Here is a 72089-nt window from a genome sequence, read left to right on the forward strand (position 1 = left end):
CCAAACATTTGATTCCCTTTCTGTACACAAGTGGTGGATGGGCGGAAAGATGCTACACAAATGCTACCGCTTTCCTGCTTGGAGACACTTAGCTTGGAGCTGCAACCAAACAGTGGGCTGTTTTAACCTAGAGGCAAGACCTAGGTATTGCACAGCCTTCGGGGAAGGTACGCTTAGTCTTCTTTATGGCATAAATGCCTCCTGAGAAAAAAATGTCATACGTAAGATAAATGCAATTGAAATGGACTACAACAAGCTGAAATTCTGTCTCTGACGGTTCTGGGCATCTGTAGACCTTAACAGTAGATTCTAGATCTGGAAGGACTGGGAAGAGGTTTGTGCTACCTGGAGGGGGAGAACTCAGGAATAGTTAGCCAAAGGATGGTGAAGTGGGAACGAGCGGCTTGAGCCGTTTTCCTTTGAAAAGATAGGAAACATTGCATGAAAAGATAGGAGTGGGAGGGAGAGAAAGTGAACAGGGTGTCTAGTGGGCGTTCTGAGCTCGAAAGTCTAGCCTGGAAAAGTCTAGCTAAGGAATTGTTTCAGTCTGTGCAGCTCCTTTAGCAGAGGGATGGCTCCTAGGGGCTTGATAGACTTGACAAGGCACGCAGAAATCCTCTCTTGGTACAAATGTTCCGTGTGGCCATGTATCAGGACAATACAGGGTAGTTTCAGTCTATCAAGTTAACACTGTACAACTCTCAGAACGGAAATGATTTAAAATAGACTAAACACGCTAATCCAGATCACTGTGTGTGTTCTAAATGGGGACTCCAGGCACAGCTGGGGGCTCAGCTGTATTCACTGGGCACTCTTCTCTGATCTTGAAGTTTGCACTCTGAAGTTTTCTATGGCTGAAGAACAAAGTGCACAGCAGTAGGCTCCTGTGTTTTGTATTTCAAAATTTGTGGTATGTTTCTGGAGGAGAAGTCACTGTGAAGACTGTATTTTAAATAAAGAAATCAGCATATAGCACTTGTGTGTACTTACAGGATACAGCATGGTGATTCGACACGGTTACATTTGTGTAATAATCAAATCATGATACTTACTATTTCTAACATTTATATACTTACTACCTTTTGTAGAGAGACAATTCCTAATTCTCTTCTGGGTGCCTGGAGAGATGGTTTAGCGCTTAAGAGCACTTGACCGCTCTTCCAGAGGACCTGGATTCAGTTCTCAGCACCCAAATGGCAGCTCACATCTGTCTATAACTCCAATTTCAGGGCATTCTATTTCCTCTCTCCTTTGCAGGTACCACACACACACAGGGCATGAACACACATGCAGGCAAAACACTCATACGCATAAAGTCAAAATAAAGGCATCTCTAAAAACCTCTCATGTTTTGAAAGGCATGCCAAAATTATATATGTCAAATACTGTGTGCCTCTTGTTTGGCAACATCAGATAAGACCTGATAGAAAAGAAATTCCTTTCACCAGCTAGTGGAACAAGTAAGATATATGGAGATTGTTTGGTTGCTGTGTGACATCATGGAAAGAGTAATCTAGTTCTAAAAACAAGCAAAAGCAGTTGCTTGAATTGTAACCGTCCTGCTTAACAGCTGGTGTGGTTAAAGGTCGCAGAGTCTCTTGTGAACAGAGGTGAACTTGCTGCTTACACTCTCAGACTAACCAAAGTAATGCAGACAAAGCAGTTAAACAGCGCATGTTGCAGAATATAGCAGCTCATCAAGACCCCTGTGGCTCTGCCTGGCGTTCCTGACTCCCCTCCAGGAACCACACCTATGCACACATCAGCAGCGCTGCAAATGATACAGGGGAACAGGAATCAAGAATGGAAGGGGATGAGCAAGGGCCGGAGACTGAAGTTTCTATGCAGCATTTCTTAGGCTGGTGACTAAAAGAATATAGCTCCCTGGATATGTTACAGACTTTTGAGTTACACACATATTAAATAAGTTGTCATTGCTCAGGGAGTTTATATGGTCTCTATCCATCTTTAGATTGCTTGTTTTTAATTAAAATGTATGTATTTATTTGTATGTGTGTATGTACACATGTGTGCACTCTTGAGTGCACATGCAGGTATGATGGAGATCAGAGGACAACGTTCCCGAGCTGTGTCCAGGGATTGAACTCAGATCTTTAGGCTTGGCAGCAACACTTTAGCTGCCGAGCCATTTCATCTGCTCTAGTTTAGGACGGTTCGGGATGACGGGTTTGTGGGTCTGTGCTGAAGGGACAGTAAGGCTGAAATGTATTTGAAGAGCTTGTGTAGATAGAAATTTTTACTTTTTAAAAAAATCCCAAACTCTAATCCCAAGGCTTCTCACAGAACACATTACAAATGACAGCGTGAATGAGTAATCTCACCCAGCACCTCAAAAGTCCAGCTCTGCAAAACACCTTTAAGCTGGCAGGAGGTCAGTATTTTGAAATCTCATATTTTCAAATAACATTACAAACAGTTGTTTCTTAGCAGATAATAATCGCTTAAGGACTTAATGAACTAAGAAAGGCAAGCTTTCTTGACATTTGTCAGGTGATGTAGCCCTGAGTGAAAACTGGTTGGATTTTTTTCAACCCGCACCCCCCCCACCAGTCTAGTTCAAAGGTGCAGTTTTCAGTCGTTCCCATTGGCCTGTGTTCACAGCAGCGTTTGAACTCCGCTCATTGATCCGTAGCTGCAGACAGCATTCTAGCTACTGCATAGGAGTTTCTCTATAGACATATTTTAAGTCTGAAATTTGATCAAGTGTGACAAGCTATATGAGGACTTACTAGCTGGGGCCTTTAGAAGTAGTACTTCTGACCCCAAGCCATTGGCCTGCTTCTTATTGGAATCCACAAGTACTGGGGTGGTGGGGATGTGATGGGCGGGAGTGGGTGGTGGGGATGTGATGGGCGGGAGTGGGTGGTGGGGATGTGATGGGCGGGAGTGGGTGGTGGGGATGTGATGGGTGGGAGTGGGTGGGAGCAGTACAATTGTCAGTTATTTTCCAGTGTACAAGGGGGATGCTTTCTGTTCAAGGCAAGAGGAAGAACTCCTCTTCACCTTTAGGGGTGTCAGGTTGTGAAACTATGAAACGGAAATCATATATGCAGAGAAAGATATTCCCTGGAGGGTGAGGACAGCACCCAGTCTAACGACACATGGGCATTTCCTTTTTTCTTCTTTCTTCCTAAAGCTAAGACAGATGCCTTGACAGCTACCAAGAGGCCTAGCATTAGCCTTCACCTCTGCTCAGTTTGCTTTTACTCTCTCAGGCAATCACCAGTTTGAAAACTCGATTTCTTTTTACACTGGAGTGGAGGGCGGCATTGGTAATCAGATCCCAATGTTCAGTCATTCTCTCATAAGGAAGGACTTCACTTTGCAGGTTCCTGTGTGACCGACCCTCACGTGATCATTCACCCTTTGGTGGCTCTCACTGTAGAAGAGCAGGAATTCTGGAAGACAACTGATAACAGGTACTGTAACTCTCATGCTCTTTTTTTCTTTTTCTTTCTTTCTTTTGGGGGAGGGGTATTAAAATCTCTATTATTTTTTTAAAATTTATTGTACATCCCAACAACAACCTCTAGTGATGCATATCCCACCCCACCAGCTTTGACACATTTTTCTCCAGAGCTCTCTATGATACCCATGGTATTTGATCTGAGCCCGAAAAGAGCAGCACAAATCACCATGAAAGCAGACACGCATGTCCACTGTTTTATTCGGAGAAATAGGAAAGGTGAAGCGGTCTGGGCCCTGCGAAACCACAGGATCTCTGTTCAGTATACCATTGTCATTATCTCAATGTTTATAGTTTGGCTTTCATCAGAAGCCTCACACAAAGCCTCAGCTCTCTCCAAGACAGAATAGGAAAGACCCTCAGATGCCTTTGCCTTCCTCCTGGCGTGTTGGTTCCCATATTTTTATTTTTCAACTAGCCATCCGTGCGATTCCTATTACCATACCCAGTGTTGTTCTCTCAAAGACATCTTGCTGGTTCAACAACGATTCAATGTTGCTTCCTGGTAGCTATGAGCACCTGGCTAGCTTGTATGTCACTGTTGGCAGTTGGAACAGGAGGCATGGTGGTGGGCGAACAGGCTATGATAGAAAAGTTTGGCCTGCCGTGGCGTTCTGCCATGGTTCTTTTCAACCCGTCTCTTCTTTTGCTGGAATCTCCTGGCTTCCCTCCAGTCATCCATCGCTGAACAGATAGTTTGGCAGTGAATGGAAGGGGTAGAAACCAGAGTGGAATTCAAGATTCAGCAGACAGGCTCCAGCTTTTATACACACTGGCTCTCAGGCTGGCGAGGTGAAGACCTCTGCTCTCCTGTTAGACACCGTGCAGGGTTTGTGGTTCCATAGGTAGACTTTTCACTTTAATTGCAGACGTCAGTTAACTTTCCCAGTAAACAAACACATTCTGAGGAAATTTCCAGAAGCGTATGTCATTTCATTTCTGCTGTTAATGATGAGTGCATCACCCACATGTATTTAAAGTAAGCAGGACTTGCTAGGGCGTGGCTGGTCCTAGTCTGCGTTTCCCTGCAGTGTGATGTGGCCGTGTTTCTGTTTAGTCTGTCAAGTTAATCCTCAGAGCAGCGATCAGCTTTTTCAGAGAAGGTTCAAACTGTGCTGTTTTATTTCTTAGATTCATTCATTTTAGGTGCATGAGTGTTTTGACAATATGTATGTCCGTGCATGACATGTGTTCCTGGTGCCCCTGGACGCCACAAGAAAGCATCAGATTGTCCGGAACTGGAGTTACAGATGGTTGTGAGCCACGATATGGGTGCTGGGAACTGAACTCAGGTCTTTCACAAGCGCAGAGAGTGCTCTTAAATTCTGAGTCATCTCTCTAGTTCCTGAACTGTTACTTTAAAGAAATAGATTCGTTAGCTTTTGGTTGCATACATTAGCATGTTTTCCTGTCTCTTTGATTATTCATGGCTGTAATTATCAAGCTGTTTCTATTTGTTGACTGAATAGCCTGCAGTTTCCAGGCTCCATATTTCAATATGCAAAAGCTATCATAATAACACACGAGCCAGACAATAAAACAGGAAATATTGTAATCTATCTTCACAAAGAAGGCTTTAGATGTATAAAGTTCCCGGATCTCTTCTTTAGAGTGTCAGTGGATAGAGTATTTCTCAGCTTTCATTGAAAAAAAAATTGTGGACCTGTGGTTCTGGGGAATCAAACTTTATATTAAATGAAGTATCTGCCATATAATACTAGAAAGCATATATTTTGTTTCACTGGCTCTTGCTTATGCTCAACTTGTGTGAATAATTTGATTGATTGTTACTTTATCTTCCACTAACTGGCAGCAGTCAGTGGTAAATCTATCTGTGAGGTACCTTCCTTGCACAGGATAAAATGTTACTTTTCCTCAGTGTGGTCTCATTTGATTACAATTGCAGCCGGGCCTGGCCACATTCCATCCATAATTAATCGTTGCTTTGGTTTCCAGTTGCGGGAGGGAGGCGAGTGTTGCGCCGCTTCCATCCTTAGATAACTGCTCGCCGTGCCAGCTGGCAAGAGAATGGGGTCTTTCACACTGTGCCTAATGGGCGCAGAGGCTGAGCCTGTCAGGGGCGCTTGTTCAACCGAGCCGTGCCGGAGGAGGTCCAACGTGCTGGCAGTCTCGTTGGCACCTCCTGCTTCTGAGGAGACACCATTTACAAAGCGGTTTCGTTTTAGATTCTCTCGCCTGGTGATAGGATAGTTGGCAGTAACAGGAAAACGAATTCTCTCAGAGCTTTTCCGGAGAGACTAGACCATCCCCTTCCTCCTGCCTACTGAGCTGCCATCTCATGGCCATTAAGTGACTGTTTTGTCGTAACTCTAGAACACTGTTTACTTCTTGGGCACGTAGTTGGACGTTCTTCTTGGGGAAAGAGTAGGGAGTGTACCAGATCCAAAGGCCTATTATCTATCCAAGTCCAACACGGAGGCTTGCTTTTGAGTGACAGGGCACATAACTTTTCAGTTACAGGTGCAAAGAGAGAGATGACATCATACTTTTTTTGGAGCTAAAGTTTTGCTTAGTGTCCTTGAACTTGCAGTGATCCTCCTGTCTTAGCCTCTTCAGTATTGGTATTACATATTGGTGGGTGAGATCATGCCCAACAAGATGTAAATAATGCATCACTTAATTTACTTTCTGCAAAACTTCCGAAAAATGAACAGCATGGCTAGTGTCATGGGGCATGCGTTGTTACCGAACTGTATAAAGCACCACAGCGTAAACCCATTTCGAATTACCCAAACAGAATCGAAGCCAGATTTTGAAACTCACCTGCCTCTGGCAGCATACAGGTGATTTTGAGGGAAATGGGTCAAGTGTGACAAACCCGAGAGACACAGATGGGATTGTGATACAAAGATGGCGTATTTATGATGTATTTCACACCGCCTAATATCATAGGAGGGGAAGTTCTGGCAAATTGTTAGCACATGGAGAAAATGGCGCCATTAGGAAAGACCTTATGTCAAGAGAAACTGGATATTAAGATTTTTATCCGGCTCTAGTTTTTACGCCACCAACTGCAAAAAGTTCAATTAAAAACCATTAGTAAACCAGATGTGGTGGTTTGTGCCTGAAATCTCAGCACTTGGGAAACTGAGGCAGGATATCAAGGACAGCCCAGGTTACAGGGAGGGACTTTGTCTCAAAAACAAGTCAAAATAAAACCAGACCAGAGCAGGCTAGGCTATGCCAGGGCAGAAGAGATCAGACCAGACAAGACCAGAGCAGGCCAGGCCAGGCCAGACTAGATCAAAACCAAGCAAGACATAATAAACAAAATTGCTTGTTTAAGGTCTGAGGTATGATGGCTTGGATAGCAAAAGAAATTCATTTAAAGATCAATATGTTTATCTTTTCAACACAACCGTCCTCTGTATCTGCCACTTAATACTGAAAGAACATGGGTGTTTATCTGGGAGGCAGATGAAATGCATTCGTTTGATAAGCTGTGCCATTGTCTTACGCTCCTCTCCAAATTGTAGCCCCTGTCATGTACCCTGCGATGTGCGACAAGGGAAATGCCTTTGTGTCATTAAAAACTGACACCTCCATTTACTCTGCGGCCCATTTTCTGATGCCAAAATGATTGCAGCTGAAAACTATGTAACACCGTTAGCTCAACAGTGCATTCTACAGCGCCATCACAATAAAACCTAGATTTGGAATCCAGCAAATACCTTGCTTTGCGTGAAGCTGTGAAGCCAATCCAAACCACAGTTCTGTGGGAGAGGTAACAGGGGTGAGACTACAGAGCGCTTGCTAGTTCTTTTGTTCTGCTTTGAGTCAGGGACTCACTCTGTAATCTGTGACGGCCTCGGTCTGATTCATCAGATAGCTCAGACTCGCCTTGAGTTTGCACAATCGTCCCGATTTAGTCTGTTAAGTGCTGGGATTGTAGGTGTGAGCCACTGCGACTGTCATGCTTCTCCTCCACCTCCTCCTTCTTAGATATAGAATATAATGACGAAACTTTCCGACTTACTATGGGGCGTTATTCAACAGTTCTTGATGTGCATGAAATGAAACGCCACTAATTTTCCTTAAGACACATTTAATTTGATGTCAAGTCCTTTCTTTAAAGTGAAAATCGCCGGGCGGTGGTGGCGCACGCCTTTAATCCCAGCACTCGGGAGGCAGAGGCAGGCGGATCTCTGTGAGTTCGAGACCAGCCTGGTCTACAAGAGCTAGTTCCAGGACAGGCTCTAGAAACTACAGGGAAACCCTGTCTCGAAAAACCAAAAAAAAAAAAACAACAACAAAAAAAAAACCACTAACAGCTTGACCCTGGGCACACATTCAAATCATGTCACAAGCACGATAAAGTAAAATAGAGCTGACGATTCATACATAGATTGAAAGTGTTAGTGTATGTACTTAGCTTGTGCACTGTATGTCTCTGATATCTTTAACACAAGGCAGCGAGAGTCCAAACATCAGCTTAGGAAAGCCAGCAATACTGGCTTGGGATGCTTGCGCCCAGTGTTGTCAAGCGTGGCTTTCACAGTGTTTAACAGTGGCGTAGAGAAAGCAAGGAGCCCCAAGCGAGCTGGGTTATTAGAAACTGTGGTGAATGTTTTAGGAGGGAACTTGCTGGAGAATGCTTTTTAAAGAAAGCAAGGATAACAGGCATGGGGGTAGGAGGTAGGGGTGAGGAGGTGGAGGGGTGAGGAGGTGGAGGGCTGAGGAGGGGGTGATGGAAAGGGGAAGGCATGGGGGTGGTGTTTGGGGAGGGAAGCAAGGTCAGTGCCAGTCAAGGCTTCAGGATGTGGAAAGTTAGTTTTTGTTTCTGTAAGCGAAGCAGAAACACAGAGGAAGCCATTATTAGAGGAGCCTAGACACTTCTAAACATTGAGCTGCTCAAACAATAGCACGTGGCAGGAGGGTCTTCCCACATGCGGGACTCTGTGGAAACATGATCACAGCCCTTTGCACTGATACACTGGTAAACTCTGAAGACATCTGTGGTAACTGAGAAAATGTAGAATGATCTAGGATATTGCCATTTAGATCAAAGCTGATGCCTTAGGGCTAGAGGAGGAGGAGGTGTTATGCAGGTGAAATGTCTTTATTTTGGGAAGATTAATTCTGAAGAGGAAGGGGCCAAGTGTCCAGAGCGCAGTCCCTGCCTTTGAATGGTATGGCAGGAGAGATGCAGGTTGCCCTGTGGAGCGAGAGAAGGGTGTCATGGCAAGTTTCACAACCTTGAGTACAAGGGAAGGCTATATGGTTTGTTTGTCTGTCATCCTCTTTTAAACTTTTATTGCATTTGAACATCTTAAAATAAATTAAGACAGTGTCTGGGAAGATGCAAGGTGAGGACACGCAGCTTTAACTGATTTCTTTCAGGACAAAGAAAAATGTAGCGAATATGAGGAAGACACAAACATGTTGCCAATTTCTGTACATGATTAAATTAGGTGCTCATGCCTGTGAATCATGCTGACTTACTGACGAAGCTACCAGTCCAGAACTAGCAATTTCTTTTTAAAAAGTCAATTATGCTGTTGTCAGGTCAAATGCACGTGGGTAGATAACTAGGTAGGGAGTTTCGATGACTGAAAACAGAACAATCTCAGTCTGAACCCAGAGATGTGGACTTCTAAAAGGACCTCAGATCTTCAAGGACACAGTGGTGTGTGCTGGCGCCTCCAGTAGATTCCGTGGCTAAGTAGATTTGCTCAAATTTAAGGAGTGTTTCAGTCTGTAACAATGTAAAGAACTTTGACCCTGAAGTGTATGATGTGGTAATGTCCTCACTCAGGGGAAATGAGGGACCAAAGGTTTTGGGAGGGTTTTCCTTTCAAACAGAACTCAGGATGCTCATGCAGGAAAAAGAAAAACTAAGGACAAAGTGTGTAGGGAGACTGTAGCTTCTTTTCTAGAAGTTTCCTCACCCTGGTTTTACTTCACCTCATTAGGTTTCCAATGCTCTAAAAAGATCATAAACATGCTAGTTTTGAGTTGCTTTAACCTAAGCAGGAAATACATGCCCAATGTATACATTTGGTCTCTAGACACATACTTCTGTTTCAAGTAGGAGATGCTATGCCCACAGAACAATGTAACCACTGGCACCCACAATTACATTCTTGATTACCCCAGAGATTAGGATTCCATAGGTGTCAGGTGGGGACTGAGAATTTCTTTTTCATGGATCTATTTTTGTTTTGGGTGCTGGGGATGAAGCGGAACTTCTGGAGGGTCTTAGGCAAACAGGGTAAGTGTGTTATCATTGAGCTACCCCACTAGCCCAGGAATCTGTTTTGAAACAGTTGCCTTTTCAAAGTACTTGTAAGAAATGGTCCTCTTCTTTGACTTCACCATGGACTCACTGCAGAAGAGGGCTTCCTAAGGCCTGGCAGTTCCAGGAACCAGCTCTCATTTAGCACCTCACGCCAGATAATCAGGCAGTCCCTAAACTACTTGCCTTTTTCAAACTGGACACTTTTACTTTGCTCAGGGAGCCCGTGTTCTACAGGTCCAGGTTTCCCTAGCAAGTAAAACGTTCAACCTTCTCCTACACATGCTGAAGGAGTATTCCCCATCACGTGTCAAGAGTTTTGCCTTCTGTTTATTTTTATTGTATTTCCTCCCAGTGCTGAAATACCGCTCCGAATCACCTTGGCAAAACAGTCCTCTGAACCCTCTGGGTGTCCTTTCCTTGTGCTGCTTCCATGAACTTGCTATTCCAGCGTGGGCTGCCCAGGGCTGGGCTTGGCACCTGCTTTTCTGTGTGGTGAAGTCTTTTATGAGTTTATGGTGAAGTGAGAGAAACCAGGGCAGTATTTATAACCATCTCAGGGTTATTACAGGGTGTCATATATGGATTTATTTTCAGAACTGTTTTATGAAATCACATTTACAAGTTGTGAAGCGCTGATGGTAAAGGTCAGGGATTTGCCTTCACTTGAGCTGTCTCTTCTGACTGTGCATCCCGTGTGTTTTGCTTTTGATAAGTGTCTCTGGTGGTCATGTGTTATAGGTTTGGTCTGACCATGGCCTGTAGGGAAATGGAACCTTTCAGAGGTGGAGCCTGTTACTGGGAGGAATTATCACTGCAGACTTTCCTGTGAAAAAGATACGGACGAGTCCTCTTCCTGTCTCCGTGTTTCTGACTGTCAGGATAAACAGGGTCTTTCCACATCAGGATCCTGCCATGATGCTGTGACTACAGCCAGAAGACTCTGAAACCATGGTCCAGAAGAAACTTTGCTTCCTTTTAAGTGGAGTATTTCAGCCGTGGTACTACAGTTACAGAAAGTTGATGAGCACAGTGTGGAGAATGGGGAGAGTCGTGAGCGTGGTGGCTCACAGCTGTAATTCCAGAACTCAGGATGCTAAGGCAGGAGAATTGCTGTGAGTGCAAACAGGCTTGGGGTATGTAGTGAATTCCAGGATAGCTTGGATTACAAACCGAGAACCTGTTTCAATCTGTTCTCCTTTTTGTAACCCCCACTCCAAAAAACAAACAACCCCCCCCAAAACCCCAAAAAAGCATCCCAAAGTATATTAAAGCAGATATATTTCATCGATACTATAAACTTTTGTCCCGTGAAAGATTCTGTCAAGAGAATGAAAAGAAGAACCACAGACTGAAAATCAATGGTTGTTTGACAAAAACTTACCTACAAAATGTATACTTCTACTATGTTTTAAAACTCCAACCTTCATAAAAAGTAACAGATCATCTAGAAAAGAAGCCAAGATAAGAATCCACATCCTATCAGAGCCTGTGACAACATCAAAGGCATCTCCTTCGGTGAGATGTTCTTCAAGAGCCTGTAGAGAGATCTGTCTGTCACCCAAATGGTTGGAACAGTTCTCGTGAAAGCTGGCAAGCACAGTATATACTGGGGAGACAGTGGAGTAACTGGATCACTCATACACAGCTACTGGGGAGCAGTCAATGACACGGCCACTCTGGAAAAGAGCTCCCCACACAGGAGGGCTGCTACTCATTTCAGTGTCTTAAAAATTATTACAAATTCTTGGCCGGGCGGTGGTGGCGCATGCCTTTAATCCCAGCACTCGGGAGGCAGAGGCAGGCGGATCTCTGAGTTCGAGGCCAGCCTGGTCTACAAGAGTAGTTCCAGGACAGGCTCTAGAAACTACAGGGAAACCCTGTCTCGAAAAAGCAAAAAAAAAAAAAAAAATTATTACAATTCTTGGAGTTGAATTTTGTTAAAATGTGTTTGATTTGGGCAATTAGATGGCTCAGTAGTTTAAAAATAGTTCATGACCTCTTTAAATATAATTCTCCAAAAAGGTGTAAGGTAAAAAGTCTAGTATGGACGTCCAGTATGGACGGGGAGGACTCAGGAAGTCCCATCCTACGGACTGAGATGCTGCCAGGTGATGGTTGCTGGGCCAGGGGAAGTCAGTGCTCTTTACAAGTGTGGCTGAGTGCTTGCTTAACCCACACACACAGCCTTGGGTATGGGCCACAGAAGCGGACACATAGAGATTTTATAACACAGATCAATTTTTAATTCATTTACTTTATTTTTACTTAAAATAGAATTTTAAAATATACTCGTTAGAACAGAAGAAGCAAGAAAGCATCAATCTAGTGCACGTAAAACATAATTCTCCATTAACATATTGGATTAGCATTCCAGAAACACATGTGTTATAATGAACAGGCCACAGCTGTGTTCGAATTTCTCTTTTATGCATATGGAATTTTGTAGAAAGGAAAGACAGCGTTGCCTCCTGCCGCACAGAGTGCATATTAAAAGGGCATACATTTTCTTATTCTTCCTGATGCATTTATTCGGTTAGAATTCCAATGCCTGGCTTTTCTTGGGCCAAATCAGAATTTGCTTGAAAATATTCCAGGCTGGCGGATTTTCGTACACTCTCTTGACCTTCAGTGTGCAAATGAAACTGATTCCTGGCTCCTGATTTAAACACCATAATTTATAAATTGATTAGGAGGCTGGCTCAGCTGGTAAAGTGCCCACCACACAAGACCTGTTGGGACCCCCCAGAACCCACATCAAAACCAGAGCCTAGCAGCACAAATGTTGCAGAGGCAGGCACGGGGGGTGGTGTCCCTGGGGCTCCCTGCTCAGCCAGTCTAGCCAAATCGGTGAGTTCAGTGAACAGCTCCGCCACAGAAGTAAAGTAGGAAAAAACCAACCAACCAAACAAAAATCCCTGGGCGTGGTGGCACATGCCGTTAGTCCTAGTGTTTAGGAGACAGAGGTAGGTGGATCTCTGAGTTGGAGGTCAACCTGGTTTACATCCTGAGTTCTAGGACAGCCAGGACTAGGCAGAGAGGCCCTGTCTTAAGAAAGAAAGGAAGAAAGGAGGAAAGGAAGAAAGAAAGAAAGAAAAAAAGAGGAAGGGAGGGAGGGAGGGAAGGAGGGAGGTGATTGACAGAGTCATCGGACATTGGCCTGTAACTTCCATACACATGCCTATTTACATACACATATTAGCATGTACACACACACATACACACACACACACACACACACACACACACACACACGCACACCGCTAAAAGCAGAAGGCATAGACATATCTCAGAAAATTCGTAGAACTGGTTGTCATGGTTCTTCTGTGTACATGTGCACTTTCCAAGAGGAGATTCTGTTCATGTATAAAGATAAAATTAGTTTTTTTAACTTAAAAAATTCTATTCATGGAAAGAATAGGGTGTTAATACCTTTACTTTGAGTTATTAACCTATTTTCCAAGGATATTTTGGGTCTGTATACTTTGCAGATCTCAGTTTAATTAGAGCCCTTAATTCTCCTATCTGCAGCATCAGGAGCCACCTTAGTGTTCAGTGCTAGCCAAAGCTTGCCCTATAATCCACTCATCAGAGCCTGGCATCTGTTCTGTTCCTTTTCAGAGAGTGCCAGACACTAAAGCCAGCAAGCCCGCTGATGAAGCCATAGTCTTTGCCTCTCTGAATTTTGATGCTAACTTGGGGAGCTTGTTTACTATTGTTCAACCAGTATGTTTAAAAACTTTCTCAGTCACGAGACTAAATTATTTGTAAATGGCATTAAAATTAAAAAAAAAACTAGGCTGAGCCTAGATTTAATCCCATTTAAGCATCTTTAATCCCAGTACTTGGGAGGCAGAGACAGGCAGATCTCCAAGTCTGAGGCCGGTCTGGTCCACAGAGTAAGTTCTAGGACAGCTACAGCTACACAGAGAAACCTCATCTTGGACTCCCTCCTCCCAATGAAAAGGGTTCACAATCCACCTCTCAGGCTAGGGTTTTTGTTAACAGAAAGAGTGATAATTTTTCGCGTACCTCAGACCTAGAAGACAGACTTCACTGTGAAGGAATCTTACCTTCCTTTCTGGTGTTTGAGGCAGGCTCTCAGGTAGCCTAGGTTGGTTTCTGCCTTGACATATAGCCAGTACTTTAGTGCAGGAATCGAAGTTTGAATGTTTTTGTTTTTGTTTCTGTTTTTGTTTTTGCATTACTAGGGTCTGAACCCAGGAACCTGGTACCAATGGCGGGAGGGCTTGATCACTGTTTTAACACCAGCCCTTTTCAGCTGTGCTTCCCACTGACATGACTTTAGCTCACAAGGCATCTTCCATCCTGGAGCAGGAAGTCCATGATTAGGTGTTTGCTACGGGGAGGCTTGTGTGTGCTCCGGCAGATAAGCCGCTCAGCCCAGATGTCCTCAGATAAGGCTCAGTGCAAGTTAGAACTAGCTATTTGGCAAGCACCACTCTCTAGAGGCTCTGACAGTTTCTAGGAATTTATTTAATGGGTGGGCCCTGGGCTTTCTAAGATGCTGCATGGCCACTGTAAATGTGTGTGACGGACTCTGTAGCATCTATTCCTGGGTCTGAAAAAAAAAAAAAACCTATCACCTTCTTTTCAAGACCCCTGTTTGCTCCTTAGTAGTTCCCTGGGTGCTTGACGAGCAAAGGGTGGAGGAGAGAGGACCTCATAGAGCTCTCAAACTCACCCGATTCAGTTCCTAACTCAGGCTGACCTTGAACCCTGATCCTTTAGACCCCACCCTCCAACTACTGGGGTTCAGAGGTGTGTTGCTTCCTCTGATAGAAAACGTGTCTACACATCTATAGTAATTTTCAGTGTGCTGTGGTAAACAGAAGAGAACTCGCTATTCTCTGGAGAAACTGATTGTGCAAAATTATAGCCACAGGAGGGCAAGTTAAAATGTAGCAAAATATTAGTGAGTTAGGCTGTTAGTTGATTCCAATATTCACACAAATGTGTGGTATCCATAGATTTTGTGAAGCTTTTGCTATTTTCCTGCTTTCTAAAATTATAAATGCTTGTGATTTGTGTTGCTATCCTAAATAAACAATCACCTTCATACTTAATTTTGTATTCGTTTTTTTTCCAGAGAGACTCCTAGGTTATATAAACTCAACTACAAACCATACCTGAGCCTGTTCACAGAATTCTAGAAAAGAGTAATTGCTTTGTTATTGCCAAGTTCCATCAAAGAACGCTTTATCCAGGGGAGATAAATCCTGGCAGCTCGGTAAGTTTCCTGCTGGCTTCTTAGAAATTCCAAACGTGTGGACTGCAGCCCGTACCTGCTGGGTTGAGTGAGAGACCTGTGAAAGTCCTAAGGATGTTCCACGGCCACCTGGCGACGGCTCCATGATTTGGGTTCCATGTAGCTTTGCAGAGAAGAGAGAATGAGCTAGTCAGTTCAGTGGAGTGCCTGGTCTCATTGGCTGACAAGGATGTGTGTTTTAACTGCTGAGAAGATTTATTAGCCGTGTGTGTGTGTGTGTGTGTGTGTGTGTGTGTGTGTGTGTGTATCTGTGTTCTGGAGAGTAAGCCGCTCAGAGATAGGAAATCCATTTTGTGACCTGGGAAGGCTGCTGACAGGCAGGGGCTGTAGTGTATGCTTCAGGGCTCAAACAATCCTAAAGAAAGGGAGAAGCTATTTGTAGACCTCCTGGGAGAACACATAGAAATCCCACAATACAAACTGACACAATTTCAATTCTCTTTGTTCGATAGACTACTTTCCTTGTATTTGGTGGGAACAGAGCTCGCATTTGTAGAGGAAATTGCTTCATGACTGTGACATGTTTTAGTAGTGGGTGCTGAACTCAGGATCTCTTCCAGGCTAAGGATGCACCCTGGCTCCAAGCTCTTCAGTGTGTGACTCTACAAGGAAATCGTGTGCTGTTTTGCTGTTATGAACTTCCCAAACTTTGAAGGCTAGCATTCGTCAAAGGCTCTTGTGTGTATCTGTATGATGCACAAGGATGATGCCATCAAATGCATTATTTTAGTATACGCCTCACTCACAGACTTTTTTTTTTTACCCTGAGATTATGGAAATAAGTAAAGAAAATTTGTCATCTTGAAATAAGAATGAAACCATTAACTACTAGTATATTTGTTCTTACCTATTAGTGTGTGTGTGTGGTGTATATGTTTATATGGGTTTGTGCACGTGTGTGTGTGTGTGTGTGTGTGTGTGTGTGTATGGGGTTTGGGTGTACATGGAAGCTAGAGATCCAAGGTCAGCTGTCTTACTCAATTGCTCCTCTCTCTCTCTCTCTCTCTCTCTCTGAGACAGGGTCTCTCAGTAAACCGAACTCATCAGTTTGTCTAGACTTGCTGGTCAATGAGATCCAGGGATCCACCTATTTCTGTCTGCCCCAGCACTGGGGTTACAGGCATGGAGCTGATTCTCAAACCTTCTTTTATTGGGTTTTGCTTTTTTTTTTTTTTTTTTTTTTTTTCTCATGGTTTATTTTTTTTTTATATTTAAAAATTTCCATCTCCTTCCCTCCTCCTCCCCCCTCCCTCCCCTCCTTCTCCCCTTTCTCTCCCCTCCTTCTCCCCCTTCCCTCCCCTCCCCTCCACCCATACCTCCCCTCCCTCCCTCTCAAGGCCAAGGAGCCATCAGGGTTCCCCACTCTATGCTAAGACCAAGGTCCTCCCAACTCCCCCCAGGTCCAGGAAGGTGATCGACCAAGCTGAGAAGGCTCCCACAGAGCCCGTCCATGAAGAAGAATCAGAGCCCAGAGCCATTTTCCTTTGCTTCTCAGTCAGCCCCCGCTGTTGGCCACACTCAGAGAGACGGGTTTGGTCGCATGATCCATCAGTCCCATTCCAACTGGAGTTGGTGATCTCCCATTAGTTCTGTCCCACCGTCTCCATGAGTGAACGCACCCCTCTCGTTCCTGACTTTCTCCCTCATGTTCTCGCTCCTTCTGCTCCTCATCGGGACCTTGGGAGCTCAGTCCAGTGCTCCAATGTGGGGCTCAGTCACCTTCCCCATCTGTCGCCAGCTGGAGGTTCCCTCACGGTCCTGACTTTCTTTCTCATGTTCTCTCTCCTTCTGCTCCTCATCAGGACCTTGGGAGCTCAGTCCGGTGCTCCAAGGTGGGGCTCTGTCATTTTCTTCATCTATCATCAGGTGGAGGTTCTATGGTGATATGCAAGAAATTCATCAGTATGGCTATAGGAACTGGCCTTTTCAGGCTCCCTCTCCTCAGCTGCCCAAGGAACTAACTGGGGGCGTCTCCCTGGAAACCTGGGTTTGGAAATCAGGGCACTAGGTTTATAACGCTCCTAGAGAGCAGATTTTTTTTTTTTTTAGTGTCCTTACCAAGTGACTCAGCGATAAGTACCTCCAAATGGTCTTAAAGTTCCGAGGTCCAGAGATACTGCTTCGTGAACATTGGCAAGATGCCAAAGACGATTGGAATTTTTTTATTATTTTATTTTTTGAGACAGTCTTACACTGTAGTGTGATTGGCTTTCAACTGACTATACAGCCCACGCTGGCCTTGAAGTCTCAACAACACACCTGCCTCAGTCTCCTGGGTCCTGAGATTGCAGGAATATTATTTGCTTAAAATGGACTGTGATGAATCTTTCTCTGAAAAAGATTAGAAGCTCAGATGCATTTATTTAAATGTCCATCCACATTTCATAGCAAAAATTATGGAGTACGTATTATGGGCTTGTCAAATTTCCAGTCAAATCACCACAGAGATCAATAGCATTTCTGTGACTTTATAGATAAATATTCACCCCCAGCTTATTTGCCTAAGGAAATACGAGCCAACAAAACATTAAGCTGCCTCCATTCATGGTACAGATCACTTGGTTACTGGCCAATTCTCTTGTTCCCATTCTTATGTCAAAGTGATTTATGTCTTTTTTCCAAAGACTCTATTGCTAATAACAGTGAGAATAATGGTGTTCCTTTTTAGGTAAATCGTATGAATTGCCAAAACCCACTATGAATTATTCTAATTTGCAAAGGTCATGGTTAATGCTTTGTGAACATCTAGTTGAGAACTATGGCAACACGGTTATGTCTTCACTCATGGGACCGACTGGAAGCCATAGAGCAAGGCTTCTAAGACCCAAATATGAGGGCAAAATTTCTTTCAAAATTCTTTCCAAGAAATGGTAGAAAATCATCTTTTTTTATAATGGCAAGGGTCAGTTATGTTTGATTATTATAGTTTATCTTATCTTGAAAGTAGAATTTGAAGGAAGTGGTAGAAGACCTTCCTAGTTCATGTTGCATGAAAGTCTGGGTTATCTTCTCAAGCAAAACATTTTTCATAAAAGTTTACACAGACAAGAAAAATTTCAAACATTGCAAAATATATTTGTCTTACTGAAATAGCATGTGCTGAAGGGTAATAGAATTATAATTGGACAGAGATGCTACAACACAGCTTACAGATTCATTTTAAGAGTTTTATGCGGCACGAGGACATCTTTTACCAAACAAATGTCATGGCGTGATTATAGTCCTTATTACATCCAAAGTGTTGAAATGTCAGAGTAATTGACACCACATTGTTCTCTGGGGAATAAGATGACATGTTTAGATTTTAACAGACTCGTGCTGGAGACAATAAGCTTTCTTCCTCCTCCCAACGTGACTTCACTCATACACACACACACACACACACACACACACACACACACACACACACGCACACACCCCTCCATACACACACCATACACACACCATACACACACATATACATACCATACACACATGTGCACACACCCATACCATCAGTGTATCAAAAGTGTGGAAGAGTGCCGGGCGGTGGTGGCGCACGCCTTTAATCCCAGCACTCGGGAGGCAGAGGCAGGAGGATCTCTGTGAGTTCGAGACCAGCCTGGTCTACAAGAGCTAGTTCCAGGACAGGCTCCAAAGCTACAGAGAAACCCTGTCTCGAAAAACCAAAAAAAAAAAAAAAAAAAAAGTGTGGAAGACCTGAAAATTATATTGTGCAGGATACTTTACTCGAGAGATTCATTCTCTTAGAAATTAATTAGTTAATGTTATGAGAAATTTATTTCTTAGCAAGCCCCAGCTCTCTGTGTCTTGACTCTCTGCTTTAGTCTGGCACTACTGCCTTTATCTTCAATTTACCCGTTTTTTTACTTCCAATTTGAGGACTGGATCCCAGGGTTCTTTTGGCTTTCAATGCCTCTAATTACAGGAGTTCTTTTTGGACTCATGTCATAAATACACTTCCTTGGGGCTTCTCCCCAGGGATTTAACCTTCTGTTCCATATTCTGCTGCATTCAGCATTCCTGTGCAGACTTGCCTGGTTGCTGCAGCCAAGGAAGCTTTAACTGACTGAGTGAGGTCCAGACACAGACAGGCTGGAGGCGTCATACACTCATGTGCTTACTTTGAAGGACTTAGAACTCTTCAAAGTGTTCAAATGTAACCAGATGGATGACTGGTTATCGCCACAGTAACAGCCATTGACTCTGCCCTGTGCTGGCTGAGTGAGCTTTAAATCGTGATCTGAAAACCGTGCGCTACTGCAGCCGTTCCCTTTACAGAGAAGGGATTATCAGAATGGTAGCATCAATGATAACTTTTTAATTCTTCCAGGTAATTTTTGATAGAGACATTGCTCAAACCCTGTGTTTCTAACTTGCACTAGAATTTCTTTCATCAAGACACAGATGTCCTATATGTCATAAGAAATACTGCTCAATATCATAATTATTCATTAATTTTATTTTATCTATTTATTTAATTATATCTATTATTTTCATCTGTCCTTAATTTCCAGACAGTATATAAACTATAAACTCTCAACTTCAGAATCATTTATTGATTGAATTTGGGGATTTTTGTTCTTTTGAGACAATGTCCATGTAGTACAAGCTTCCTACAAAGCTGGCTTTGAATACCTGGTCTTCCTAACTTCACCTTCTGAAAGCTGTGGTTTCAGGCATGTGCCATCACATCCTGCACACTTAATATTTAGAAGAGTTCCAACCATTCTAATTTACTTTATTAAAAACAAAACTCTGCTATCAGAGTATCTTTTGTTATTCTGAATTAAAATATTTCCCAGATGGCAAAGAGAATATAAATTACTCAACATAGCTCTTGCATACACCCAAAGCTTAAGTTAGCTACTAGTTGGCAATTTTTAGTTGCTAAAGAACAAAAGTCATATTATTTTAGCCTCTTTATCTAGTTAGCTGTCTATAATCGTCTCTCGGCTTAGGCAGGGAAAGCTGGCTGAGTCAAGAGAACAGTCATAGAAAGGTTCTATAGAACCCAGTGTGGAAGTTAAAGAAGCCATGGGAATGTGTGGTCTTGTGACAGCTGTGGAATCTGAGTCAAAAACAAAAGGACTGCTGCTGACCGCCTTGACTTGGGGAGAGCCTGCCCAGCCCTGACAGTTATTTCTTCGTTTTCCATCTTTAGAGACTTCTAGCCTCGCTGAAAGAAGAAAGCACTGAAGGGCTGTGGGAGGGCACTGAGTCCATCTTCAAACAGAGGAGGAAAGGGCCGGCTCTGTGCTCCTGTGCCATCATCTCCTCTTGGACATTTTTGCCTCTGGGAAAACAAAAACCTTGTGTTAGTTCAGCCTTTTTACTAAACAGACAAGGCTTTGCTTGTGGTGTAGACGCTTGCTTGCAGGCCTTTCAGGGCGAAGGTTCGCCCAGATTTGGGTTCTGTCTGTTTTCTAGGAAAACAGCTCCCTAGAGTCTGACTGTGCACCCACCCCCTCTCTGATTTCTCAGAGTCTGATGGTGCACCCCCTCTCTGATTTCCCAGAGTGAGTCTGACGATGCACCCCCTCTCTGACTTCCTATGAATTATGCCATCCCAAGCTACTGACTCATTTCTTGCTATCAAGATGTAAACCCTGAGAGCGGCATCGTCCTACCTGAGTAGGTGTGATTACATTTTACGACAACAGCACACAGCACACGTGTGCAACCTGAAGAGTCATTGACCCTCAGGGTCAGCTCATGAGCCTGCCCATTCATGCATCAAGCTGCTCATTGCACATTGCAGCCTCACAATACCAATAAGCAAGGTAAGATGGCAGGCAGGGGAAATTACTCGCGGTGAGGCATTACATCACTGCAGACATTCCAGGAGGCGTAAACTTCAGGTGTGAGGTCTGTAGACTCTAACAGTGGTTGAACTGGCTTACAGCACCGGAGCGTGGAACAAACACAATGGTGTTCAAACTCTTTGTCTCCTTTTCTTTCTAGACATCAACCCCTTTTTAATTACTCCAATTTTTTGTCTTTCTGGATTCTCCCTTTAGAGATCTACCAGATAGACATTAGACCCCGAGCAATTTTCAGTCAGCTGTGATTCTACCCACCCTGCCCTCTGCTAGCCAATTGCTAAACTATTTTGAGGTCAAGTGCTTGAGTGCTGTAAATTAGTATGTGGGAGGAATGGGGCCTTAGAATTAAATGATACTGGGCGTAGGGAGTCACCTTCTACTTTCTATACAGTATTATTGAACCATTTCAGCCTTAAATTACCTTTAAAGCATCGATAATGATTTATGACTCATAGGATCATTTTGAAGACGGACTGAGAAAATGTCTGTAAGGGAACGAACGAGGGTTCAAGAAGATTCACTTTTTCAGTTTGCAGGTGGTCACTCGCAGGTGATCAGACAGGAATCCTGGATGCCCAAGGATTCGGGAGTGGGGATTCTCAGTGTGAAAGATACCCATGCCATGCAGATGTGCTGGGAAGATGTTTTTGTTAGAGTTTTCCATGTTCAGTATGTGGACACATCTGTGTCAAGCAGCTGATGTAGATACAGATGCTCGATCATGAACGCTGGCCTTGCATTGGTGAGCCTCCTTTTGTGTAGACTGGCCTTTGGCCCAGGAAACTGACTCATTCCTAAACTTTATCTCATGGCTCCTGTTTATCTTCTGCCCTCTGGCCTTGGGGGAGATTTGGCCACTGGGGAACTAAGCAGGTGATCTTGGCGTAAGGTAGGTTGCTGACAAGGCAGCTGAGGCTGCTGTGCCCCTGCGCTTCCTGCTGAGCTGGAGAAGAGGGCAAGGAGTGAGCTGACCCCTCTCCTGGATCCCACCGGGCTTCTTGCTTCTTGTGCTGTTCCTGAATGGTCATTTATCAAGGCGAAGGTCCCAGGATAACTCTCCTTTTCAGTTCAGTAACTACTCCTTCCCTTCGTGGTTTCGGACTTGGGGTGAGAATGTGTCACTAGCTCAGCATAATCATGTGACAATATAGGGGATTTCCTATGACCTCTGCAAACAGACTTTTGTAAATGAACACTCCTTAGGCCACCCTAGTTTGAGCATGTCATCTGTTCTGGCAGGAATGCTGGTTTATACACCATATTAAGGCGGGATTGGAGAACATTGATTCCTTTAACACAGGTTCACAAAGGTAGTAGACTAGGCTTCCAGCCCTCCCGACTGTGTTCTATAGGACAGGTTTTGACTTGAAGTGTCTCGGAATAACAATGCTATTGTTTAAACCTCTTCTGTGATCTTGCTTCATCAGTGCGACTTGGAAAACAGAATCCAAGTCCCCAAGAGAAGGATGAGGACTGACCAGGGGAGAGGATATGGCTATGTGGACTGCTTTGTCACAGAGAGGAATGGCCTGAGGAGGGGATATGGTCGTGTGGATCGCGTCGTCACAGAGGCACTAAAAGAACATTTGAGGAACTAAATTTGGATTTTACTTTGTGAGCCTTACTTGGGATGAATGTCACCTTCAGTCTCTCTGACTGCTGCCCCTGGGGTGTAAAACTCCCTCGTATTGCTTACACTAGGCTTTGAAAAGTCCCACTTTGGACTATTAAAACTAAAATACAGCATCAAGACAGCATTTACTAATTCTGTGAATTCAACTCTTGTTGTACTTACTTGTTTTGGAAAAATTCAATTAATCAACACTAGTTAGAAAATTTGAAATGGTACTGGAGGTCTGGGATGATAGTGGTTGTAATAGTTTTGATGACAACTAGGAGATGAGGTTCTTATTAGGCAAACCTGAAAAACCCGATGTCCAGATAGGATTGTAAATGGGTAAAGAGAAGTATATGTCCCTACTTTTAATAAAAGATCCAGCAATGCGGCAAAGCAACATTGCACAAATTCCTTTATACTTTCCTCAAAGTTTGAACATTTTATTCACACATGAACTTTGAGTATGTCTTCTAACTCATATTGTCCGCTTGACAACTGTCATTTAGGGTGGGATTGCTCATTTCTGGCAATCTTCCTTCCTGCTAACACACCATTCTTACGGCAGAACATGTTTCACAGAGAACGAGCAATATTTGAGCTCTTTGCCTTTCGGTCGGCATCACGTTGACTGGGAGTTAAGAAGTCTAATGCCATGTGCTCATTACACGCTTTCCTGCAGGGCTAACGATGCAGTTATACCCATATGTGAACCCAGAAGGAGAGGATTAGCTGCCTTACTGCTGATGGCAAGTAATGCAAGATAATCCAAACAGAAAAGATTAGTTTTTACACGGTAGCTCAGAAATGTTTGTTTTATTGGATGACATAATACTCGTTAAACAGAATGACCTCAGCCACTGTTTGCTATCTGTTTTCTAAAATGTGTTTTTTAACCTTCCCATGAGAAAAATCTCCACTGTTTACTGGGGATGGTCTAAATTGTTTTTTAAATTTCTTTAGATTGATCCCCCCAATCTTCTTTTATGTAGACTTGTTATTGATTGATACACATATTTAGATGTTTAAAGATTCTTTAAGGAAATTAGTTTTCCTCCCTCCCTCCCTTTCCCTTCTGTTCTCTCCCCCTCCTTTTCTTTTCCCCTTTCTTTCTTTCTTTCTTCTCTCTCTCTCTCTCTCTCTCTCTCTCTCTCTCTCTCTTTCTCTCTCTCTCTCTCTCTCTCTCTCTCTCTCTCTCTCTCTCTCTCTCTCTCTCTCTCTCTCTCGGGACAGGGTCTTATGTAGCTCTGACTGGCCTCAAACTCCCCTTGTGGGTGATGACAGTTGCGGACTTTTCATGCTCCTGCCTCCAACTTCCTGAGTGTTGGATTTATAGGCATGAACAGCCATGCACAATATCTTTTATTATACTCATCCTATGCTCTCCCATGGTAGTTTCAATTTTTCAGGTCACTAGTGATAAATGATGCTGATACCCTTTCATAGCTATAGACTTCTGAGTATGTTCTTTTGAGAAATGTTTATAAAGATTATCTGTGAATTTTCATTAAGGTATTTGTCTTTCTGTGAACGAGTTCTAAGCAACCTTTTATTTTCTGAATATAAGACCCTTAACAGATACATAATTTACAAATACTATCTCCTATACTATGTGTTGTTTCTATTTTCAGCTACCTGATATAGCAAAAGGGATTATGGATTTGAGACAGTTCAGTATATACCCTTTCTCTCTATCACACACATTTATAGTTTTAGCTCATACACTCAACACTTTGATCTACTTTGAGTTCATTTTCTCCTGAGTGACAAGAATATATCCGGTTTCTTTTGTATAAGGAATACCTGTATTTCTATATATGCAAATGAGGACTAAACAGAAAATAAATGCCTTCCTTTAAGATTACTTAAATCTTTAATTATCCCTATATTTAATTTGATGTAGAATGAGTCAAAAGGCACAAAGGTGAGGTTTTATGTGCCATCTTGCAGAATGTATTAAATTCATTCACAGACATGGTCTGGGAATGGATTGTCACATAATGGTTTGGCTGAAATGTAAAGTAGAATCTATACAGGGTCTTAGAGGAAAATAGGAGTGGATATCTCGCTTAACACACTCCCTGGCTTTAGTGCATGCAACGACTTATTTAGCTCTTCTTGTGTTGAGCTCAGCATTCAGAAAGCTTTCTCCAGTTGATAGGCAACAAATGGTATGGTGCACAAATATAATAAATAATTTTTGCAGGTTTGGGAAGATCTATTTACTTAGCTGCTGGTTTGATTTCTACTCTTTTTTTTTTTTTTTTTGATTTTTCGAGACAGGGTTTCTCTGTGGCTTTGGAGCCTGTCCTGGAACTAGCTCTTGTAGACCAGGCTGGTCTCGAACTCACAGAGATCCGCCTGCCTCTGCCTCCCAAGTGCTTGGATTAAAGGCGTGCGCCACCACCGCCCGGCTGATTTCTACTCTTATATTCGATAGAAAAAAATTATATTCATAGACACCAGACACCACCCTTTGAACCACTCTGAGAGATTCACCGAGTATTATGTATTCAATTCTAGTTGTCAGCATGGATTGTTGAAGGCCACCAGAGAACACATAGACGTTGTACTTTCAACAGCAATTCATCATAAATCAACCTTGTCTGTACTTGCTCAACATTCACTCCTAAGTAAATATTCTCTCGGTTATTGATGACATTGGCTTCAGAAAGACCTTTGCTCCAATGATTCACTCAACGAACTCGAGCACACACTCATGCCTGCACACCCAGTAAGACAGACACACATACCCCATCGCGTCTGCCAGTGTCTGTTTGCCTATCTAACTCTTCCTTTTTCTTTTGAAGTGAGTCATACTGTTTTCATCTGACTTTCACATCTGTTACAACTGCAGGGAGGGATTTCGCTGTAATTTGCTTTCCTTGGCAGTCGTGAAGGTAGAGTGAGGTGGAACTGATAATTATGCTCAAACTTCTGGTGGCTACAAGGCAGCGATGCCTCTTAGTGCGGACTTCAGCACTCTTTCTCGCTTCCTATACATTGTTCTTAAGTTATTACGTCCTTTTGCATGCTGGTGAATGCTTTTATTTGGGAGGAAAAAAGTCAGAAAATCATAGAAATGGAATTACGATGAGTCTCCTGTACTTATTCAAAAGTAATGAAGCAAAGGGCAAAACCAAGACAAAGAGCAAAATGACTTTGCAAACGACCACAATGAATTATCCATGAAAAGAGCTTAGTTCTCCACTAAGGATGGTCTATCCTTGTATGGTCTTTCTGTTCAAGGCAGCTTGCCAAGAACATACAATTACGTTCCCCACTGTATCCAGCCTTCTCTCCTTGGTTCCAGTTGTGCCCCGTAGGTGGCCTGCCATATTCTCTTTGGGGACCCACTGTCCTGGTTGAGGCTCATGTTCTTCAGCTGCTCAGGGGTCACTTCAGCCAGTTTACCTTACTGTGGATGTTCTTGTTACTCATACTTTGATTTTCTTACTCATCAGCTTAATCTGCAAAGTTGATATGGAGCCAGGGCAGGGGGGAGGGGAACACCATGACAAGCCCTTGGAAAAATTCTTTTTAGGCAGGTAAATTCTTGTCCTCCATGCAGCCAAGCTTCCAGAAGTAAAAACCCCAAGACTAAGATCTCTGTACTCCACAAGTTGTTCGTGAATCCTGATAACTCTAGTAAAAAGCTTTTAGACAGAACTGTGGAACAACATTTTTCTCACTAAATAAGTGTCCATATGGGGAGACATGTTAAAGCACATGCATGCTGTACCTGATGCTTCTGGTGGGGAATCTGTGATAAACAGTGGCTCTGTTACCCCAAACCCACACTATAACCCCATTTTGTAAGGTTTTTAAAAAGATAAATGTCCTTTAATCTTTTTAGTTTGCTTTCTCAAACAGTTTTTGCTTTCCTCAATTAATTGATAATTCAGTTAATTTACGGAAAATTAGTTCGGATAGTGCTATATGAATGTAGATAGCTAACACCATTAGGAATAATTTGTTGATACACATCAAATCTTTAAAACAGAAATAGACCAGATAATTCTTAATTTTAAATTTTATTTTAAAGAAATAAATACTCAGAGATTAATATCTGAAAACTTTATCTCAGAATTACTAATAAAAGCCAATAAAACTGGAGAAGGCTAAAACTCCAACAGTAGAGAGATATATTGGGGGGTTCACAATAACATATCCTTGAATCTGAGTCATTTGGAATATACATAGGATTTTGCCGAATAAAAAGTGCAGTGATGTTTTCCTGTATGTCACCCTCGCAAAGGTCCCATGCTTGAGAATCCAGTTGAATCACAAACCCACAGTCTGAGGGATCCTGCATTTAAGAAACACCGTTGACTTTGAGATCTAGATTCCCTTGTCTCCAAATTGGAAGTCTTCAGAAACTTTGAAAAGCAGTGTTAAATAATTTGTGTTCAGCCCATAAACACAGTATGTTATTAGTCAATACCTAGCACACAATTAAATAAAGCACACTTATTTAAGAGTCTTAGTAATCTGGTCACAGTAGATATAATTCTATGTGTATACATTATATATGTATTTTATAATACATGTGATACACAAGACACATATATATCAAGTAAAAAAGAATATATAGAATTTTAACCATCTTTCAAAATATTATGTGTGTATGAAAAATTCATAGGAATATTCTGGAAAGTTATACCCAAAGGTTATTGTGGTAGAGGAATTATGAGCAATATGGCTTACATTTATTACTTTTAAAAAATTTTGCACAAGGGAAATACTATTTTATAGCAGTACAGAATATTTCTATTAAAAAGGAAATCTGGGGAGTAATTTTCTTCAGAGGCCCCAAATTTACATATTTGAATTTAAAACTATTTTGAATGGTAGTAACATTTCTAGACTAATAAAGACACAACAGGGTAGAGTAAGGTATACTAAAACAAACTGAAAGGTTTGTATACACAATACTGATTTACTTTTAGAAAATGTAAACAAATACTATGTTCAATTTTTTGTTCATGCATACTTTAATTATTGACCTCACATTAAAAGCTAATAATGAACTAGGTGGTGGCGGTGGCATATGCCTTTAATTTCAGAATTTGGGAGACAGAGGCAGGCAGATCTCTCTGAGTTTGAGGCCAGCTTGGTCTACAGAGTGAGTTTCAGGACAGCCAGGACTGTTATATAGAGAAACCCTGTCTCAAAAAGCAAAAAAAAAAAAAAAAAAAAAAAAAAAAAAAAAAACAAAAACAAAAAAAAAAAAAAACCAAAAAAAAAAAAAAAAACAGAAGCAAAACAACAACAACAACAACAACAACCAAAAAAAGCCCCAACTAATCATGAAAAAATAATTTTACAAAAATCCCATCAATTTGCCTTGGCTTTGAATGATCAGAAAAAATATGCCTGCACACTTCATTAAGCCAAATTGTGCCCATGGGGCCATCGCTACCTCAGTAAGTCCTCATCCTTGCTTGTTCACCGCTCAGTCAACAAGTCTGGATGGATTTACTTTGGTTCAAAGTGCACAGCCGACCTTAGCGCTTGTGCACTTGGCAAACGTCCCCACTGCGCTGCTCTTGATTCTGTCCTTCTGTTCTCCTGGCCAAATCTCTGCCCTCGTCTTGTATTCCAAGTTTATTCCATATAGGGTCCTTTGAAGTCCAAGGCAAAACAAGAGTTTGGAAAAAAGACTTCTCAACATCTGGGCTTTGTTTCAAAAACATTTCCTCCACTCTGTTCTGATGGATTTTTCTAGGAACTAAATGTATATCAGAGTTCAGATTACCATGTATCTCAGCAAGCAACCACCTGATAACAACCTTAAAAGTAGATCCTAGGATAATCTATAGTGGAAGGAATGGGAAGGAGAGATGAGGGGATCTATCTATCTATCTATCTATCTATCTATCTATCTATCTATCTTTCTATACCTATCATCTATTTATATCTGTTTATTTCACATACATACAATATAGTTCCTAAATATGTGTTCAGTAGAAAGAATTGTCTCTGATATAAATGTATTTGCTTAGGAAAATTCATAGGCAAAAATAGGGAAAGACCCCATATTTTTTTTTAAAAAAATCCTTATTTTGCTGAAAATCAACTTTTTTTCTTAGCAGGTGGTAGTTTTATTTCATTATTTTTGCCACTGTTGATGATTTATTATCTTATTTTTTAAATCCCAGATAATTTTATCTTAAACTACAGGAAAGCAGCAAATACCTATAAAGAACTGTTTTATAATGTGTTTATTTATAGCTGTAATTATTACCAGAAGTGTGAAAAACAATTCTTAGTTTCCATATGAGTTACTGTTTGAACTTATTTCCAGCACACTGCAAAGAGAAGATATTCGTAATAGCACCATCTCCTCGTACTCGCTCTTTCTTCATTCCCACAGAGGAAAACATGCCAGGCATCCACCTACCCATGGCTGGAGAGGCCACAGATCTGAACTGTCTTTTCCCTAAATCGATACAATTCCTGACTGTATTCCATCCAAATCTATCCTTCTACCCACAGATCAGGGTATCTCTCAGCTCTCAGCAAAGGAGCTTCCTTTGCAACAGCAGGAGACAGACCGACAACTGATCAAAGTGCGTAGGATAAGTGGCTGCGGGCTGCTTACCTCTAACTCATACATCCACAACACAAATCCTATACCAAGGCCCAGGGGAAGCCTTGGAGGAGGGGCAGACTTCTTGCTGCTAGATATAGTAATGCAAGGGAAGAGAAAATGAACTCAAGAAGTCTCAACACTATGATTCCCTAAACAAAACTGGTGCAATGACATTACCAGTTCACACGACAACAAGGAGAGGGAAAGCTCCGCATGTGGTCGCAGGCCGACGCGAAGTGCTGCAGGTAGCCAGTGGCGCTGAGATGGTGCTCAGTCTCCATCATCAGCCCTGGACACGTGTGCATACACGCAATGCTAAAGAGACTCAGTAGGTTGTATGTTCGTGTGTGCGTGTGTGTATGCAACAACACTAAAGATGAGATCATAAATTTGGGAGGGGGAGGACATGGGGAGAGTTAGAGGGAGAGGTAGATGCGGTGCTCATGTATGAAGTCCGTCCCCCCAATTTTTTTTTAAAAAAAATACTTATTTTTATTTTATGTGCCTTGGTGTTTTTGTGGTGATATTTTGTTTGTGCTATAACAAGTAAAGTTTGCCTGAAGATCAGAGTGTGGGGCAACCCACTAGCTAGCAATAGAGGCCAGGTAGTGGTGGCAACACCCTTAATCCCAGCACTCAAGAGGTGGAGGCAGGTGAATCTTTGTGAGTTCAAGGCTACCCAGGTGGTGGTGGCTCACACCTTTAATCCCAGCACTAGGAAGGTGGAGACAGAAGGGATATGGCTGGGTGGAGAGAGGAATATAAGGTGGGAGGAGAAATGAACTCAGGGCATTCAGTCTGAGCATTCCCTCTGAGGACTTGTAGACACAGGATACCCTCATTTGGTCTGAGGATTTCCTAAAGGTAAGAAGTAGTGACTAACTGCTCTGCTTCTCTGATATTTCAGCTTTCACCCCGTAATCTATGACTCCAAGATTTTATTATTAAAGCCAATTAGAATTTGTGCTACAGTTTTGCCATGAGGGTCGCATCCCCTGAAACTGGAGTTACAGACAGTTGTGAACTGTCATGTGGGTTCTAAGTATTGGTCCCCTGGAAGAGCAGTCAGTGCTCTTAACTACCAAGCCGTCTCTCCAGCAGCCCCCCCCCCCCATGTGGCTGGAGAGATGGCTCACTGGTTAAGACTGTTGGTTACTCTTGCAGAAAATCTGGGCTTGATTCCCAGTACCCACATGGTGGCTATAACCCTCTGCAACTCCACTTCCTGGGAATCTAAAGTCCTTTTCTGGCTTCCCTAGGCACCAGTCAGTCAAGTACTGCACAATCTTATGCAGTCAAAATACCCATAAATATAAAATAAAAAAAATGTGGGGATAAAGGAAATAATACCTAGAAAAGCAAAAAGTAAAACGAAAGATGTTTATACTGAATAAATTCTAATAAAAGAAAAATATGTAAGTGGGAAGAAAAGACTAAAACATGCTTTTTGCAACATCTCCTCTGTGACTTTAAAGAAAGTTTTTAGTCTCTAGACTAGTCTCCAGAAAACCTTGGCTTACCTGAGGCCATGTTTTGAAGTGAAAAACTGCCTCTTTTGTTGGCGTGTATGTGTATGAATGTATGTGTGTGTATGTCGTGTGTGTGAGTGTGAGAGAACATGTATGTTGTGTGTGTGAATTTATATGTGTGTATGTCATGTGTGTATGTGAGAGAGAAGTTGTATGTCATGTGTGTGTGAGTATATGTGTGTGTATATAATGTGCGTGTATATCATGTGTGTATGAGAGAGAGAATGTGTATGTCATGTGTGTTTTTGTGTGTGTGTGTATGTCCTGTTTGTGTGAGAGAGAAAACGTGTATGTCTCTCTGTGTGTGTGAGTGAGAGAGAATGTGTATGTTGTGTGTGTGTGTGTGTGTGTGTGTGTGTATGTCGTGTGTGTATGAGTGTGCTTGGCAGGTGGTATGGCTAGGCAAACATCTGTCCACCACACACACAGGATTTCCTCAAACTGTGTTGAAAGCAGCTGGGATTGTATCCAATTCCCAAGCAATTGTTTTTGTATCCCATTGGATTAAAAGATAAAGATATTTATAAAAAAGTGCCCCAAACTAGATATTTAAAATGATTTTTCTGTTTTGTCCAGTACAAGATAGACTTTTCCAAAGGATGAATAGAAATTTGCAAACCTTGTAAGGCTTCCTTTTTAGTAAGTTCGGATGATTTGTAAGAAATAACCATGTCATTCTTACACGGGACACAGGTAGACACAGGGAGAAAACTGGAAGATCGTACAAGGCTGAGTTACCAGCTGGTCCTAACTGCATCATGTCAAGATGACATGAGTGGTGTTATTATTTATAACTTACAACTTTTCAAGTCTCCCATCCCAGAATGATTACAGTTATTTTATAGTCAGGAATTTAATATTATCTCCTAGAGCGTTTGTGTTTTCTTTTATTGATATTGGGTTTCAGATGTATTTCTAAAATATTTCATTTACATTTTCTTAGATGGACTATAATAAATAGTTTACATTTTAAAATGTAGTATAATAATTAGGTAGCATTATACACACTGAGCAGTTATATTTAGAAATATATATGTATATACACATATATATGCATGCAATGGCTACTAGTGACAAAAGAGGCCATGGATTTGAAGCAGAGTCAGGGAAGATATATGAAAGGGTTGGAGGGAGGAAAGGGAAAGCAGAAATGTAATTGAACTATAATATCAGAAAATAACTAACAGAAATGCAAAGTCTCTGTTTCACAATTGCACAAATGATAGTAAGAACTGTATGTTTATTCTGGCGCTAACAGTAACAAAATGATCATGTAAATGCATGAACATTTTATTTCTCTTTATGAGTTTTGTTTCTGAGTACTTTCCACAAACTACGATGGTCAAAGCAGAATGAAATTGAAGTTATAAGTTATCTAATGAAAGCAAAAGCTTTATGGTTATGTTTGCCCCTAATTAATGCAAGTGACGTTTCTTCAGTGCAGAGAAAGTGCAACCACAGTCCACAGATATCTCTCTCCTGCCCATTTTCCAGCACAGTCATTCTCCTGAATGTGCTCTGTTCCTTTCCAGGCCTTCTTGTTCAGAGCTCATGGTTGACCCCTCCGAAGCCCTAAACACAGGTCGGCTTGTGTGCTCTCTCACCAGGGATGCTGCTTGCATTTAAATTTTGTCTGAAAGTATTTTCATCCGGAACAACGACCTGAATTGGTTTCTGTATCTCAGGCCTTTGGCATTAAAAACGATTTGATTTGACACTAAAAGCTGTTTTCTTCAGGAGAAAAAACAAAAACCCAAGAATTAAAACCACTGAAATTTCCTTCCTCAACAAAAGAAACATTACTCACTGACTTCTAGACTCCATTTCTAGCGGGAAACATCTCAACCAGTTTTCAAAATATTTAAATGTTCCAGCAAAAGATTTCCCACAGAATCTTTTCACATTGTTATTTGCATCTGAAATGAAGTATGATTTTATAAAGCAGAAAAGGGAGGCTTTGGAGCCAGAGCTGTACCTAGGGTGTACATGTGTCCATGCACACATATGCACAATGCGACACACAGTCTTACACATATGCACACATAAGCAATCACACACATGTAAATAACACACGCGCGCACACACAATCACACACGTAAATAATCACACACATGTACACATATATACACACATATAAACAACCACACACATTCATACACACTCACACACACTCACATTCTCTTGCACACTCATACATCATTTCCAATAATGAATACCTGGAGAAAAAGAATGATGCGAATTCTTAGTTAGAGACTTCTTGTCACTTCTGGTCACTAAAACTGTTCCGTCTTCTCACGTTCCCTGTTTTAGAGATCTGTCACGTCTTCCAGACAGCACATCATTCAGGACAGGTCAGGACAGGAAGTCTAACGTTGGTATACAGCACAGGAAGTCCAAATCATCCAAATGTGGTTTTGAGACTCAGAATATAAAGATGCATATGCTTTATAAGGACATACATATCTCAGTCTAATTATGCAGAGATATAGGTGTAACATTGCTAATGAGAATAGCAAAAGTCAGCAGAGACCAGCTGGGGCCTGGGGTCCACATCAGACCGGGTCTCTTGCTTTTCAACTCTTAGCCCTTGGCATTAATTAACACCTTGCAATTTTCCCTCTCTGCAGAATGGGGACTATACTAATATCTCCTTACAAAATCTTTATCAAGAGGAGACGAACTCTGTTCTAGGCCATGATTACAATGGTGACTGACACTGTGTGCTAACGAAACGTTAGGAATCACGTGGCGGGGAAGACCTTTTCCTGCATGGAAATCTCTGTGATGCCTAACGACAAAGCTCACGGTGTAGCTGGGCATCTTCATGTTCAGATGGCTTTACACTGCGGTAGACCCAGGAGCTGACCAGAAGCAGGTATCCATGTACCATTAACAGATGTGCTCAAGAAATATCTTCCCTCCCAAAGAAGTGAGGAGTGAATGACTTGTTTTAACTCAAAGAAAACCTCTTCTTTCGATAAATCTATCCACAAACACATTTGTTTCTGAAAATCAGAAACAATTCTGTTTTTTCCTGTTAAAGACTATTAGAAGTGTTAGAAGCATCAGCCAGAGAAATGTTTGTGTGCCGGTCTACAGACACCTTTTTTCAATGTCTCCTTAAGAAAGAGGTGACATCAACAACCAAATCTTCTAAAGGACGCCCCCACTCTGCATGCTTTTGTTTTCATGCCATCGTAGAACTCAGTGGTGGGCAGCAGACAGTGTCTGCTCCTGGCTGGGAAATACCATGGCTTGCCCCAAGGTCTGAGTCTGAATCCAGAGGTGTCATATGCAAAGCAAGTAAGCTTCCCCACACTCGGCTTCAGTGCATGAAACCCAATGTGGAGGTCATAGTGCTTACTTCACAGAGTGGCTCTAAAGACGGAATGAAATTGACCCTCTTTGCAAACTTTAGTTTTCATCAGCAAACTATTTAACCTCACATTTTGATTTTTAAGATTCTCCTAAAAGTTTATATAGTAGCCACAAACTAAATTATATTTGTCTGTATTTAAAAAGAGACATTTAAAACTGGGTGTGGTGCTGCATGACTTTAATCCCAGCATTCAGAGAGACAGGGGCTGGGGGATCTTTCGAGGCCAACCTGGTCTACAAAGTGAGTTCCAGGACAGGACTGTTACACACAGAGAAACTGTCCCTCTCAAACCACTTCTCCTCCCAGGCATCTGTGACTTCTGTGCAGGTCCCAAGACACACCTGAGCACTGTCCTAGGCTTCTTTTCCCTCTTAAACCTTTCATCATTTGTTATGCTAGAGGTTGCCCGTGGGGTCTTCCTCATCTAGTTCAAACTGGTTTGTTATTCCTGCTTTCTTGATGGGATTTCCAGTAGTTTCCTACTTGGTCTCCTTTCCAAATGACATGCTCTCAATGAGAGCAAGGATTGTGCTTCATTTGTTTAATATAAACTTAATGATGTCCCAGTGCCTCATACAGAATAGGCACTAAGTGCTCACACACTTGTAACACAAGACATCTGCACAGTTTCAGAAACGCCCCCCCCCCCCAAGAATCCCATGCACAATCACTACTATCACACTTCAAATTGTAAAACTGGTCATATTACCTCCAAGTTAAGATATTTCTGTGGGTTTATTTGTATTAACCGGAAGTAACACACGATTATCCATCCCACCTGCTGTTCAGAGGAAAGCATTACATGCCTGTCACGGAATCAGGATCTTCCAGGTTTGGTCTCCGTCAACTCCACTTTATTGCCACCACCCTTACCACTGCCGCCAGTATCACTTCGTCATTATCAGCGTCTCCGTCATCCTTGCTCTGAGGCTGGGGTTTGATCAGCTCCTTGTACAATGCTAGGCAGGGGGTCTACCCTGAGCTAGAGACTCTGAGTCTCTCTCTCTCTCAATTCTTCAACCACACGTAAGGCTGTTCTATTCCATTAACAGTGCACCCGGGAATCTTGACGCCGGATACTCCCTCTTCACAGATGATCCTGACCCTGCAACTTATCTCTTCATCATTTATAACTCAATTTTAATATTCCCCTTTCTGAAAACTTTCATGACATTTCCTTTCTTGACTTCACTTGGTGGATTTTGGCCCCTACAGGTTTTATCTCTTTTTCTTCACACCTCCACCATTGAAATGAGCACTGCAGTCTTCCCTCAGCACTTGCCTGAGACCAGGATTGTGTTTTGATTGTCTTTTAACCTGCATCTCCAGCAGGGAGAGATGCTCTCAACGGGTGGCTAAATGCTACTGCCTAATTTATTTTTGAAAGTAAATGAGTTTGTGATGTTTAAAAGATATGTTTTCTTATGAAGCTTTATGGTGAATTTTGCATGTAATTTTATCGGGAAATAAGTGAATTTGTATGGTAGATACTATAAGGGTGAACCTACAGGAAGCTTTATGGGGTTTGGAATTCCTGGTATTGGGGTCTATATTTCCCATTTCACAATCCTCTTTTATTTCACAGACCAGATTCTAACACGAGCTTCATTGTTTTCAAACACATTTATTTTCAATGGAAAAGTAAAATTGAATTGTTCTAGGTATAATGGGTCTCGGATATCCTTTTTCCTTATTAACTAACATCTGGTATGGTATTTATGTTTTCCTTTTGGCTTCAAACATCCCCACGCCCTCTCTTCCTTTATAGGTTTGATGGTTTTGGAAGGCTACTGTGTTAAGATTTGCTAAGGAAACAGAACCAGTATGCTTTATTGATATTTATTTGTTACAAAGAACTGGCTCACATGCATTTGGAAGTTGGTGAGTTTAAAATCAGCAGAGCTGATGTGCCAAGCTGAAGGCCATCAGACAGAAGAATTCTCCATTACTGTAGAGACTTTGGTCCATTCAGACCTAACTAGTTGAATGAAACCCCCTCCTTTATGAAGGTAAATCTGCTTTACTTGATCTACTGATTTAAATGTTAATATCATTTCAAAGCACTGTTTAAAAAACATCCAGGAAGAAGCTGGAGAGATTGCTCACTGTGGTTAAGAGTACATATTGCTGTCTTAGGGGAACAGAGGTCAGTTCCCAGCACCCATGCCAGGAGGCTCACAACCCCTACAGCTCAAGTCCCCTTTGTTGTTCTCCATGGGTACTACCTTCAAGTATGGAAGCCAACACTTTCTCTCTCTCTCTCTCTCTCTCTCTCTCTCTCTCTCTCTCTCTCTCTCCGTCTGTCTGTCTCTCTCTCTCTTTAAAAAAATCTAGAATGATGCTTAATTAAATATCTAGGTAGTTCACGGCAGGTTGCCATATAAGATGAATTATATGCTGTAACCATTTAAACCGTCCTATTGGCCTTTAGTCTGAGATAATCTTTTTGTATTTCTTTCACTTTTCTTTCAAAAACTCTGTTTCCTTTGTAGTCTCTCAAATCTATTATGGTGTACTGTGCACTGCAGAAGAGAATATGCTGAAGTGTTTCTTTGAATAAAACAGAAGAAACACAGTCGATTCTGGAGTGAGAGCCATTTTCTTGCATTTTAATACGTACCTCCTTACACTTTCCTACATGCAAATTAAAACCAGCCAGACCATCTGGTGGGGCTGTGGAGAGCAGGCCTTGAAGGGGGAGAGTGGATCAGGAACCAGCCTCCCAGTTCAGAAGCCTGCAGTTACCCATGCCTTGGATCAGCCCAGAAACCTAAAAGTTCCTTTCAGGTGGGCCTTAGACCGTCTTAAACTTAAGTTAGTTACTTTACAGACCTTGCGCATGGTAGCACATGTCTATAATTCCAGGATGTGGGTAGGGGAGGTGGAAGGACCAGGAGTTCAAGTACAGCTGTGGCTACATTGTAAGCTGAGCTGGAGGCCAACTTGAGCCATAGGAGACCCTGCCTCAAAAAACAAAACAACATCAAAAAAAAAACCAAAAACAAACAAAAAACAAAAAACAAAAATCTTAAAAGGTTAGTCACTTTGCCGTGGGGGCACAGTTGCCGTGCTGGTCTTGAAAATGCTATCTAGTCCCGATGTGCTCGGTTGTGAGGCACCATGTGCTGCAGTGAATGCTGTAAGCTCTCAGCTGTGTAAAGGAACTGCTCTCCTCTCTGTGTGTCCCCTTTCACTACAGTGAAATTATCTCATGGAAAGACTTGAGGTTTTGTCTCCCATCTCACCTCTTTTAGGTAAAGCAGTAGATTTTCTGGACAATTAATTGGTTTTCTCTGCATTTCTGTATTTGTTTTTAATCTTATTAACCACAGAGCAACAAAATTAAGAACTAGATAGATGGATTAGGCTTTAAAACACTTGTTACTCAGGATCTGGGCTGGATAGACGGCTCATGGTTAAAAGCATCTGCTGCTCTTGCAGAGGTCTGGGTTTGGTTTCCAGCACCACATGGTGGCCCACAATTGTCTATAATTCCAGGCCCAGGGTTTCTGAAACCCTTGCCTGACTTCTGAGTGAGCCAGTCACACGTGTGATGACATACATGCATGCAAGCAAAAACGCTTATACGCATAACATAAAATAAATGCATCTAAAACAAAACAAAGCGAAAAAAAACCCAAACTGAACAAAGAACAGTGAGATTTGTTATATTTTCTGTCCCTTCCTCGAAGGCAGGTGAATGTGATTAGGACAATCTGGATTAGTGAAAGTGTTGAGTGAGGTATCAGGCAGCTGTGCTCAGAGAAGAGACAGGTTTGAAGATAAACACCTTCCTCTCCAGGAAACACTATCTGCCTCAAGAAATTAGTAAAATGTAAGCAAAGACTGCTCTTTCATTCCCGGCTGCCTAGACCTGAATAATAACACAGAAACTTTATTAATTACAACACTGCTTGGCCAAAGGCTTGTGCGTGTTCCTAGCTCATGTTTACATCTTAAATTAACCCATTTCTATTATTCTGTGTATTACCACAAAGCTGTGGCTTACCACATAAAGTTCTGGTGATTGTCTTCTTTGGCAGCTACATGGTGTCTCTTTGACTCTACCTACTCTCCATATATCTCTTCCAGCCTGGCTATATTCTGCCCTGCCATAGGCCAAATTAGCTTTATTCATTAACCAATAAGAGCAACACATATACAGAAGGATATCCCTCATCAGTAAAATCCCCAAGAACAAGCCAGTCTCGCTGTTAGCTTGAGGCCATGATGCTCAGATATACATTTTTATCATGCTTTTTAAGTGACTCCTTTTGTTTTATAACTCAGTTTTCATGAGTGATTCAAGCCATTTTATTTAGAGTTTGTAACAGGACCCCACGAATTACAAGGCCACACCTTTCAATTTCACGTTTCTTGAACCAAGTCATGTCTAATTCTCCTTAGTAGTGGCGAAAGCAGTTAGTATTTCTAATGTGTTGACTTTTGAGGGATGACTTCATCAGCAAGAAATGCTGCGATGAGCTTTGTAAGCTCTTATCTTAGGTAAATGGATGGTGCTCAGAGGAGCTGGGTGTACCTTCTCTCTGCCAAGACACAGACATCAGAAGCATCCTGTTCACAAACACAGTCATTAACTTACATTAAGCCCTTGGCAATGCTTTCTGATTAGATGAGTTATAGCATAGATTATATTATTTTAAAGACTTTAAAGCAATAAATCCATGCTGGTAGGAGGTTTTTCTGTGTACAATTCTTAAATAAAAAATTAATTAAGTTTTGTAAATATAGACACTGTATACCCACCATACAGAGTAGCATTTGTATATTGATATTAACTTCGGTTCTCTCCAGCACCCACCCTAGAAGGCCCTGTTAAGACTATACAAAGGCAGCCATTGTTCTCACCCTGTCTCTGTAAGTTACACTTGAACCTCCTTTAAATACATTTATAAATGGTGGGGCTATAACCCAGTGGCATACTGCGTGCTTAGCATGTGTGAGGCTCTTGGTTCAGTCCTCAGTACCACACAAAAAACAGTCTGGGCACAGTGGCACTCACCTTTAATCCAAGCTCTTTGGAGGCAGAGGCAGGCAGATCTCTGAGTTCAAGGCTGTTCTGGTCTACAGAGTGAGTTCCAGGACAGCCAGGGCTACACAGAGAAACCAAAAACCAAAAACAGAACCAACCAAACAAACAAAAAATAAGGCTGAGTACTTAGCCCAGGAAGTGTACAAAGCACTATCCAAAGGGAAAGAAAAGGCACAAAAAGAAAGGTCAATATATTTTACCTAGAGTAAATTGGAAAAAAGGGCAAAGAAAAGAATGAAGAGTATCATAAGTCTAAGATGCTTGGATAATTCTTCATAGGTAAGAATACAAGCCATACAATTATGTATTATTTTCTGTTCTGAGACTTCTTTGCCCCTGAGTATGAGTGTGTAACTCAGCTGTGTGACCCTGAGTGTGAAGTGTGTAACTCAGCTGTGTGTCCCTGAGTGTGAGATTTGTGACTCAGCCATGTGTCCCTGAGTATGAGTGTGTAACTCAGCTGTGTGTCCCTGATATGAGATTTGGGACTCAGCTGTGTGTAGAGATACATTAATCCTTCTCATTATTGTACAGCTCAAATATCTCATAACTTATCCATTTGCAGTTGATAGACAAGTGAGCCGAATTCAGTTAGAATAATTACAAACAAAGCTTCTACATATATTTTTGTGCATTTCTTCTGATGGAGAAAGTCACTGTCATTCCTGCTGTTAGGCTTGTTTGACAATGGTATTTTTAGTGTAAATTTATACCCCCAAGTGATATAGGCTTCCATTCTGATCAGCTGTGTGTGAGGTTTCCAGATGCCCCACATGTTCAGTATTGCTGTGTATTGTCAGTTGTTTGCCTCTAAAGTTCTGTCCTATGTCTCTTGATGGACAACTGTACTTTAATCTAAACATTCCTGAGAACTCGTGTCCCAGTTCGATGCCATATGCTCATCGCCTTGATGGCTGCAATCACACGAAAGTTCACTTTGGTCTTCAGTTCTTGTTTCACTTTTTAACTATTCTAAAACTAAATTCAGACTTGTTGAGTGCAGAGATTATTTGAAGGTGTACTCTGGATTGACTCAGAGTTTGGGAGTTAAAATATCAGAAATGTGGTCTAATTTTTAGTAGTTTTTCTTTTTGATTGGAGACTTGAACATAATTACATGGACTGTCTCATCTGCCAATCACAGTCAAGGAAGCAAGCATATAGACTTTTCCCGACATACACATGACAAGTTGTCAGTTTGTAATCTAAGTCAGGATGACACATTGTTTCTAATACTATGTGGTTAAAGGTTATTAAGGTTATCAAAGGTTAAAGGTTATTTAGGACTGGAGTGTGTTGCTTTCAGAGATCAAGGACTCCCATCATGAACTGTATTCAAGAAGAAACAGATGTTGGTCATGAGGACATCAGGAGTGCAGAGAGAAGCAGACTGATGGATAGGAGGCAGAGAGCACACTGTTGGTGGAATGAGGGCAGAGGTCGGTCTATTAGGTCAGTGGCTTCTTGTGAACTGCCTGTTAGCTGTGTGTTGTGGTTGAGAGACACAGAAAGTGAAGTTTTTACTAGCATTTGAAAAATTCTGTCTACATACATTCTACATGACATTTCTTGAAAGTTAGAGAATAAATAATATTTGCTCGTCCCTATCGGTAAAAAAAAAAAAAAAAAGTGAGCAAAAAGTTACAAGGAGACAGTCAACCTAAGTCTTTTTCTTGTTATTTTACTTTGTCTAAGTTTCCAACTGTTGAAATGGACTCAGCAATTCAGGGCGATATGCTTTGGGCTTTATATTTAACTGGAAAGTTTAGATTTTCAAGGAGAAACTGTCTGTAGGCACTGAAACCCAGGCAGAAAATCCCGTCCCTCTCTTGCCGTGTTCAGTGAACGGCTGTTTTATCACTTGCCAAGTCATGGCCACTGTGGCTCTGCCATGGCAACCTTCTACTCAGCAGAAGGTACACTCACAGGAAAAGCCTCCCGAAGCAGAGCTAAAAGGCCATCATCTCACATGACCGGCGCTCTGATCATCAGGAGCTGCTGCACGCATGAGCTGACGTGTTCGCTTGGAGCAGACACGCTGCCCGTTGCTTTTGTTGGCAGTCCTGCCAAGAGCTTTGCACACAAACAATTAGTTGCAAGTCATCTGATTTTCCACACAGGAAAATCAGCATAGAATGGACAGTCCTCAACAGATTTATCTTCTCTTTTCCTGTTGTTCGTAGTCTGTTAGACTCCAGTCACTAATGGACCAGTGACCCAGGCCGGGAACCCTCAGGGAGGTAACATGCCCTCTCAAAGATTCTCTAAATGTGTTAAAAACAGCTTCATTTCTAAGATGCAAGATGAGTCTAGATGACTCAACAAATAACCTGACAGAAATTGTGGAAGTACAATTAACTAGCTATTCTACAAGACTTGATACCTTATTTCTATCTGTTCTTGGTAGGGAGGGGTATGCCTCTATCTTTTAAAATGCGATCTTCTACATTTTGAATCCTTATCCTTCCCTTGAACATGGACTGACTCAGAGGATGAAATTAGCCACTTCACTGTGGACAAGACTATTGTTTGGGTAGGCCTCAATTATCGTCATATATAAAACTGCTTAAACAAACAACTTTATGGGCTAAGTAATTTGCCATGGTGGAGCTTCCAGTAGACAACCTGGCAGTGATTTTGCCTTTGGGGAAAGTTTCTGACCCTGAACTATGCAGGCACATCACAGCCAGGGATCTGACGGCGTCTGTACAATGCACATGTCCCTTCATCGGATAAGGTACTATTTTGTACGCTTCTCTGAGTTTCAGTATTCTTATCTATAAAAAATTACAAGTGTAGCAAGAACAATAATTATAAGACCAAGGCACACATCTATAACGTCAGCACTCGGCAGAGGCAGGGGCAGCGGGTATCTCTGTGAGTCGCAGGCCAGCCGGGTCTATATAGCAAATTCTAGGCTAGCCCAGAGCTGCATAGTGAGACTTTGCCTCAGAAGAATCAAACAACAACAACCAAACAATATCAACCAAAGGCAGGCTTCTTGCAAACCCCATGCTGTAACTGCAGTAAGTTATTTGACCTCGCGATGCAATGCCTACAGTCATGGCATTTGGTTTCCTGATGAAGAGCTGAGGCATAGAGGCTAATCTGCAAACTAGAAGATTTCAAAGTAGAACTAGATGGATTGTGGATATAGGATGCTGCCTACAAGCCTTGCATTAAACCATCACTATGATGCTGCTACCTTCTGAATCGGTGTTAACATAGACTTAGAAAAACACATGAATCTAACAATGTCTCCCTCCATTTTCCTTTGCCACTATAGTCTTCAAAGGCAAAAGGTGAGACATCGTGTGTTCTTGGGCCCATTTTCTCACGGCATTAATTTCTCTTCAACTTTCCAATGATCAACTCTAACTAACCTTGTTCTACAACTTTCCAGCCCTATTGAGCTTTATCAATTCTGTCCCTATTGGCACATGAATCATTGATTTTTTTTAATGGTGGTGTTACAGGAAACTTGAGGCCACTGAACCTTTGGACTCCACCTCAAACTTCCATGGTGACTCTAGAAAGATAAACAGCTTCACATTTCTTGAGGTCCAGTCAAAAGAAGAGAATACCTCTATCCCTGTGTGGAGACACGACATTCTTACCTACCCTAAAGATTAGAATATTCCATACTATTTTTTCTTCTTTAAGAGTTAGTCCAGCCGGGTTGTCAATCACCTGGCTAAGAGGCCATGGCCTAGGAAGGCTGGTTCACCTAAAGCCATGCCAAAGAGATGGGTGGAATAACTATCCCCTTCATCGGATAAGGTCCTTATTTCCCCCGGTGCAGTTATGATGCTGCCATCATGTTGCTCTGCCGAGTCTGTCCCCCTTTTGTAAATGACTCAGAAAAGTGAAGACCTCTTTTTTCTCCATGCTTGTTATCTCTTTTTCCTTCTACCAGATCTTAGCCAGACCCTTAGGTATGGTTTTCCTGATGATCTCGGCTTTCTCTCTTTTCTCTGAAGCTCCTACCTTCTTGCCATGGCACTGCTTACACACCATATAAATGCCTGATGACCTCTACACCTAATGGAAGAGGCATGCCTTTTCTTCTCTGCCCTTTTTTCTAGGAAGCTGCCAAGATTAGCAGCTTGCCTGACATGTTGTTTTTCTTTTTAAATGCTAATAAAAAAAACTCCTCAAACTTCCTTCTGAGTCCATTTTAAGTTCTTTTATTAATGAGACTAAGAATCTAAAGAGGGGACCTCAAATTCCCTGATAACTGTGCCTGCAAGTCAGATGTTAGGATACTTGGCTACCTCCTCACCACCATGTTTTTTGGCATGTTGCCATGTTGTGCCATTATGATAATGGACTATACCTCTGAAAATATAAACCACCTTAATTAAATATTTGCCTTTCTAAAGGTTTCCATAACCATGATGTCTCTTCCCAGCAATAGAAACCCTAACTAAGACAGAAGTTGCTACTAGGGACTGGGGTATTGCTATCATAGTCCTAACCATGTGCTTGTTTGGAGGAATTTGAACTTTGGTACTTTGGATTATGAAAGCAGTGGAAGGCTTTAAGCACTGCTTAATGGGCCATCCTAGCAGGAAGATGGAAGACCATTGTCTTGAGAATCCTTTGAACTCTTGGGGACTGGCTTAAGAGATTTCAGAGGAGAAGGATTTTAGCATGTTACCTAGGGATCTTTCTTGTGATAGTTTGGTGAAGAATGTGCCTGTTGAGGCTAAAGTGAAAAGTTTTGGATTAATTTCATTGGCAGTGGAAATCTCAAAACAGCCTCATATAGACTCTGTCATGTGGAATTAGTGATAATTCTAAGGAATATTTATAATGAAAAGGAGCAAGCTGGGCAGGGTAAACTACAAAATGTAAGATTTGATGAGAAAAAGAACACCAGGAAGTACAGCAATCTGGTGTTCAAGGAGATAAACAGATTAAAAAATGGAATTAAAGACATGGTGACCTCAGGGCAAGATCCCACCAGGCAAAGTTTCCAACTTGTGTAAAAGGAATTAAAGAAAAGTTTAGAGTCAGGTGTGATGGTGCACACCTTTAATCCCAGCACTCCAGAGGCAGAGACTGGCAGACCTCTGAGTTTGAGGCTAGCCTGGTCTGCATAGCAAATTCCAGAACAGCCAAGCCTAGGCAGTGAAGGTAACCACCAAAGCAGAAAGCTGGTGAAGATGTACGAGGGGGCACTGTTTTAGTCCCAGTAAGCTGCAGAAGTTTGCAGCCTTGGCCACATGGTTCCAACTTTAATGTAAAGGACAGAAGAAAGGGCTTATGGAATATTCCTTTATGACTAAGAAAAGGCGCTGAGGCCGGGCATATGTTAGGGGTCTCCATGAGTGGAAGCCCAGAGAGGCTACTGCCTGAAGCTGTGAAGGAGAAGCCTGGATTGCCTTGGAGAATGCAAGATGTTAGAGATGCCAGAATTGTGGGATACCTGCCAAGGAAAGCTGCTAATAGGGAGTGGAACCAGCCCAAGAGAAAGAAGTATGTTGCAGTCAACAAAGCTGAAGGAGCTGTAGATCCAAAGTGTGTTTTGACATCAGACATGGAGATGCAGAGTTTGCAGTTTGCCCAGCTGGTTTTCAGCCTTGCTTTGGTCTCGTGTTTCCTCACTATGCTCCTTTCCCTATATTTGAAACAGCAATGTCTGTCATGTGCCATTATATGTTGGAAGGATGTGATCTGCTTTTTGATTTTGATTTTGCAGGAGATTACAGTCTCATATATGTTCAAGGCACGCCCACTGTCCCAGATCACTTCCTTGGATCATGATGACAATGGAGACTAAATCTCTGAAACTCTAATATGCCACCTCAAAGAAATGTTTTTCCTTTATAAGAGTAGCTGTGGTCATGGTGTCTGTTCATAGCAATAGAAACCCTAAGACTCCCAGAAAATGTAACTTTGGAATTCAAATGTGAGAATAGTGAAGTGAATACTAAAGGCATCTTTAAAATATCAGGTTAGCGGTTCATTCCACATTTGCCTTTGGCATGTTTGACTTCTTTGTATAGGACAGTGAACACCAAAGCATGGGTCATAAAATATAGTTTTATAGATAAATGGTGGAGGTCTGTGTGGCACCTGCAGAGCCACTGAGTTACAGAGAAAGTAGAATTGACTTAAAGCCAGCACAGACTGGCAGATGTTTTATTGGAAATAATCACTAATTTCTAATTACTGTAGCTTCCATCCCTTTCCCCCACATAGCACCTAGGTTTCCTGGATGGGAAAGCAGCTCAGGGGCCTGAGTCCCTTTCCTGGGGTGAGGACTTGGGAGCACAGCTGTGGAGACCGGAGTCTCGGAAACCAGATGGCAACAATTTCTCCCTTTCAGGGTTTTCACTAGAACGTTCTCTCTAAAAAGCATGTTCACATCGTAACCTCATCCAAAGAGTGACACACAAGAAGAATTTGCCTGGCAGGAAAGATGGTTCCAAAACCTGGAAGCAAACTGAAAACCCAGCAAATGGTGCTAAGAAATGATTGTCTCAAGAACAAAAGATTTGTCTGCATACAGAGATGGATTTGTAGATCTAGGCATCATTGTGGAACTCACACATATTATTTGCATGGCCTTTCATCTGTTACAAGAAAGGACCGTAAAGCATACATTAGAACTTAGAAGGTGTAATTGCTATTTTTCTTATGTAGCATTTCCGGACTGGTTATGCTGAAGATTCTAGATAGTTTTTTGAGGAAGGTGTTGAGTTAACAAAACCTTAATGAGCATCAGACTTAACAATCTAAAAGGAAGTTATGTGTCTAAAGACAAATTTCAAGCATACAGGAAACAAAACGGAATTCACAAAATAGGAAAAAGGAAAATAAAGACATCTAAATGCAGTAACTGGGACACTAGAGTTCATTTGGATTGAAAATGGAAAAAAGTTCAAACACAGAAACTGAAAAAAATAGGAATATGCAGATTCAAAGAAGGAGAATTTTGGAGGTAATAAGATTATTCTTAATAGTTTTGTTCATTAATCATGAGGGGGGAAATTCTCTTAAAATTCATCCACTTTCAATGGGCAGTATCTAAAGGCTGCCAGAGGCTGTTTTAATTTACACCAGCCTCCTGTGGTATTGTACCAAGGAAAGTAATTCTGGATGACCTTCCATCAAACCTAAGCAATTATGAACAGAAGGCGTTTGGGAAGCGGAATAGTTGAGGGGATTAGCAATTTGGTTTATTAGTCCTGCATGACCTTAATGAGTTCATATTCTTTGGGTGGTGGTAGTCCGGTCAGGGGCTTCAGTCCTGAGGAAAGTCTGCTGGAAGGCGCCGGAGCCGCAGGAGTCAGGCCCCCCATGTTAGCCTACTCAGGCTTAAATGTCAACCGCTGTGATGTGGTGAAATGAGAATGGGAGATTCCAAAGGCTAAGGCTTTACACAAAATTGTTAATGTCAAGGAGTAGTATATCATAAAATGTTGTTCATTCATTTGCAAATGAGATCACTGCAGAGTAATTTTAATAAAGTATTTGAAGTAACATATATTTTAATATTCATGTCCATTAAAGGAAGTCCATTTTTACTTAATCCCCCAAAAGACCCTGAAAAGAACATAGCTAGTCCTCTTTTGCAGCCAATGCCCCCAATCAAACTTCTGTCAGTGTGGAATAAGTCTGCTACAAAATCAAAAACTTGTGCTACATACAGATACAATTTTCATAACTTTAAAGATTAATGAACATTTTGAAATTGAGTCTATGGTAGATACAGAGGTACTTTTCTGTAGCTAGTTTGAGGGTGTGTGTTATATATATGTATATATATATTACTATAATATATTATAGTAAAAATAACTTTACTGTGTAATAATAAATACATGGAAAAAGTTTCAAATCACTTCATAGAAATGTCCCCTAAATCAATAATCAGAAATGCCAAAGAACTGCTTGCTTTTCTGGATCTTTGGATGCCAGAGCCAAACGACACTGACTTACTGTAGCCCTAGCCAGCTGTACTACAGAAGCTTATTCTAAAGATGAAGACTCCTAAGTAGAAAGAAGAGCAACTAAAATATGTTTTTGTTTGTTTCAAATGCTGAAATCCAAGCCACAGATAGCTAGCTGGGCATGAAAGAGCTCACCTGCAGATGTAAAATAACAGTGAGGTTGGAGAGATTCTGCTGACACGCTCCCTTCATCTGTGCCGTGCTACATTGTCACCCTGCTCTCTCCTTCAAGATTTGATAGGAGCGTCTTGGACAAGATAGCTCTGCACACTTGCCTTTAATTCAGGAGAGATGATTATCAACCATTTTCTGAAGGAAAAATGCTTGGGTCTGTGGAAATTAAAATTCCCATATCTGTAATTTGTTATGGCAGATGTACAAGATGAAAAGAAATACACAGTAACCATGTTGGCATGGGCTTGCTCTAATCAGGAAGCTCTTTGAGTATACTGTACCACATTTTCGCTATCCATTTATTATTTAATGGACATCTAGCCTGCTTCCATTTTTTAGCTATTATAAATGAATATGAATGGATATACAGGTATCTCTGTAATATCATATAAAGTTCTTTGGGTACATACCTAGAAGTGATAAACCTGGGTCATATGGTAGCTTTATGAGAAACCCTTGGACTGATTTTCACAGTGTATAAGCATTCATTCCCCTGCCCCTTTGCTAATGACAGTATAGCTTTCCTCCTCTTCCTTTCTTACTAGTGTTATTAATAATAGTTATTCTGACTGTGGTGAGCTGGAATCTTAAAGTAGTGTAGTGGTTTGGATGGAAATAACCCCTATAGGCTCTTAGGTTTGAATACTCGATTCCCAGTGGATAGAACTGTTTGGGAAGGTTTAGGAGGTGTGCTCTTGCTGGGAAAAGGTTTCATGGTGGACAGATTTTGAGGTTTCAAAAGACTCAGTGCTATGCCCAGGGTGCCTCTCTGCCTCCTGCCTGTGGTTTTGAGATATGAGCATTAGCTGTTTCTGTTGCGATGCCTTCTCTCTGCCATCATGGACTCTCACCCTCTGGGATCATAAGCCTAATTAATGCTTTCTTTCTTTTATAAGATGCCTAGGCCATGGTGTTTTATCATAGTAACAGAAAAGTAATTGAGACAAGCAGTTCTAATCAACATTTCCCTGATTGCTACTGTTTTTAAAGATATATATATATATATCTTTAAATATATATATATATATATATATATCACTTTAAATATATATTTCCCCATTTTTTTCTGAGTTCTCTGCTTAGTTCTACAGTCCATTTTATATTTGGATTTTTTTTAGTGTTTAGTTTTTTTTCAGTTGCTTGTATATTGTAGACACTAATCTTCTGCCAGATGTATAAATGGGAAAAACCCTTCACCTATTCTGAGGGCTGTTTCTTCATTCAATTGGCAGTTACCCTTGCTGTATTTTGATTCCATGAGAGTCCATTTGTCCACTGTTGTGTTATTTCCTGTGCTTCTGGAGGTCATTTATAAAGTTTCTATATGTGCACACTGCCTGCTTTCCTAGATGCTGCAGACTAGCGGGTCTTATGCTGAGGGTCTTGACCCCTTTAGAGTTGAGTTCCATGCAAGGTCAAAGACAAGGCTCTAGCTCATTTCTTGTGTGGTGATTTCCAGGTTTTGCAGCACCATTTGTTGAAGATGTGGTCCTTTCTACAAGGTATGTTTGGCGCACTTGTCAAATATTAGGTGGCTGTAGTTTCATGAACTTATGTATGGGTCCTATATTCTATCCAACTGATCTGCATGTAGGTTTTTGTGCCATTACCATGCTGTTTTTATTACTATAGATGTGTCACATAGCTTGAAGTAAGTATGATTATATAGATCACATATTTTTTTTTCAGAATTTCTTTGGTTATGTTTGGCCTTTTATATTTTCTTATTAATTTAAATGCTTTTTATATCTGTAAAGAATGATCATGTCATTTTGAATGAGATCTTATTGAATCTATAAATTTCTTTGGTAGAAATTCTCATATATTTATTTTTCTCATCTATGAAAATGGAAGTCTTTCTGCTTTCTAGTGTCTCCTTCAATTTCTTACTTCATTGTCTTAAAATTTTCAATGAAGATGTCTTTTGTTTCCTTGGTTAGGTTTATTCCTAGGTATTTTCTTATGTCTAGTTACTATTGTGAATAGATTTAATTAGCTGTAAAGAAAAATGAAATTATCTACTTTTTCAGGTAAGTATATGGAACTGAGTGGGGTAACCCAGGGCCAGAAAGACAAGCACTACATGCTCCCTCTCATATGTGGATCCTGGTTTCAAGCCTTTAGCTCTGTGGTATTGAAGTACATATGGAAGCCAGAAAATTAGAATGGACTCTGGGCTGGGGGATGCCTTACCAAAGTGGGAATGGTAGAACAAGAGCAGAAGGAACATAAAGGCGGGTATACTGTGGGCATAAAGAATACATAGAGTGTGGAAGACTTAGAAGTCAAATTATGTTGCCTTTTTAAAATATCATTAAAATGCTTGTTTATTATATTGTCCTTTTTTTCTGTTTCCAAATGGAGAAACATGTTATAAAACTTTCATCCTCTGAGAGTCCAATGAACAGATACATGAGAAGGTGGTGACAGGGACCAAGTGGGGACAAATGCTGTACTCGGCAGCACTTACTCAAGAGCTGAGTATCTGAAGACCTTCACGCACTAACTGCCACCTTGTGCTCTTCCTCACCTTAACCACAGATCTGAGAGGGAAGGAAGTGACTGCTTCTCATTTCATCCTGCAATCGTTCTACAGGAAGTGCCGATGCTCCGATTACACTTTTGGCACCCGATGGCACAGTTTGAGCAAACAGCAGTAGCCATGCATGTCTGACTCACCCCGCACAGGTATTTATTAAGGGCTCATTTGGAGTGCTGAACGGGGATGTGTGCTTTGGGGGTGAGGAGGAAGTACACTTTATTTCTATGAGTGTTGTTACTAATTATCAAAACCTTGGTAGCTGAAAAGAACATAAGTTTATTGTGTTTTAGTTTGTGATATTAGGAAGGTGGAGTTCATTCTTACTGGCATGGCATCCGGTGTTCTGGAAAGTCTGTGGGGGAAATCCATCTCTACTTCCCAGAGGTCGTAGGTGTGCCCTGGATGGGTGTGGTTCCTCCCCTGTGTCACTTCCATCTCCTTCTTCCTTTGATAGGTTCGCTTTGCTGGTTGCTAATCATAATTGTAATTTACAAACTACATTCAGACAGTTTTTTTTATATAGAAGGCCATTGTGTACAAACATTGCTTATTTTATTCACACTGGTCTGTACATTGGTGTCGCAGATTGCAATCTTACTAATGAAATGATTGATAATAGATGGGTCACAAACTCTGACCACGACCATGGAGTTCTTGGAAGAACTATGACATCGGTGGCAGTTGAGCAGTTCAGATTTCTTTCTTCAGGTTTCACTGTGAACGCTGCATTGTGGAGATGATTCAGATGTACTCTAGTTGCTATCACAGCATCGAGTTCATGTAGGAAGCCAACAAATCCCTGATGCTAGAGTTTAAATGGCTAATTTAGTTACAAACACAATATATAGTCTTTTTCTGAAGCCATGAAAATGTGAATGTATTATTACCTTGAGTTTATCATGTCAAAGAAAAGAAATTCAAAGAAAGTTAAACAAAAATGTAGTATGTTGTCAGAGTACTGAGGATACTGAGGAATCCAGGGGAAGCTTTGAGCAGTAAACTAAGAAAGGAAGAGCCCAACCTGAGGCTGTGTTGCACTTTTATTTTCTCCCCACGTATGATCACTCTGGTTTACTCCTTCTGTAGTGATCTCATTCCATGCTCTATTCTCTGCATCCCCCCATTCAAATGATTGGTACAGATTGTGCATCCCACAGCAAACTTCCTGAAAGTGAGACCCACTGCTGCACAGTTAACTATGCTTGGAGGATGGTTGATTTCCTTCAAATACCCATACACTTTAGCAGAGGTGACAGTGAGGATCTTCCTTAGAAGGGCGGTCATCATAATATGGGAAAACATCCCAAAGGCTATTCAGTATTGATCCTAAAACTTCTAGATGTTTCTGGGAAGATTCTTGTATAGATTTTGTATAGATTACTTTCATGTTTATTTTATTATCCTTGCCTCTCCCTTTCCTACAGGAAGATAAGACCAATATATAAAGCTGGGTACAGAGGCTCACACTTGTAATCTCAGCACATGAGAGGCTGAGAGATGGATTGAGGGTTCAAGACCAGCTTGGGCTACATAGTAAGTCTGATGTGAGCCCAAACTAGGTAACAAGATCTTGTCTTAAAACAAAACAATAACTAAGACAGGAGTAGATAAAAAAGATTCTTACATCATCTGAGTCCTGTGTTCTAAGTGTCTTCAGCAGTAGGGGCTGACCTCTGAGTCAACCTCTGAGGGGCAACCATGAGGATTCATCAATAATTGTTCTGATAGAGTCACTGAGTTCCCTGACCAACCACAGGCAAGGATGCTTTTTGTGCCTGGTAGGGGTTCTGTTCGTCTATGGTTCTTGTGGTGAACATTGTCAGCCCATATGGCATAACTTCCATATATATATATGTATATATATACATATATATATGTATATATATATGATGTGGGAGGGTCTTCTGTTTTGTGTTGATTTCATTGGTTAATAAAGAAACTGCCTTGGCCATTTGATAGGCCAGCTCTTAGGTGGGTGGAGTAGACAGAACAGAATGCTGGGAAGAAGGGAAGTGAGGCAATCGTCACGCCTCTCCTCTCTGGTCAGACGCCATGGATCCAGCCACCAGGTCAGACATGCTGAATCTTTCCCAGTAAGCTACCACCTCGTGGTGCTACACACATTAATAGAAATGGGTTAATCAAGATGTGAGAGTTAGCCAATAAGAGGCTGAAACTAATGGGCCAGGCAGTATTTAAATGAATACAATTTGTGTGTTGTTATTTCGGGTGTAAAGCTAGCTGTGTGGGAGCTGGGTGGGATGAAAAGCAGGCCTGCTCGCCTCATCACTACATACACACACACACACACACACACACACACACACACACACACACGGATGTGTATGCATGCGTATATGTGTATGTGTGTACATATTATTGCATACAGTCAGTTTTGGATAAAAATCAAATAATATGATTACTTGAGATGTTATCAAGCCTCTCCAACCGGAGGGCCTACCTCTTGCATTAGTGGCTTCTATGGTAGTAGACACTACTGCTCAAGCTGCCAAAACGAGGGAAACAGTTGAGAGTCCTACCCAGAGCAACACTTGGGAGCCAAACAGTGGCCAGCATTGGCAAAAGAGCCTATCCATAAAGGCATAAAATGGCACTCCTATGTTGGTAGTATGTTACTTAGGGGTCATTCAGCCTGGAAGGAGATCATGTCTGGTAGTAGAGACCTAGCTGTTGTACGGAGGCCACTTGTTTGTTTCCCGGCTGCCTGGCAGCTCAGACCTGAAATAATCACACAGAAACTACATTATTTAAATCACTCCTTGGCCCATAAGCTCTAGCTTCTTATTGGCTAACTCTTATATCTTAATTTAACCCACATCCAGTAATCTGTGTATTGCCACAAGGCTGTGGCTTACCTGGTAAAGTTCCGTCTGGCTCTAGCAGGGCTACTTGGCTTCTCTCTCGACTCTGCCTCCTTTCTCCCAGCATTCAGTTTAGTTTTCTCCACCTGGCTCTGTTCTATCCTATTAGTCCAAGTCAGTTGCTTTATTTATTAACCAATAAAAGCAACACATAGACAGAAGGACCTCCCATGCCACATAGCCAAGTTCTCAGGAATAGTGAGGTCATGGACCTTTGAAAAGAAACTATTACTACCACTTTGCTAGACTAGTATAATTCTTTACTACATTCTAACTCTTTTTTTTGTTTTGTTTTGTTTTTCGAGACAGAGTTTTTCTGTGTAGCTGGTTGTCCTGGAACTTGCTTTGTAGATCAGGCTAGCCTCGAACTCAGAGATCCACCTGCCTCTGTCTCCCTAGTGCTGGGATTAAAGGCATGTGCCACCACCACCTGGCTCTAAATCTTATTCTTATGCATACAGAGAAGTGCAGCAAATGCTCCGCATCAAATAAGCTTCTCTTTACAGCAAATGGAGACTATCTCAGAAAACCACAACTAGTCATAATGGAGAAAACAATGGATCATGGGAGCCCAGCCCCAGTGACTACATGGGTACTGCAATTCTGTATGTATGCTCAGACGGCGTTGCAGAAAGAGGGGGTGGAAAGATTGTAGGGGCCAGAATACCAAGAAGTCTGCTGTAAAACTCATAGAAATGGTTGCAAAAACAAGACTGGAACAACGGCGATATCAATAGATATGCTAACATGGAGGGGGAAATTTTACAAGTCCACCCTATATAAAGTATTGTATGCAGCTAATGACTTCTGGGAGAGGAAAGAATTAGCCTCTCCCAGGGATGAGCCTTCTTATTGGTTATCCAGTACAAAGTGGTCAGCCCTGAGACCATATGTGCGTGTGTAGATGTTGCTGGGCCCTAACATCTTCCTCAGAGGAGGGAGAGGAAAGGCACGACATCAATGAACACAGGTGCCTGGAGTCAGGTAGAAAGTTTACTGCAGACTCATTTATTTAACAACAGGGAAGAACTTATATACCCTCCCAGCACCCAGACATTCTGATCTGTTGACGGTTGACATCTCATGCATGTCTCTCATAGGCATAATCAGGACCTCTTATGGCATCTGTTGCTAGGCACTCAGGAAACACCACTTCGTAGCTCCTTACTGGCTAGGCACAGACAGGACCTTTGACAGCTCCAGGCAGACTCCAGGATGGCTACTTTTGGTCTGGTAGGCCTTAACTTCCTACATGTATAAATATATTAGATATATTAGATATAGATACACAGCAAAAATGAACTCAGCAAGTTGTTTTTATGTATTTGTGCATATATACACATTTACATGCACACACACATTTATAGTGATAATAATCAAAGAAAAAGAGGCTGTCAGTTTGAGAGTGAATGGGTGTGGAAGGGTTGGGAAGAGAGTACCTGGAAAGGGATGGGGAGAGGAAAGGGAAGAAGGAAAAGTGATATCATTCTATTTAATTACAATGAATTTTAAAAAGGTCTTTGCAATAAAATTTTTGTGTCATCTTCTAGTTAGTTCTTTGGAATACATTTTTGGATTTAGAATTGTCGGGTCAGAGATGCTAACAATGTCCTGCTCTATTGCTCTTCGGTGATCTTGTACAGATATAAGCTTCCCATAGTCTGTCGTGACTTGAAGAATTCAAGGGGCTCAGTCCCAATGGATCTATCTGCAAAGTACCCCGACACCTCAGGCTCAGGGAACATGGCAGAAGAGGGGTTGCCAAGATTGTAAGAGCCAGGGCATCAGGGAGTTTGCCGTAAAGTTGTGTTTCCTAGTAACATCAGAAGCTACACCCATAAAGTCTCCCCAGTGTGGCTGCATGAATGCGGGCTGAATAAGGACCACACGAGTGAGCCTGCCCAATTGCTTGGAGAAAAGCCCACTCAGCCTCAACTCTACCTGAAGAACGGTAGGCAATTAAAGAAATCTGGGAGCAGGAGAGGTGGCCTTGCTCGGGGAAGAGAACACCTGTTGGTTGTCAGTGCCAAGTGGTCAGCTCTGAAAACATACATGCAGTCAACATTACTTGGACTAACCAGATCATACTTAAGAATATATATGTATACTCACATACACATAGACATGTAATTGCAGTCAGTGAAGAAAGGGGCATGGATGTGAAGCAGAGTGGGGAGGGGTAAATGGGAGAGTTTGGAGGGAGGCAAGGGAAGGAAGAAACGTTATAATTAAATTATCATCTCAAAAATAAAATAAAAAGGAGAATTTAAGGACTGAGGATATGAGCTCTGTTGTAGAGCTCTTGCCTAACATGTATGTGATCTCGGGTTTAGTTCCCAGGACTGCAAGATAAGAAAAGCTTAAGAGATGGTGAATGCTGTCATTCTTCTCTAGCTAAAGCTGCTTCATGGAGGAATCAGTAGAATACGCTCTAATAATTACTCAAACCATAGTCACAGTTATTGTTACATTAATATCGACCTGGCATATTGTTTATGATATTTAAAAAAAATTCCTAAGAAAATACCGTGAGATCAATGTTCAAATGAAAAATGACTCATACATGTACATTTGCCACATAGCCACGCTTTGGCCAAAGGGAGAGGGTATATTTACATGACAGGGGTCTCACAGGGTTGCATTGCAGCTGGAAAATTCCTGTCACCTGAGGATACAGCCATTGGAGCACGACAGAGCAGGACATTTTTCCACTCATCTGCCACAGCTGCCACTGCTGTTAAACCCATCCTATTGGCAGTTACATAAAAGTACGACATACACTATAGTGTATACTACAAAATGCTTCATAATGATAAGGGAGTTTTATTGGTATAGGTGTTCACTATACCGTGCCTTTAATCATTATTTTAGAGTGTAATTATCCCAACAAAGGGCCTTTATTCTAAAACAATGTGCCCTGTAATGCTGGCAGCTGCCTCGTGTGTCTTGTGTTTATAGTGTCTGTGTCAAAGGGAGCGATCTTTGCCATCTAAGTTTGTGTCAGTGGCTCTGTGATGCTCTAACAGTGATGACATCTCTTCATGACAGGCTTCTCAGACAGCAGCCCTGTGTTAAGAAGTGGATGACTCTGCATGTATACACACACACACACATCTCATACCTGATCGTAGCCTCCATCCATACTTTCAGCCTCCTGCCAGTCCAAAAATGTACATCTGTAAGCATACAGACCTGACTTGCTGGGGATGGCTTTGTAATCTGCTCTGGGATAGCGCGTACATTCTAGAGTTTCCCTGCCGAGTTGGAGTTTCCACCTATTACTCAATGCTTAATTCAAATCCATCTCCTTGGTAAAGAAAGACTGGAGTGCTTTAGCTACTGACTCAGCCACTCCGGGCTCTTTCATTCCCATAGTTACCTTCTTAGGCCCAAATGCTGATTCTCAAAGTGTCTGCATAACTAGGTTATGCCTGAACGAGAAGAAGAAATGGTAAAATTGCCAGTCTTTGTATTCACAAGATTGCTGTCTAGCCAGAGTTTGTATGTGGTAAATGCTTAATACGTGTTTACTGAACGGAAGTGATATACAACCAGTAGTTTAATAGTAGCTGCCGGGAAACTCCATCTTTTAGCTTTGCATCCGTCGTTCCACAGGGCTTGGGAAACTCCGAGGTGAGTTCGGGACCGGGTTTTACTGAGGAGGGCTGGGACCACAGCTGTGTGGGTGTGCATTCTTGTTGACCGGCCTCACCCTACTTCAGCTGCTCTCGTTTGCAGTAAAAGCCTGAGAACCACTCATCAGTGGGTGAGGATGGGCGCTGTGGCACCAGTCAGTCTAGGTTTGGGGTGCCAGGCACTAATCTGGACACCCCAGCTGCACAGCACCAGGGTACCCTGAGCTCACGGGATGCCTCCCACATTGGGAGAGGGTGGCACCGAGGCCCTGAAAAGCTCAGTTTAGGTGCAGACTTTGACTTGGTCTATGAGGAGATGCAGTGAGTTCCCAGGTTGTGTTCAGTTAGGTAGCTCTGTCAACTGTTTTCTTCCTTGGGGAATCCTTCCGAAAGACCAAATAGTCTTCTATTTTTTCTTTCATGTTTCTATGACTTCTTTGTCCCACAACAGCAGCAACAACAACAACCAACCAACCAACCAAACAAACAAACTAAACAAACTAAACAAACTTGCTCTCCAGCATGTTAGCGGCTGTAAAACAGGAGAGGGAAATAAAAATATCCAAGTCTCTGCCTCCCAGGGGCCTGCTGTCTAGTGAGGTCCTGCCCAGAAATAATTGACTCAGGGAGCAAATTTGAAACAGCATATAATCCGATTTTAGGCAAATTTCTTAGAACATCTTCCTTTTCTTTTTTGTTTGATTTTGTTTTTTTGAGACAGGGTTTCTCTGTGTAGACCTGGTTGTACTGGAACTCACTCTGTAGACCAGGCCGGCCTGGAACTCAGAGAGCCACTTGCCTCTGCTTCCCGAATGCTGGGATTATAGTTGTTCACCACTGCTCTTGATATTTTCACTTCTTAAGTGAAAAGGCTTCCATTTTAATTCTGAATTTATGCTCTCTACCAGAAGTTTCTTTGTGTGTGTTTAGGCAAGTTTTAAGGATATATGATCATTTCAAAAACCATTGCAAAAATCCCAAAGAATGTTTATGATATGTTCATGTGACAGTTTCTTTGGATTTCTAGAAACTAAAATCAGTGAGATTTATGAAGGTGAATTATTTACATCCTTAAAACATGTTGTATTAGCATAGGGACTAGTGATGTTAGTCTACACAGCCTCTTTACCTAAAACTCTGACAGGCCGAGATGTGAGGATCCCACACCTTCAATTCCTGGACGTCAGTGGGGCTGAGCTTAGCTCTTGAAGACCTCTGAGGAGCACACACTAACCATTATCTTTTGGATGAAATGGATAGATTAATCTTGAAGTGGATTGATTAAATAACATGATAAATATCATGAAGGTGCCCTGAAGGATAAACAAAGCAGTAATCCACATTTGAATTCTGATGGTGGAGTAACAATGGACTGGCTTACAACTGCTCTCATTGACTCAGTCCTTTTATCTCCTATCTAAAGCACTTAGCATCTTGACCCATATTTCACATCTCTCAGGAGTAGATGGGTGCCCTACTTTGCAATGGTCCCTAGGACTCCTGCCCCCCTTCTCAGCATTTCTCGGTGACTTTGAAATATATAGTTCATTGTTGCTGTAACTCCCTATAGTGTATATGAAGAAGCTGGCATTACAGGAAATGAGGTCAGAGCTGCTCTCCTTGATGGATGCCTATACCTTGTATCCAGTAGTATTTCTGATACTGAAAGGTGAGTGAAATTATTCTGATGTTAGGAAGCTTGTTGTTGAATCGTTTGTCCAAATGTTTTGTACTTCTATGGAAAACATGGCCATATTGGGTTTTTGTTTTTGTGTTTTTTAATAGATTATCAACATTTTTACAGAACAGATGAATGTTAAGTTGAACTGAATTTGTTTTGTCTCTGCAGTTTTTCAGGTCACTGTTTTGTACTTAGATTGAATAGACAGAGTAAAAAAGCAGCCACTACAGCAAGTCCCTTGGGTCTTGACACCAAGTGCAATTGGGGATAAAGGAAGGGGCAGTTGGTACCTTTACTTCCCGTTTTAGCACCAGCTGAACACTTTTGTAGATTTCAGAAGATACTCAAAGCTAGTGTCCTGCACTGACTGGACACCAGTGCCCATTGTTTCCTGAACAGACACCATGACCCTCAAAGCCTCTGAGGATTTAGAATTGAGAATACAAACGTGCTTACTCAGAGGACAGAATCTGCAGTCACACAAGCGAGGTTTATCTAGTTGAGTGTCCGTAAACAAGTTGTTCAACTGTCTCGGCCGTAAGTTATTTCATGCATAAAATCAGGGTAGTGGTAATGTCTGTGTTCTGGGACCTTTGTTCGAGAGTCCTCTCAATGTGTTTCTTAGCAGCTTCGGAGGAGCTGATCCTGCTGGCGGGCTATGAGGGTCTGGTCTGCACATGGGAAGGCCTGTAGAGGGAGTTTGGAAAGGTTGTAGGGTCCACTGAGTAAATGGATAAACCTTGGTAGGTCTCAGAACTCAATGGGCTGGTGTGAAAATAAAGAGAAGTGGAAAACCATTGTAAGATACAATGTTATCTGAATTTCTATAGGTAAATCTCAAAACCGAAGACAGTGCTTTCAGACATTCCCCCTATTTATCCTTTCTGTTTTTCTTTTTCTCCAACTAGGATTTGGTGGAAAGTGGGGTTGGGGGTTGGGTTAAAGGAAAACAATGTAGGAACAAAATTTTTCAGTATCTAGAAATGGAGGGAGAGTGACCCAGATGGTGGAGAGCTCCATTTAAAGGAACAGATACGAGGAGTATGTTCAAAACATAGAACATTCTAATTAGACTACACTATAAATTATCCAAGAATGAGAAAAATAGGATGCAAGAAAAAAATGGTATAGCGCCAGATAATAGCAGGCTTGTAATGGTAATGCTAGTTTAGTTAGTGACTGTCACCTAAGAGCCAAAAGATTTAGGGAATTCGGTATCCTAAGAAGATGTAGCACTCATCCGCATTCCAGCGAGGATGTGGGAAATCAGTGACTTACACACAGTTTTATAATGGGAATTACACCGATCTCATTAATCCCAGGAAAAGAATGTGACAACTGGAGATAGCAAACCATCTGTGACAGAACTCTCTTTAACAATTAGTCATTTTCTCCTTTCGGTTATTTAAAAACAATTCATCATTGGTGGAATCTTAGGAATGCTGTTATTTATATGAAACATAGTTTTAGAGACAAGGCAATAGTCTTTAAATATATTATAATTTACATAATGGTGGCTTCCTGAAGTTGAATTTATTATGTGAAAATGTATCTATGTAAACATTAATACTAGAAATTTTTATCATTAATTTTTTTTTTTGGTTTTTTTTGAGACAGGGTTTCTCTGCAGCTTTAGAGCCTGTCCTGGAGCTAGCTCTTGTAGACCAGGCTGGTCTCGAACTCACAGAGATCCGCCTGCCTCTGCCTCCCGAGTGCTGGGATGGGTAAAAAAGTTTTCTGGTAACATTTAGAACTGAGGGTGTAAAATGGGTTGTGTTCTAGACATACAAGTTGAGACTTTAACAAATGAAAACCCATTATCACGTTCTAGTTATATACTAAAAATATTATATACTATATATTGAAAATGTTTAATCACCACACAAATACTCATTGAAAATAATTTTCAAATAGAAACATTGTAGAAATATGTATTTTGATGAAGAGTAGTTGAATAACATGGATTTCCATATGTATGCTTTTACAGTTTACTAGTATGTATTTTTGTATCAGTTATGTTATGATATTAATAGCCTGAACCTTTAAAACATTTTTGTGACTGCGTGTGGTGTTCATGTGTGTGGATGTGGAAGCATGTGTGTCATAGTACTAGCTATGAGCTGACGATAGCATTGTGTACTGTGTATGCTGAAAACACAGTAGGATCAGAGGACAGTCTTGGGTGCCCTTTCTCATCTTCCACCTGCTTAGCTACAGGGATTCTTGTTGTTGCCTGTTGACTACACCAGACTGTGTGGGTGCTGAATTTCTGAGCATTCTACTGTCTCCGCTAGGGTCTCAGTCACATGCTACTGCATCTTGCTTTATGGGTTCTGGGGATCTGAACCCAGGTCCTCATGCTTGTGTGGCCAGCATTTTACTTTCTCGGCTTTCCTCTGTATAATTTGCATGAATTCAGGGCAAACTTTGGGCAAGTCTGTGTTGTGCAGTGCAGGGTGGTAGATGAACTTGGATTTAAATGAGGATGGCTGGGTTCTAACTCATTCCACAGTTTGCCATCCCAGCTCAGGGCTTACACAAATCGGAGTCTTTGTGTTTTCTTCTCTTGCCAGCCATTAATAACACCATGGTTTCCATGGCATTTGTAAAGACTAATATACAGAATAATTGTTTCCTGTGTACCATGAAAGTGCTTTTGGCTGCTAAAGAGAGGGTGATTCAAGTCCCTCAACATACAGAGTGGCAGTTTCCAGCCTGCGGGCTGAGACCCCCGTGGAATCAAGTGACCCTTTCACAAGCGGTACCTAAGACCATCAGAAAACATAGATATTTACATTGCAATTTATAACAACAGCAACATTAAAGTTATGAAGTAATAATGAAAATAATTTTATGGCTGGGGGGCACTGCAATGTGAGGAACTATATTAAAGGGTCATAGCGGTAGGAAGGTTGAGAACCACTTATATAGAGGGACTGGCTGTTTCTAGACTCAGATGCACAGGAAATACACACCATGAGACTCTTTAAGAAGAATCGTGTCCTGATTCATCCATGTGAATGAATTATTACTGTCAAGTGTACCTATGAAAGGCCTTAACATATCATTTTGAAGTTTGGGAAATAGTGAGGAAAAAAAATCTCTCAACTCAGGAATTCTATATCTCTATCCAATAAGGTAGACTTGACACTGGCAAACACCACAGTAATGAATTAACTGTCAAATCTCCTTTATGCATGGCTAAGACTCCAGAACATGATATGTCTAGGACCTCAGGTACCTAATTCCAAACTCGAAAAGGAATCATGTTTATTTTTCCATTTGCAAACTCCTTTGCTGTTGAAATTGGGCAGTAAGATGACTTGGGAGCTAATATTAATCATCAACATAAGGGTGCAAATTCACTAACCAAATCTTTTGTGATAGAAGTAAAACATAAAACCCGAATTAGAAAAATTCAAATTATCTGCTTACAAGAGATTTAAAGATCATTAATTACATCCCATCTTTGGTGGTAAATTAGCTGTATACCTGTAGAAAGAGACAGCCTGGCAACATGACCAATTGACATAACTTTCTTGTAGAAGATAAAGAATAAGAATTAGGGCAATCAGTCCTTAGTTTCTGTATACCCTAAGAACATGACATCACCTTTATGTCTTGTATCAATTACTGTCACTGGTATTTGAAATAAAATACATTTTTTTTCTTAGAAATAAATTGAGATAGAATGAAATGATTTTACTGGGAGGTAACGGGGATGGCTAAGATTGTGTAAAGGACGGGGAGGTGACAAAGTGTAAAAGGAGACTGTGCTTACTTTTCCCGGCCACCCAAACCTGAATAATCACGCAAAAACTAGATTAATTACAATACTGTTTGGCCGGTGGCTCAGGCATATTCCTAGCTAACTCTTACATCTTAAATTAACCCATTTCCATTAATCTATGTATCACCATATGGCTGTGGCTTACCGGCAAGGTTCTTGCATTCTTCTCCTTTGGCAGCTACATGACATCTCTCTGACTCCACCTTCTCTCTCCATGCATTCAGTCTGCCCTGCCATAAGCCAAAGAAGCTTCTTTATTAACCAATGGTAACAACACATATTTACAGCATACAGAGGGGAATCCCACATTGGCAAGGTGTCATGAGTTTGCTGAGCAGGTGCAATTTTGATTCCTGACTCCACAAAAACAAATAAGCATTTTAGTTTCTTTTCTGTTGCTAGGAAAACACTCTCATCAAAAGCAACTTAGGGAGGAAAGGGTTTAACTTGGCTTACACTTCCAGGTCACACAGTCCATCAGAAGAAGAAGCCTAGGTGGGGATAAGCAGGAGCCTGAAGCAGAAACGGTGAAGGAATTCTGCTTATTGGCTCCCCTGATGGTCATTGCAGCTCACTTTCTTACACAGCCCAGACCCTCCTGCCCCCCCACATCAGTCAAGACAGTCTCACAGACACGGCCACAGGCCTACTGTCCTGGGAAATGTCAAGGTGACTCGAGGTTGTGTCAAGTTGACAATAAGAACACATAGTAATGCACATTTGAACAGCAGGTTGACCTAATGGACCAGTGCCATCTTTGAGGATGATCTTCACAATCTGCACATTCTTAATAAACCCATGCTTAAAATCTCTAGGCTGGAAGATTGCAAAATTCAGATTGAGGCCATCATCAAATGTGGACTGAAGTCTGCTCTCTGTGTGTGAAATTTCAGTTTCAGCAATTGTCTTGACTAATGAACTTGCTCTCAAATTGATAAAAATACTTTGGTAAACAGAAGCTGTAAGCCAGCATCCTTGCTGAACAGAAGCTGTAAGCTAGCATCCTTGTTCATGCTCAGGAAATCACTTCCAGTGTCTATTGAGCACATCATTTAAAACAAGTGCTTTGTGATATGAAAGTTACATTTTTGCTCTTTTCCAAGGATTGCCTGGTGAAGAGGATTTCTCTGATTCTCTAAAACCATGGAGATAAGCTGATTTCTTTAGTGATACTGAAGGATTAAGATTACACATTGTCCTTCCTTAAGCAACTTCATCTGAGACTTTTTTGTGCACACCATTAATCTACCACCACTGCCTGGTGAGATCTCATTTTTTTTTCTTTTAAAATTTATTTATTTTGCATCCAGGCTGCAGTTTCCCCACCCCCACCAACACTCCCTCTGTTTCCAGTACGCAATCCACTCTCTGGTGTAGGAAGTCCTTCTGTATATGTGTTGCTTTTATTGGTTAATGAATAAAGAAGCTATTATGGCCTGTAATAGGACAGAATAGAGCTTGGTGGGGAAAACTAAACTGAATGCTGGGAGAAAGAAGGCAGAGTCAAGGAGAAGCCATCTAGCACCTCCAGAGACAGACAGAGAGAACTTTACCTGGTAAGTCACTGCCATGTGGCGATACACAGATTAATGGAGATAGGTTAGTTTAGAATATGTGTTAGCCAGAAGTATGCTTAAGCTATTGGCTAAACAGTATTGCAAATAATATGATTTCTGAGTGATTATTTGGTGGTCTGGGCAGCCAGGAATGAACAAGTAGCCTCCGACAACAACTTCCCCTCCATTTCTGTTCAGGAAAGGGCAGGTCTCCCGTGAGTACCAGCAAAATGTGGCATATCAAGTTACAGCAAGACTAAGCACCTCCCCATGTAGTAGACTAAGCAAGGCCACCCATTATGAGTGACCTCAGTTCTCTAATGGTAATAGTTAGGTTCTGTGGAGGTGTATGCTGTGAATCATTCAGGGCTCACCTTGGAGTGGATTTCCTTGGAGAACTTGGCAATGACAGGTAACAAAGCCAAACAGACAATAGGTTGATCTGTAGGCGAATAGGTGAATTTTTAAAGAAAAGTCAGGAGTTTTGTTCTTAGACTTGATTCTGTTGGACTTAAAATCACATAGAGGCACATCTCTGGGCATGTTGTCACCAGAGAGGTTAACTGAAGTGTGAAGATAGTGGCAGCACTGTCCCATGGACTCGGGTCCCAGCCTGGATAAAAGGGAGAGCTGAAGAAGCCACCGAGTATCAATATTCATCCCTGCTCCCTGACTGCGGGTGCAGTGTGACCAGCTACCTCTTGCTCCTGACTCCTGACGCCATGCCTTTCCCTCCATGGCAGACTGTATCTCCTTAAGCCCTTCCTTCCTGAATCTTTGGTTGGATACAGTGTCATACCTTTGTGTGCCATGAGGAAGCAGAGAGGCAACACTTAACGGATTCCAGAGTCTTTATGAATTACCACATAAGGGAGTCACTGATCCATCAGGGATGCAGGACAAGGACTCGGGGGTCTTGTTTCTCCTGGCAGCCCCGTGCAGGGACAGAAGCCCGAAACCATAAACACACCTGTGCCAGGTTGCAGTTATGAGCCTGCATTGCTGGTGCAGTTGATTCTGAAGAGTTGGCATGACACAATAGAGTGGGTAGAAAGGGCAGGGACAGCATTCTTGGCAATTTCTAATTTTCAGGCATTTGGCTGTGAGTAACTGCCGTCTGTGCCTGGTTCTTCAAAGGGTCATTGGAAAAGAGCTGAGGTAGTCCCAGGTTTTGAACCAAATCAAGGAAATTTTTTAATATTCGTTTAAAATCATAGGGAATAGAAAAGCAGTTCAGAACAATGGGTTACTTGGCAAGGCATAGCGTGCCTTTTTTATTTCACTGTCTCTGTGAGTCATGTAATAAAAATAGAGACAGGTAATGTTCTCTCTTATAATTTATTGAATTAACTTCTGGTAAACGTGGGTAAATGTAGTTGTATGTGTGTGTGTATGTACATACATATGTATATACATGTACACATATATGTATAGGTCTGCTGCTGAGGATTAAGCCTAGGGTGTCATCTGTGTTGCATACATAATCTCCACCCTCAGCCCAATTATTTTTGATCGCATCTTCATAGACTTCTAAGGTGATGCTGTCAGTGGCTGGCTTTTGGGCAAATGATTTGGTGATGAAGGCAGTGAGATCGGTGACTTTACAACAGAGCCCCAGGGAGCTCTTTACCCCTTGTCTGCTTGACACCACAGCCAAAGGATGCCAAGTGTAAACCAGGCAGAGAGAGTTCCTGGAGTCTTAGCCTTGTGCTTCCAATCTCCAGAACACAAAAATAGATCGCAGGTTTATAAACTGCCCGATTCATTGAATTTTGTGATAGTAACCTAAATAGACACCCAACTTTGTGAATGCTGTTTTTATTCAATTTAATGAAAAAAAACTTATTTTGTCTATTATTTAAATCTTCTAGTTATTTTTTTCAATAAATAGTGGCACAGGCCACTTACCAATGTTCATAATAATTTTGCATGAATTGCAAAAAAGATATACTCGCGTGACAAGGAAGAATGGACCTGAACTCATTCATAAAGGCTAACTGTGTTATTGCTATTACATTCTTATTATAGTATGAGAACATTTCTTTCATGAGTGCTAAATCTAAAGTCTATTGTTGCTGAAGGTGAGAAGGGGAGGGAAACATAAGGTATTCATGAAAATAATATTTATGAATAAAAATGTAAAAATAAACTTTTAAAGTCAAAATTGTCATAGTTGTTTTTTAATGGAATTCACTAGAAATAAAATTCATGTTCCCGGGCTCTAATAAGCTTTTGAATGAATCTCCATGGCCACTAATATCTTGCCTCTTTGTTCTCTGAGTGGGTTTTTGGCTTCCCTGGGTAGCAGACTCCACCTCCTGGGGAGGAAGAATGAATTCCTTTATTAGAGACAGTGGGAGAGAGAATGGGTTCCTTGTTTCTCTCCATTGAGGGAAAGTTTGATGTTAAGTATTTTATTAAATACGTCTGTGTGACAGATTCCATGTCCAGCACTGGGAATGGAGGAGTGAGCCACTCAGATGTGACCACCACCTTCAGTGCTGCCTGATTCACACCAGGTAGCTGATCTCATTTGTGGATTAACCAGGTACTCCTGGGGACAGAGCTTTCCTTGGCTTTCACCTCCCTACTGTCACCTTGTGGTCCAGAGAAAAGCACACAGGGGCTGCAGGGCTTAGGTTCTTCGTACGTGTCTTTTACGACATAATTTGTTGAATTAATAAATAATGTATTTTCAATAAAATGCTCCTTGAAACTGGCTTTGGGTTTAGCCCAGTGGTACCGAACTCCAGTTGTGCTAACGAGAGCTACAGCATTAGCGTCTGTCTCTAGAAGAGCATATAATAATCTAAATTATGTTGTAAACTTTTTTACAATTGAGCTATTATAGTGTCCATTGACTGATTTTGTTTTGCTCTATGGCTCCTAATTGGGAATTCTGATCCTAAATATTGGCTTGTGTTGCTTAATTGACACCCATTCACCCAAATGAAGCACTCTCTAATTGGCTAGAGTTCATGACTCACTGGGAAGTAACTGTGATAAATGAAAATTGTTTTCCCATACTAATTACCTGAAAATCTTGCAGGGACAATGATCAAGAAAATGTCTCTTTAGATAGATAATTATAATGATTAAGATGCAAAGCATTTGCATGCTAAGTGATTATATGTGACTTGAGGATAACCAAATTAGTTAAATTTGTCTCCTATCTGCTTTATCTGTGAGTTTTAATGTGTGTAGCTACTCAGAATCTGAAATCGATCAGGTTGTACCTGCTAGAAATCAGATATGATGTCAAAGAAGAAGCTGACAGGAAAGCTAATGCTGCAGAATGCTTATCAGGATCTCACTGGGGAAACATCTAGGGGTTGAAGAGATGACTCGCTCGGTAGCTAAAATGCTTGCCACTCAAGTATGTGGTCCTAAATTTGGTCCTCAAAAGTCCACTTAAAATACCGAATGGGGTGGTTCATGCATGTAATCTCAGGGCTGGGGAGGTGCACAGAGGAGGTGCCTCAAGCTTGCTAATTTATTGAATCTATTCAGATCTTATTGGATCTGAATTCAGGAACTCCTTGCCCCCCCCCCCCCAAAATAAGGTGAGAGCGATTAGAGAAGAAACCCAGTGTTAACTTCTGGCCTCTGCACACGTGTCCACACAGCTCCATGAACGCGTGCAAACAGACATCATGAGCATTTCTACATACACAGTTACCCCCAACACACAAACATTTTCCAGTGTTTCCTGACAGGCATTTCATCATAACCAAAGATTTCATGAATTCATTTTCAGCCTTGTGAATGGGGAACTCTGGAAGTAGGGAACAGAAAGTTGTAGTTTTCAAACAAGTCTTCTTAGGTGATTCCTAAGTATCCTCAAATCAGAGAGTTACTTTTCTAAACTTCATGGGGACGTTTTCTCATCTCCAACTGAAAGTACAGTTTCCAAAGCCCCTGGTCCCATCGCCTGCGCATCTATCAAGGGGACTGTGTACCAGGAATGTAGGCAGTGTGCTGGTGACTTGATTCTCTCCAATGACCCACACGGGCTGGGAGAGCTTGAGAGAATTTCCCCTTCATCCTGGAACTGTAGGCAGGATGTCTCAGAGTGTGTGCAGCGCTGTAGCCCTGTGTCCACACTGTTGGAAGGCAGAGCCTCCATCACCGCTTCATTGTTTACGTCAGGGAGAAGAAGACCAGAATTTGTTTGGCGAAAACAAATTGAAAGTAAGTGAACATATATGAAAGTAAAAAAAAAAAAGTCTCTTTTAATGTCTATATTTTATAATCTATCAGTTGATTTAATCTTCAGGGATTTTTATACAGTTTTCACAGATGAGATCTGCTCTCCCTAGGATTGCTGCCTTAGAGCTGTCAAGACATGCTGGAGTCCTAGCCTGTGATTGGCACAAATGTTTCCCCATTGCTTCGAGCCCCCACCTCCTAGGCCTCCCTTCATGCTCACTGAAACTGCTGTTCTGTATTATATTCTGCATTGATTCAGTATTTCATCATTGAATTTTGTTTCCTGGGTCTCTTTGTCCCTCTCTTCTTTGCACAGACTGTTCCACCACACTGTGTGCTTTGTTTCAGCATTGAATTTTCCCAACGCGGTGAGCAATGTTCTTGTAGTATTGTACTTCCTTGGTATTGTTGTACATTTATAATAACACTTAGCAAGGTATGTAATACTCACAGTAGCAACTGGAGTTACTGTCTCTCACTGTCAGGGAATTTCCTTAGACCACACTTTGGGTCCTATTCTGCATTAGATGCCCCATAGTGTAGCCTGTCATGAATAACACTCTTTACACTTGTGTTTCTGAGTCTAGCCCTGAGTTTACATCTGCAAGTGGGCAGTTCCACCTGCCAACTGAAGGAAGCTGGAGGTGGGCGGGCTGTGCCATTCTGAACCACTGTCTGCACTTTTCACTGCTGGGTCAGTTACTTATTCTCTCTGACTGGTGAATTATTTATTATTTATAAATTATTAATTATTTATTACTTTACCCCATCAAGAATTCTTCAGAGTCTATATAGCACACACGGAAGGAAAGTCACTTCTACATTTTCTGTGAGTCATGTCTTGCATATTTTGTGGGACTTGTGTTTTGGGTTCTTGTTTCTGCTTGCAGGCGATTAGGGCTTGTGCTTAGAACATGTTGTTCTCACAGTGTCAGAGAAGTTAGATAACAAAACATTTTGGCTGTCTCTCAAGACATCAATAGCAGATACCAAGAAACCCCTAAACTTCCAAAGAATGATACTCTCTTGCAGATTTTTTTATACAGATTTAATTTAAAATATCAAGCTAATGCTGCTCGCTATGTAGAACTGAAACGTGAAACACTGAGTTTGTGAATGGAACTCAGGTCTAGACTTGAGAAGCAAAGGACACAAGTTTCCCTAGTTTTTAAAACCTGTATACGATGAATTATTTTATTTTCCTTAAATGGGTAGCCTCATGGAACCCTCCTGCATTTCTACCAAACCGAGAGTTGTATCAGGCTTGTAGGGCACGGAAATATATTCTAAGTAAACACGTGGAATGCACAGATATTCAGTTGAATAATTCTTGCTTACACCATGCTTATTTTCTTGGCCAGTTTTGTGCTGAGGGAATTTATATTGTCTGAGGTATCATTTTGGTGGCCATGAACCTGTGACGGATACAAGGCCTTCGTTGTAGAAAAAGTCCACACATAAGTGCTATGACCCATGTAAGCCTTCCATGCTCACACAGCTGCCTGACTTTGCAAAGAAACTTTAAGGTGGGTTGGTCTTTGAGTTGCCAGGTCAGGAGACCATCTTTGGACTCAAGTCTGAGAATGTGCAGGAGTCTTGCTGTTTGGCCGAATTTTCTTACAAACCTAATTATCATTTGACACACCCTTGCTTTTCAGGTATAACAAACTCTTCAAAGTTTGTTGAACTTCTTTTCGCTAGCTATTCACTGAGCATAACGTGTGAAGATTCCATGATGAACCAATGTATGTTTTCCAGAACACTGCAACTGGCAAGAGGAAATCTACACTCTGATTTTAAGCAGAGCTTTGTTTATTTTCCAGATGGCTTTTACAGACAGAGGGGATGATATCAAAAGCATACCTTAGTTTAGAATCTTATAAACTAGTTTCAAGCTCAGGAATGCCCTTTCAATAACTAATCAGTGGCTGCACTTCCTGATTACATTCATTCTTCTTTTCCTTTTAACTTAGACTTTGGGATATATATGGCTCAAGATTAATATAGTCCCCAATCTACTTATTAAAGGAGTACTAGAGTTAAAAGTGTTCTTTTTTTTTTTTTTTTTTTTTTGGTTTTTTGAGACAGGGTTTCTCTGCAGCTTTAGAGCCTGTCCTGGAGCTAGCTCTTGAACTCACAGAGATCTGCCTGCCTCTGCCTCCCGAGTGCTGGGATTAAAGGCGTGCACCACCACCGCCCCGCAAAAGTGTTCTTAAATACTTACACAATACCAATATTTCTTCACTGGTAATTTAGTCTTTGTGCATTTCATGTCCTTTTGGAAAGACAGCACTTCAGAGACTCTTGCAATCTGTGTGATTACTAACATGTTTTTATGTTCCAAAGAGTGGTTTCCCTACCACATTGCCCGCTCCTCACCCGTCTGCCCAATAGCTTGCCTCTTTGCTGCCAATTTGCCTTTATCAACCCTCCACCACGGCAATTACATTTTGTATTCTTTATTCCTATGAGTTAGTCAGCCCTTTTCTAATAAGAGAGTTTCCTTCATTTTTGAATAGTCTAATTAATTTTAAATACCTAAGCAGCATCTATATATGGCCAAAAAATTAACAAGATGCCAGGCACGTGGAAAGAACGACTTAACTGTTGTATCTACCACTGCTCCTTCTAAAAATAATTTCCTGGTCTAAATGTTCTTCCAATATGGACCGAAGCAACACAAATAGTATCAAAGAAGCATATGGATCCAGGGGAGTTCACTTTCTCAGGAAGTCTACTATTTAAAGAAGAATCTTCTATGGCTTCCTATATTTCTCCTCTATGTCTTGTTTGGGAAAGACCCAAGAACAGAAGGAAAGTGGCCCTCTTGAAAGAGAAGTTGAGTAATGTGGACAGCTCAGTACACCTCTGACCATGGATGAACAGGTACCTCTCTTGGGCATGCCTAATACTGAGACAACAGATTCATTTTAGAAAACATTCCCAATCAGTGAGGAAGAAATGATGATGGACGTGCTGTCAGTCACAGCAGCACGAGGAGATCTGACAGCGCAGAGTGCATCCTGGGTGTACTTGGTTGGAAAATTATAAATTGGAAAAGCGAAGCCCTTAGGGTGTGGTTGCTAAGGCGTCATTGAGTAATAGTTCCCACCTGGCTTGGCAGCCTAACTTTGGGGTGGATCAGGTTGCCTGGAGGCAGCCTGTGTGTGGGCGGTCACCCTTCTCTGACAGTATTACACAGCATTACTTCTTAGTTATATATTTAAAACATGGAGCAAACCTACACACAAGCTGTTTATACCACATTAATCTAGAGAAAAGTTAAATGGACGGCGCTTAAATTCTAATGTGTGGGCAAGACCACAGCACTGATGAACTCACAGCAGTGGAGGTTGCCTGCATAAGATCCACACGAGATCAGGCTGATAAACATCCTAGTATGGGATAGGAAAGCGTTCATGAGTCCCTACCCCTAGCTTGATGGCTTCTGGGAAAGGAAGAGTCAAGTTTTTTTTTTCCAAAGGTATGGCTCCTGGTAGGCTGGCCATGCTTCTGTGGATGCCCCATAGCTAGAAGTACAGGGACAACTCAAACTAGAGTCCATGGGTTACTAGAATAAAAAGAGGTCACAGAGATGGGTGGGGGAAGAAAGGTGGGATGGATTTAGAAGGAATTGGGTGAATATGATCAGTATAGATGGAATGAAATTCTCAATGAATTAATAAAAACAGAAACAACATTTTATATGTGTATGGTACTTGAGAGCTTATACACATATTATCCCATGAGCTATGCCACCAACCTAAATGACACTTGTCAATGTAATGAAGTGTTCTGATTGAAACACTTTTCCCTAGAATTTTTCTTGTGATTTGTAATTATTAAAAATTGTTCCTACAGCTGGGCGGTGGTGGCTCACACTTTTAATCCCAGCACTCGGGAAGTAGAAGCAGGCAGAGCTCTGTGAGTTCGAGGCCAGCCTGGTCTACAAGAGCTAGTTCCAGGACAGGCTCCAAAGCTACAGAGAAACCCTGTTTCAAAAAAATAAACAATAAACAAACAAACAAAATGTTTCTACAATATCTTCAGGAGAATAGATTATAAACAACTTATGGTTCAGAAGAACCACTTTCTGATTCACAGTAGGGTAGGTATGTTCTGTTTAGTATTGGTATGTACAAACTTCCTTTTGGAAGACTGAATTTATAGAGTAGCTGAAGGCTTTAAGATGCTCCAGCTGTGGATAAATTTGAACGCATTCCTATTTTGTGGGTAGGGAAAGAAATTCAAAACATCTCAAAAACAGGTTTCCCATTTTTAGTAAACAACTCCCTCTTTTAGATATTATAGCTAGCACTTTGTATATCTTAACATGTTGCCATGGATTTCTGAGTTGTGGCTGTCATTGCTGCTGGTGTTAATCAAAACATGTTTGAAATTTCTTTGTTTATTTTTGTACTCATAAGAATGTTAAAATAATTTTATCTAATATAGGATAAAAATAAAACTTTGATTGAGGAATGGAGATTGTTGGTTGAGAAATGAGAAGATGCTATGAAAGCCATAAATAAAAGCCATAAAGACACAATATTTGATGCATAAATAGGTTGAATATTCCTCCTTTATTATTACTTTAGTAAGATATTTTACTGTAATGGCCTCTTTATGGTGG

The 72089-nt window shown here is 41.4% G+C and overlaps 1 long non-coding RNA gene across 1 annotated transcript; it reads left to right on the forward strand.

Moving 5' to 3' along the window:
* Positions 1 to 2683: 2683 nt before the first annotated feature.
* LOC119819563 lies at positions 2684 to 14975 on the forward strand. Its single transcript, XR_005286287.1, has 3 exons — positions 2684 to 2819; positions 3350 to 3440; positions 14854 to 14975. It is a non-coding gene; the product is annotated as an uncharacterized LOC119819563 (long non-coding RNA).
* The last annotated feature ends 57114 nt before the right edge of the window (positions 14976 to 72089 follow it).

Source organism: Arvicola amphibius, chromosome 7 (assembly GCF_903992535.2).
Source record: "Arvicola amphibius chromosome 7, mArvAmp1.2, whole genome shotgun sequence".
Lineage (NCBI taxonomy): Eukaryota > Metazoa > Chordata > Mammalia > Rodentia > Cricetidae > Arvicola > Arvicola amphibius.